We start from the raw sequence: 72089 nt of genomic DNA, 5'->3' as shown, positions 1-72089 counted from the left end.
GTTAGCAAACCAACTTGTAACCACTGCACTTCCAGGGCTCCTCCTGATATCCATCATAGCAGTGACGAACGGCTCTATGTAAGTGCAGGCTCCTGCTGAAATGGTGTCTTATCACAACTGTGCAGCACGCAGCTCTCCATGTCCTTCTGCCTCGAAGCCTTTTCAAAGGCATGGAAAGCCAAACCCAGGAAGGTAGGAGAGGTCACCTTACTAGGAGGAATGCTCAACACCACTACAGGCGAAGAAGAGCCCAGCCTCCTGTTTCTGGTAGACAATTCTAGGACAGAACCCATGTTGCTCAGAAGTCCTGGGGGAATCAAGCCCCTGTATCCTAAATTAAAAGCCTCAACACCCCGTTCCCATTGTGATTGCTTCTCCCCCTAACTCAGTCTTGCGTCTGCTTTCCTATTCCCACTCCCTGCCATCAGATCTCAAATAGACTCCCTGCACCCAGGCCTGAGGAATAAGCTCGGTATGCAAGGGCACTCAATCCAAGACACACACATTACTCTGAATCTCCAAAACAACCCTGTGGGCTACGTGTGTAATCCCCAGTTCACAGATGAGAAATGGATTGAAAAACAGTGACACACCCAAGATCACACAGGCCAGGGTTCAAGTCTGTGTCTATCAGTTATTCTTTTATTCAAGTATGCCAGAGAAGACTGGGTCTTAACACTTGAGCAATCTTCTTTGAAGAATAAGGAAAACTACAGAAAACACAAAATGAATATCGCTTTTGTTCGTTTATCCATTTGCAAAAGACATAATACCTATAGTGCTAAGAATAGTATTCAAAGTATCTATTACTACCCCCTCAAAGCTTACATACTAGTCACCAAACTCAAACAAATACAATGCTATCAAGTTGATTACAACTTATAGCAACCCCATATAGGGCTTCCAAGACTGTAAATCTTTACAGAAGCAGAGAGCTTCACTTTTCTCCCCCTGAGTGACTGGTGCATTTGAACTACTGACCTTGTGGTTAGCAGCCCATTGCTAAATGATTAGTTCCATAATCATTACGCTTACTTAACTCTACATTCTTTTAATTATTTCTCTATCAGTCCAAATTGCATCTGGCTACATGGGAAAAAACAAACCGACACTAGTGGTCTAATCACAAAAGCTTCATTTTTCTTATATTAACACCAAAAATACCAAACCAGTTGCCACTGAATTGATTCTGATTTACAGTTACCCCATATGATTCAGGGTAGAACTGTGCCCCATGAGGTTTTCAAGGGCTGAATTTTTAAATGTAGATTGCCAGGTTTTTCTTCCAAGGCATCTTTGTCTTAGCAGTGAATTGTGTTAACCCTTTGCACCACACAGGGGTTTGTCTTATACAATAGTAAGTCTTGAAATAGGTAGCCTAGGTCTGGCGTATTTGCTCAGGGACTCATCTTGGATATAGGAGAATGCATGCTTTTTGGTCTGCCAAACTCATGTAACCTATGTGACTCTCTCATCTTTCAATATTCTGACTAGGGAGCATGACAGCAGAAGAGCCAAGGACAAAAATGAAATGGGTTATGCCAGACAAGTGTTTTGCCTTAAACAACAACAAAAACTTTCTTGGGAGTCCTACTCAGTATCTTTCACCTACACATATTTGGCCCAAACTGGGTCAAATGCTTATGCATAGCTGCAAGGGAGCCTAGGAGGGAGCGATTTAAGTAGGTACATTATCACCCTAAACAAAATTGAGCTTCTATTAGTAGTAAGAATGAGAAAAATGGATACTGTTTAGGCATATAGCAGGGTTGGGTAGAATTCTATTTTGTGTCTTAATTTACATTTTGAATGAACTCAGAAAAAGTCATAGAGAGTAGAGCAAAGGGATGGATGCGCATCCAACCACCTCAACTACTCATTTCTTTTCATGCTCTCCCTCTAGCTTCCCTGAATCGTTCTTGGTTGCACATTGGGCCGCTAATTGCACGGTCGGTATTTTGAAATCACCGGCTGCTCTTCGGGAGAAAGATGGGACTCTACTCTGTAAAGAGGTACAGTCTCAGAACCTCACAGGTACAATTTTACCCATGTCCTGTAGGGTCGATATGAGTTAGCATTGATTCAATGGCAGTGAGCTTGGTTTGGATAGATATGTGGAATCTTAGGATGGAATAGTTTGAATACACAGAAAAAAATTCAGTGGAATCATAACCCTCTAAATAATTACCCTCTAAAGCCACAAAGATCAACTGTGTCCAGCATGGTGACAGTTTAGCATATGCCATGGGCACATTGCTCATATCCCAGTGTTGTTAATCAACAAAAACTCACGCACTGCCACTTATAGTGACCCTATGCACAATAGAATAAAAGCCTTTCTAGTCCTGTGACATCCTCACAATGGTCATATTTTAGCCTATTGTTACAGCCACTGTGTTGATCCATCTCATTCAGGGCTTACCTGTTTTTTGACGATGCTCTACCAAGTATTTTGTCCTTTTCTAGGGACTAATTTCTCCTGATACCATGTTCAAAGTATATGAAATGGAGTTTTACCATCCTCACTTCTAAAATACATTCTGGCTGTACTTCTTCCGGGATAGACCTCTTTGTTCTGCTGGGCATTCATGGTATATTCCATATTATTTGCAACATCATATTTTAAAGGCATCATATTTTCTTCAGTCTTCCCTATTTATGGTCCATCTTTCACATGCATATGTCAAACATTACCATCAAGTCTATTCTTATTCATAGTGACCATATAGGGTTTCCAAGGCTGTAAATCTTTACAGGGTCAAATAGCTTCCTCTTTCTTCTGTGGAGCAGCAAGTGGGTTGAACCACCAACCTTGCTGTTAGTCATTCAACCCATACCAGACACTGAAATTAAGACTCCTTTCACATGCATCTAAGGTGATTAAAAATATCAAGGCTAAAAGCAGGCATAATTTGCTAATCCCCAGAGTAAAACATTTGCTCTTTCTCATTTTAAAGAGGTCTTTTACAACAGATTTTTCCAATGAAATACGTTGATTTATTGACTGCTGCTTCTGTGAGTATTGATTGTGGGTCCAAGTAAAATAGAGTTTAGCTACATTTCTCTATTTGTAATGATGTTGTGTGTTTATATTTGTCAAGTTGAGAAGACATTTGTATTCTTAGTGTTGAAGACTAATTCATACTGAAGGTGTACTATATGAGCTTTATCAGTAAGTACTTCAAGGCCTATTGACTTTCAGCCAGCAAGATTGGGTCATCTGCATAATACAGGTTGTTAATGATTCTTCCTCCAAACCAGATGCCTCAACTTCTTCATACAGAGCAGCTTCTAAGATTATTTGAATAAGTATAGTGTGATAGATAGGTAGGTTTATAGTGCCAACCTGGCCAATAAGAACATGTGGGATTAATAAGTTAGCAGTTTGATTCGTGGGCAAAGAGATAAATGGCTCAGCAAGCCACACCTATCTCTCAGTTGCTCTCTGGTGATCAGACCAGTGTGTGGCTGCCTTACCTAGTTCTGCAGTTTGCTGCCTGGCTGTACTGCCATATTTACTGTTGCATGGAAGTGAGTTAAACTGAGTCCTTTGTACTGCTATGTGGACTAATTAGCTGTTATATTCTTTCGTGTTCTATCTATCTATCAAATCATAAATGTCCTGGTTTTGTTTCTCTAGAGAACCCTGTCTAACACATATGGTGAAAGGATATAACCACAACACACACTCTCCTGATTTTAAACCACGCACTATCCACTTGTTCTATTCGAACCACTTCCTGTTGGTTTGTGTACAGGTACCACAGGAGCACAATTAAATGTACGGGAATTCCCATTGTTCTCATATGTATTCATATGCTACCCAAAGTTTGTTATGATACACAGTAAAATCCTCTGCATAGTCAATAGTACATAAGTAAGCATTTTCCTTGTATCCTCTGTTTTCAGCCAAGGTCCATCTGAAACGAGCATTGATATACCTTACCCCATGCCCTCTTTTAATACAGCCTGGATTTCTGGCAGCTTCCTGTTGACATATTGCTATAACTACTTTTAAAGGTATCGTCAATAAAATTGTACTTGCATGTCATATTAATGTTATTTTAAATTAATTTGCAGATTTTGTTGCATCATATTTCTTTAGAATGGACACAAATATTAATCACTTCCAGTTGGTTGGTCAGATAGCTATCTTCCAAATTTCTTGACATGGACTTTCACTGCATGAGCGTGTTGAAATATTTCCATTCCTATCCCTTCCTTGCTTTTCACTAATGCTTACATTGCAGCTTCAACTTCCTCTTGGCCTTTTGAACTAGTAGAACCTCAACTAATTCTTGGGAACAGAGACTCTGTACACTCCGTCCATATTCTTTGGATTCTCCCTACATCATTCAATAGTTTGATAAATAATCCTTGAACATTGTAATCCGAGGCTTGGATTTTTTCTTCTGTTCTTTCAATTTATGATATGCTGATTGTACTCATTCCTTTTGCTTTCCTAATTCCAGGTCTTTACACGTTACAATATAATTCTTTACTTTATCTTCTCAAGCTGTCCTTTCAAATTTTTCTGTTCAACTCTTTTATTTCATCATTTCTTCCATTTGCTTTAACTGCTTTAGGTTCAAGAGCAAGTTTCCCAGTCTCCTCTGATATCCACTGTAGTATTTTCTTTCTTTCCTGTATTATTAATGATCTTTTTGAGGAGCCCCCAATAAAATGATTTATGATAAATAAATAAATAGCCACAGGTGACATGACAAAAAAAAAAGATTGATGACCTTTATGCTATTTCACAAGTCTTCTGGTAGCTGATCATTAATGTTCAATATGTCTGAACCATTCTTGAGATAGGCTCTAAATTCAGGTGAGATATTGTGATAGTAAGGTTTCGTGTCAATTTAGCTTGACCAGGATCTTCAGAAGGTGCAGCTCACACTCTCCTTGGGGGTATGACCTATTTCATAGCTATAAGTAGACTGTGGAGAATGGGCTCACTCTTTTTCTTCCTGATGAAATGACCCTGGACCCTACGTCTGGCTTCTTGGGATGGCAATCACCATGAGACCTGCTGACCCTAAGAGCTGTCTGTGGCCTGCCAACTGCCTGTTGACATTGGATACTCCCAACTCTGCTTCCACCAACCTGTGGTTTTCCTGTTTCTTGGGCTATTCCTCCAACAGCTTCAGGAGTCTGGAAGGGCCTCTAGTTTGCATCTGATTTATGGGCTGGAGTTGGACTGGGGTTTCTTGTTGTGTGGACTTCTTAATGTAAAATTCTTTATTGATATAAATTTCCTTCTTCTACATGTATCAGTATCACTGGTTTGTTTCTCTAGAAACCCCAGCCGACCACAAATATAATATAGACTGTATTTGGGCTCTTTTGCGTTCTTATTTTAATTTTCTTCAGGTTTGATTTGAACTTGCATAATAGTAATTGATAGTCTTTTACATAGTTGGCCCCCGGTCTTGTTTTGTCTCAATGATATTGAGCTTCTCTATCATGTCTTCCCACAGATTTAATCAATTCCATTCCTGTGTTTTCCACATGTATATATGCCACTCCTGTTGTTGAATAAAGGTGTTTGCAATGAGGAAGTTATTGCTCTTGCAGAATTCTTTCATGCAGTCTTCAGCTTCTTTTCGATCCCCAAAGCCATAGTTTCTAATTACTCTTCCTTCCTTTTTGTTTCCATGTGTGCATTCCAATTGTTAGCAATTATTAATGCATTTTCAGTACATGTGTGGTCAATTTCAGACTAAAGAAGTTGGTACAATTGTTCATTGGCTTTAGTGGTTTGTGAGAAAATTTGAATAATGGTTCTATTAACCGGCCTTCCTTGTGTATGAAGATAAATATTATTCTGTCACAGGCAGCATTGCACTTCAAGATAGATCTAAAAATGCTCTTTTTGAGGATGAAAGAGACATTCTTTTGAATTTGTCATTGTCAGCATAGTCATTCTTATCATTTTAAGATTCAAAGGGACTATTTCAACTCACCAATGCCTAGGATATTGATCTTTATAGGTCAGATTCCGTTTTTTTATGATTTCCAATTTTCCTAGATTCTTATTTTGCACGTTTCATGTTCTGATTATTAATGAATGGTTGCAATGATTTTTCTCATTTTGAATTATAATCCATTAGCAAATGAAGGTGCCAGAAGAAGCTTTAGTACACTTTGTTGCTAGATGCCTTCAAGTCAGTTCTGTCTCATAATAATGCCTACACAACAGAATGAAACATTGCCTGGTCCTGCCCCATACTCAAAAATTTTGTTATGTTTGAGTCCATTGTTGTAGGAATTGTCTCGATCCATTTGATCGGGTGTCTTCCTCTTTTTGCAACCCCTCCACTGTAATGTGTATTATGTCCTCCAGGGACTGGTCTGTCCTGATAACATCTGCAAAGTACATGAGATGAAGTCTCGCCATCCTATCTGCCAAGGAACATTTAGCTGCACTTCTTCTCAGACAGATTTGTTTGTTCTTCTCTCCACCCATGGTACTTTCAGTATTTTTTTGTCAGTACCATAATTCAAATGCACCAGTTCTCCTTCAGTCGTTCTCATTCAATGTTCAAATTTCACATGCATAAGGTGTGGCGGAAAATGCCATGCCTTGGGCCAGGAGCAACTTAATCCTAAGTGAAATTCTTGATCTTCAGTACTTTAAAGTGGTTATGTGCAGTAGATTTGCCTAATGCAATATGTTATTTGGTTTTTTGATTGTTGTTTCCATGAGCATTAGCTGTGAATCTAAGCAAGACGAAATCCTTGATAACTTCAATATTTTCTCCATTTATTATGATGTTATCTACAGCTCCTGTTGTGAGGTTTTGAGTTATCATTAAGGTGGACTCTACTTTGAGGAAGCTCTCTTTCTCGGTGATATTTTGATCGTTTTGCAATCTGAGGGACTCATTTTCTGGCATTATATCAGACAATATTTTACTGCTATGCATAAAGTTTTCAATGGTGAATCCCTCAGAAGTGGACTGATTGTTTTGTCGTCCTGTCAGTTCTTAGTCTGGAAGCTGTGTTGAAATCTGTTCACCGTGGGTGATCCTGCCTGGTATTTGAAGTACTAGTGGACTAACTCCCAGCATCACAGCAAAGCACAAGCTACCACAGTGCAGCAAATTGACAGATGGGGCGCGGGAGGGGAGTTGTCATTGTTAGACACTGTTAATTTGGCTCTAACTCATAGCACCCACAGCCTGTTTCCTCACAGTTAATGTTGGAGACCATTTTTGCAGCCAGTATGCCAATAAATCCCATTGAGGACCTTCTTTTTTTCACCACTCCACTTTACCAAGTATGATATCCTTCTCTAGGGACTATGCTCAGCTGTTAAGATGTCCAAAGTATGTGATATGAAGTCTTGCCATTCTCACGTCTAGGAAGCATTCTGGCTCTACTTCCGCCAAGAAAGATTTGTTCCTTCTTCTGAAAGTCCATGGAATATTCAATATTCTTCACCAGCATCATAATTCAAAGACATCAACTTTTATTTTACCTTTCATAATTATTGTCCATTTTCAAGTACATATGAGGTGATTGAAAATGCCATAGTATGATAGTTATATAATTTTATGTCAGTTTGAAGATATGTAAAAGTGTAAGGTTGGTATCCAATCTGTCAATCACACCATAGCCTGATGGTGCCTCTTTGTGACCATGGCCTTCTCATAAGGAGGGCCCTGGGAACCTCCCCTTCTTTTTGCATTCACCTGACTGCTTCCTGCCCACGTTGAGAGCTGCCAGAGTCTTGCCATGCTTCCATCGACCTTGGGTCCACACGACATTGCAATCACTGGCCTTTGACATCCCTGCATTCTGCATCATTGCATGTAACTGCGTAAGTTGGAAAGGAACTTATGGGCTAGTGTTGGACTTATGGACTTGAGTTGGACTGGCCTGGGATATTTCCTTGAAATAGAAATACTATAATGACTTCTTGATTAAAAACGATTTATTGCACATATATGAGTGTCACTTGATTTGTGTCTCTAGTCAGCCTGGCTTACATCCAGTTCACTGCCATCAAGTTGATTCCAACCCTTAGCAACTCTATAGGACAGGGGAGAGATATCCCTGTGGGTTTCCAATACTGGAACTTTGTATGGGAGCAGAACTGCTGATCTTGTGTTGAGCAACCCAACTTGGTTGGTTCTGACGCATTATGTTTGTAACCACTATACCACTAGGGCTCAGCTGTGCCTTATTCCTCAAAGTGACATCTTTTAACACTGGAAATTGGTCTTCAGCAAGATCTACCAGAGTACTCGGTCATATGACTTATTTTCTTTTTACACTGTTTTGATTGTGACGTGAGGGAAAATCCACAGAGTAAATTGATTTTCTTTACAATTCATGCAATGTTTTATGATATTGATTGCAATACCTACAATGCAATACTACTTTTCCTATTCCCTCCCTTTGTTTGCCGTTTCCATTGGTCTTTCGTTCCCATGCCTTCCTGCCTTCTGAGTAACTCCCTGACAAATGCTGGGCTCTGAATTGTACATCGTTGACAGTATAGGTCTCCTATTTGGGGGCTGAAAGTTGAGCCATGGAGGTGAGGTCAGGTGTCAAATGGGAATTCCACTAGTGCCTATCATATCCTAAAGTTAGTCTTCTTATTTTGAGTTCTACATTTTCCCCAGTTGATCCAGGGCCTACTACTGTGAGCACTTTCAGAGCAATCTGCAGTGAGAACCCTATGCTATCTTGGTTTTCTGGACTCAGCGCTGTGGAGCCTGGGCTTCACGTGGTCAGTGAATCCCTTTCATCTTCTTTTGATGCTATCTGTGTAATTCTGTATTTTGAATTTCTCTTCAATTTTTTCAGCTAGTGAAATGCACATGCTTTTCATTTTTGCTGTCCTAATTCCAGGTCTTTGCACCTTTTCATATAATTCTTTATTCCATCTTTTTTAATTCCCCTTTGAAATTTTATGTTCAGCTTCTTTATTCAGCGTCTTTACTTCATCAATTATTTCTATATTTCTCTCTCTCTTTTTCGTACTTCATCATTTCTTTAATTGGCTTCAGCTACTCCACATTCAAGGTGACATCCGTTTTGTCTTTTCTTTAGTTTCTATCTTTTTAATTATCTTTGAATTTCTTTATTTATGATGTTCTTGATATTATTGCAGAACTCGTATCATCTCAGGTGATTTGTGTTCAATGTGTCAACTTTCTTCTTGAAGTATCCTCTAATTTAGATGAGATATACTCAAATTCATACTTTGACTCTTGGGGACTTGTTTTAATTTTGTTGGAATTCGAGTTGAATTTGCCATTGATGGTTTGTTCCACAGTTCGTCTCCAGTCTCGTGACTGATGATATTGAACTTCTTTATACCGTAAATACTTGAGTATAAGCCGAGGTTTTTTCAGCACATTTTTTATGCTGAAAAAGCACCCCAGCTTTGGGGGATAAAATTAGTTGCCTTGGGTTATACTCGAGTATGTATAGTAGTTTATTTCAACAGATATAGTTGATTTAATTCGTGTGTATTTCTATCGAATATACATGATCCATGTCTATGGTTACTGTTTACATCCCTGAAAAATAAATCTTCAATCAATAAGCCATCCTTATTGGAAAATTCTATCATGAGATCTCCCATGTGGCTTCCATCCCCATGGCCATATTTTCTAACAAGTGATCCTCCTCCTTAGTTTCCAATTTTTGCATTCAAGTCATCAGTAATCTTGATTGCATGTTTCATCAATTTCAGACTGAAAAGGTTGGTAAAAATCCTCAATGGCTTTATTGTTAGCATTAGTGGTTGGTGTGTAAATTTGAATAATAACTTTATTAATTATTCATCCTTGTAGGTGTAATATATCCTACACCTAACAATGGTGAACATTGGAATCGATGTTGAAACATTCTCATTTTTAACATGAAAGTCATCCATTCCTTTCAAATTTGTTACTCTGGTATGTAAACCATATTATTGTGACATTCAAAATGGCCAATACCAGTCTATTTCAGTTCAATAACACCTAGAGTGTTTGATCTTTATGTGTTCCATTTTTTCATGGCTTCCAATTTTTCTAGATCCATATTTCATGCATCCCATCTTCTTGTTAGTGATTATTGCAGTACTGCTGTTTCTTCTCATTTTGAGTCATTGCCACATCAACAAATATAGGTCCTGAAAACTTTATATCACTAAGGTCAACTCTACTTTGAGGAGACAGCTCTTCCCCAATTATATTTCGAGTGTCTTCCAACTTGAGGGGTTCATCATCCTACACTATATGAAACAATATTCCACTGCTATCAATGTGCTCCACAAACACCACTATTTTTTTCAGATGTAGATTGGCAGGTTATTCTTTCTAGTCTATTTAGCTTGTAAGCTTTTCTGAAAATTTTCCACCACGGGTAACTATGCTTGTGTTTGAAATACCAGTGGTATATCTCACAGGATCATGATGACTTTCAAGCTATGATAGTTCAAGAACCTGACATGTCTGACAACTTGGCATGCTAGCCTAATTCCGAATGGCCAGCACATCTCTCTTCTTGCTTTCTCTAGTTTCTGTAGACCACTGTACCTGAGCATGCATGGCTTAGGAGGTTGTGGAGTTAATTCTTGCTTCCTGGAGTAACCCTTAACCAATGACCCATAGGAGTTGTTGGACAAATAGCCACACTCCCTCACATTCTGGGCAGAATAACTAGTGGATTTTCTACAGTGTCTCCAGTAAGATTAACCTCCAGTTGCTCACAATTTTAAATTGTTTGATAATGTACTTTTCATTGGCTGCCTTCTTTCTCTTTTCTATTTCCCATTTCCTTATTGATATCTCCCCAGAAAATGGCTTAATTAAAACCTTTGTCTCAGGATCTAATCCTATGGGGAACCCAAACTCAATCACACAAGACATTTGTCAAATCATGGACTTAGTGGTTATAGCTATTATATGTGTAGGTCATGGAAGAGGAGAATTCATACCATCACTTTGAATAGTCATTCGGAGTGCCAGCTGGGTCCCCAGTATAGATCCTGGACATCAAAACTCACTGTTTCCTGTATCATAACACTTCCTTATAGACTTCAGTCATTCAAAAAACTCAACAAATAGCTTGCTGTCTCACTTCAAATTTTGTAGTGTGCAAATATGGCTATGTTTTCATTGTGTGTTTAGCCCTGGACAAATCAGCTTTGACCAGGAAGGTGAAGTCATGTGGAAAAACAAACCAAAAACACTAGCAGCTGTGTGTTGTGGAAGAAAACCCTGTGGATGAAGTGCAATTTTTAGGGAACAGAGACCAGTAAGATAAACCAATAAGTGTCCACTGTTTTGATGTTAAGGAGAACCCTGGTGAGGCAGTAATTAAGCACTTAAGGGCTAATCAATCAGCAGTTCAAACCCACCATCTTCCCCAAGGAAGAGTTACGATGTGGCAGTCTGACCCCCTTAAGATTTACATTGATTACCACTACCAACTGATCTGAGAGGGATAGCATTAGGGGATGCTGGATCGCATTCTTAACGAGCTCTAATGGCAGACTGGACTCCTCATTGATCTCCTAACCACAAGGAAAGAGGTTCTAACCTATCAGTTGGTCCATGTGAGAAATAGGAGTTTGTCTGCTCTGGTAAAGATATAAGCCTTGGAAAATCAAAGGGTGAAGTTCTATTCTATCTTGTAGGGTCTCTATGAGTCAGCTTCAACACAATGATAATGAGTTTGCTTTGGAATTTTGGGATAGAATAGGAGAAATATGTGCAACAAAGTTTAAACTTATTTTAAATGTTCAGTGGTATTGCTCAGAGAGAGATTCTTGGAACCCACAAGACTGTTGTCCTTAGGCACCTTCAGATCTGGAACTGAACTCACTCCCTTGGCTCAATCTTCAGCCAAACAATAGATAGATCTATAAGGTAAAAAGTAACACTAATCAACTCTTTGAATCAAAAGGATATAATTTATTCAAAGATAAAGTTCAGAAGGGTCAGGAAAGAAGGGGGAATGGAAACAGGAAATACAAGGAGGAAGTGTGATAAGTGATATTACGTTGAGCAGATTGCAGTCAATATCATGAAGCAAAATATGTGTGAACTGTCAAATGGAAAACAGATGTATTCTGTAAACCTTCACCCAACTCACAATAAAGAGATTTTTTTTCAGCCTTGGAAACCTATGAGGCAATACTATGCTGTCCTATAGGGTACCACTGAGTTGAAATCAACCCAGTGGCAATGGGATATTGATGCTGATGCTTTCTGCCGATTCTAAAAAATAGGGTTATTAGCAATTATTGTCGAAATAGCATGAATGAGACTATGTAAATGGGGTTGGTTACAGATAAATTCTTGTAAATGTTAAAGGATAAGTGATTGAGGATGGACTTGCCCAAAAAGAGAAAATTATTTCAAGATTTTGTTCCAGGGATAAAATAAAAAGAGGTTTCCTGTGGGTAAGACTTAAGCCTATAGATATGGAATTTAAGGAACTGGTATTCCATGATGGTCACCTTCCCGACACAATCACTCAAGACAAAAAGTGGGTGTATAAACAAATGTGGTGAAGAAAGCTTATGGAGCCTAGCTATCAAAAGATAAAGAGTCTAGGGTTTTAAAGACTAGAAGGTTCACAAGTGGCCATCTAACTCAGAAGCAATAAAGCTCACATGAAAGAAGCACACCAGCCTGTGTGATCACAAGATGTAGAAGGGATCAGGTATCAGGCATCAAAGAACAAAAAAATCATATCATTGTGAATGAGGGGGGGTACAATTAGGGGATCCAAGATCTATCTGTAGGCAACTGGACAACCCCTTACAGAAGGGTCGCTGGGAGGAGATGAGCCAGTCAGGATGCAGTGTAGCAACGATGAAACATATAACTTTCCTCTCATTCCTAAATGCTACCGCGCCCACTATCATGATCCCAATTCTACCTTACAAACCTGGCTAGACCAGAGAATATACACTGGTCCATATAGGAACTGGAAACACAGGGAAACCAGGACAGATGACCCCTTCAGGACCAGTGCTGAGAGTAGCAATAACAGGAGGATGGAGGAAAGGTGGGGTAGAAAGAGGGATCTGATTACAAGGATCTACATATAACCTCCTCCATGAGGGAGGGACAACAAAAAAGTGGGTGAAGGTAGATGTCGGACAGTGTAAGATAGGACAGAATAATAATTTATAAATTATCAAGGGTCCATGAGGGAGGGGAAGGGGGAAGGAGGGGAAATGAGGAGCTACTACCAAGGGCTCAAGTAGAAAGCAAATGTTTTGAGAATGATGATGGCAACAAATGTACGCAGTGGATGTATGTATAGATTGTGATAAGAGTTGTAGGAGCCCCCAATAAAATGATTCTTTTTAAAAACCTCAAAGAGCAAAACACACTATGGTTTATTGTACATCAATGATACTTCAATAACATTACATAAAAAAGGGGAAAAAGAAATGGAATTTAAGGTAAAGAAAGTATTCCCTTTGAGGACCATATTGCAAATATATATTTAGGCAGGCAATTAGATAAAGACATTTTAAGTCTGGGCTTCTATACCTGCCATCTGTCTGTTATGAAAAGTATAATTAGCAACTAGAATCTCTCATACAAAATCAACTCAATATGGTCTTTCTGGTCTGACCTCCGTGGTGTTCTACTCTGCTTTGATGGAGCTCATCATATCATGACTCTATAACAAGATTGAGGTGTTATTTATATTCTTATGTGGAAGGTAAATCTGTTTGGCCATTCTGTTAGACTAGTTCATTTTCTTTCCTACCATCCCATCTGCCATTTTAATTCAAAACAAGGCGAAAAGCATGTATGTGCCTTTTGAGGAAGGAGAAGATTTTGGTGTGGAAGAAATTCTCTTCTAGACTGCAAGGTAAGTATTTACCCCCTCTAGCCCTGTTGGAGGAGGGGAAAAGGAAGAGAGACAAGGCAAAGAGAACAACCTAGTTAGTTTCATGCCTCCTTACTTGACCTGGGGATTGAGGGGAATATCAGTGACTATGGACTTGTTGTGCTCCCCATTTGGAAGCATGAAGAATAGAGGCTGCCAGGCAGAGCAGCCCTCTGGGAAGTCACTGAAGACAAACATATAGAGAGTGCCATCAAGTCTACTGTGATCCATGGAGACCTTATATGAAATGGAATGGAGTGCTGTCTGATCTTGCACCATTGTCACACATTCCTGAATGTTGAAGTCCATTGTTGCAGCGATTAGGTCAATCTGCCTCAATAAGGATCTTCCATGTCCCTCTATTTCATCAAATATGATGTCTTCCTCTAGCAATTGTCCACTGATAGTGTGTCCAAAACACATTAGTCAGTCAGTGTTCTCTTGTGATCCATAAGGTTTTCTTTCAGTAATTTTTGGAAGTGGACAAGCAGGCCCCTCTTCCTTGTCTGTCTTAGTCTAGAAGCTTCACTGAAACCTGTCCACCATGGGCAATCCTGCTGGTATTTGAAATTCTGGGAACAGAGCTTCCAGCACCATAACAATACACAAACCATTATAGTACAACCAACTGACAGATGAGTGGAGGATATCTATATCTATATATGGAGAGAGAGAGAGTAAAACTGGCAATGCAGTCTGATTAGGCAGTATTCTGATAATCTGCTGCTAACAGAAAGTATCCCCACAAATAACATCTTAAAGTAATGATGATATCAATTTTGCTCACAAATCTGCAATCTGGGCAGAGCTCAGTGAGGACACTAGTTTTGGCTTCATCAAGCATTAGCTGGGGTAGCTCAAAGGACAGAGGCTGCAGCTCTCTTAAGACTCACTCCCTCACACGACTGATACTTCTATTGGTTGGAGCTCAAGAAGAACCCTATATGTGACATTTTCATTTGGCTTGGTCTTCCTTGCAACATCCTGACAGGGTCCCAATGGTGAACAACCCAATACGACCAGGTGGAAGTCACAGAGCAACACTTCTGCCATAGTCAAAGGCCTGCCAAGATGCAAGGAAGAGGGAAAGCAGGCCCTGTTTCTGGAAAAATGAACACAAACTCATCTTGTAACAAGAGAATGTGCGATGTGCAACATTAGGACAGTCATCTTTGAAGGACACAACCTGCCATGAGCCAAGATACAGAGACAGATTTCTACGAAAGCGAAAGGGCAGGACTTAGACTTAAAGATAAAGCCACAGACTTCATAGGACAAGAGCAATAGGGAGACAAGCAAAGGAAAGCTCTAGGACGCAAGCCTAACATGGCTAAAGATAGGGACAATGTCAGGACTGAACTGGAAGCAAGCAGACACCTGTGCAAGGCAGAACCCGTGAAGTTGTGAGTGCCTTCAAAGCTAAGTCAAAGTACCTTGGGGCGTGAGAAGGGAAGGAGCAGGAGAAGGAATTAATGGGTAGGTTTATGGAATTTGTAAGTCTGGAGACAGAGCATCAGGAATAGCTGGGTTCTGGCACTCAGTTGATACCATCAGAGTTTGAACCTTTTCCTTTCAGAGCTGTTTCCTTTTGAGTTTCACGCAGGCTTCCTGATGACAGCTGTAGTTTTATCTAGAAGCTCAGGAATTCTATTAGAGAGAGGCTCTTTTCCTTTCTAATCATTGGCGGTACTATCAGGTAAGCATTGGATTGCTAACTGCAAGGTTGGCAGTGCTACCCTACCAGCTACCTCATAGGGAAAAAGATGGAACTTTCTGCTCACATAAATATTTACAGTCTGAGAAACCCCACAGGGACCTTCTATGATTCAAAATGGACTCATTGGCAATGAGGAAATTGTTTCGGGGGCATTTTTTAGGGTTAGATATCATTAACCTAGCATGAGTCTCATACTGAGTCTGACCCAGCCCCTTTGGACAGAGGAAAGTCATGCCCTGACTAGCCAGGCCTGGAGCTGGCAGATTGGGTCAATGCCAGCAGAAGCATGGAGATGGAGCATGGTGGAAGAGTGATCCCAAAGATACAAGCCATGTGCTGTGAGTGGAAGAAGGGCAAATGAATGCTGCATTAATTAACCAGTCATTGACAAAATGAGGTTGCATGACAAATGGCTCCAAAACCCAGCAGTTCAACAAACAGCCCAACCCCTTCCCTCCCACACACACCGTTCTTAAAATTCAGGATCAGGGAGATTAACTGGAACTTTGAACTTGGCACTTCAGGGCTTGGAAGAGGTGACAGTGCATGTAAAGGCCTTGGGGCAGGAGAGATCTTGGTGTGACTGAAAGCCCAGAAGAAGACTAATTTGGGGGAGGTGAGATAATAGGAATGGAGTTTTCAGTGAGCATTTCCCTGAGAGCCTTCAAGCAAAAGCGATTTTTCTATATTCATGTTTTAGAAGTAGATCTCCACCCATTGTGTAAAGCTTTGGGTATTGGATTGGTGTCGGTATGCAGGGAAAAAATAAATGGGCTTGTTATGGATTAGGAGCCTGTGGTAGTCACCTAATCTTGTGTCAAGTTAAGGATTAGGAGTGTAGGCGTGGAGTTTAGGCTGCCAATCTGGAGATAGTCAGTGAGATTTTTATGTGGGCATAGCCTCCTTCTGAGAACTCTGAGAAATCTGGTACTTCCTCCTTGGAGCTGGAAGACACCTCTCTCTCTCTCTCTCACTCTCTCTCTCTGCTACTCCTTGGGAGACATTGCAGAAGGCAAGCCAAATGGATGCGACCAGACCTCTGAAGCCAAAGAAGCCTCAGAGAGATCGCAGCCAGCACTGAGATGCTTACAATGCCACTGGATCCACAAGACTTTCCACCCATTGGCCTGTGATTATCCTGCATTCAGCATCACTGCACATGTTTTATGGGTCTGAAAAGGAATTTATAGATTGGTATCAGACATATGGGCTAATACCAGACTTATGGATTTGATGTTCACTGGGCTGGGACGTTTGCTTAATGTACAATGACTGTTTGATATAAAACTCTCTCTCTGGATTTATAAGGTAGAATTAGACCAGAACATGTACTCTGGTACAGAAAGGAGCTGGAAACACAGGGAATCCATGACAGATGATCCCTTCAGGACCAGTGGTGAGAGTGGCAATACCAGGAGGGTGGAGGGAAGGTGGGGTAGAAAGGGTGAATCGATTACAAGGATCTACATAAAATCTCTGCCCTGGGGGACGGACAACAGAAAAGTGGGGGAAGTGAGATGTTTGACGTGTAAGATATGACAAAATAATTTATATATTACCAAGGATTTATGAGGGAGGGGGAGGAGGATGGAAGTGGGGAAATGAGGTCCATCCATCTTGCCACAGGTATACCCCAATCCCTCCCCTTCCTATTGCCTATATACCCCTAGATTTTCATCCTCTCATTACTGTATTACCTATAGTATGACCCCTCCCTGTGATGTGTGTCTTTACCTGAAATTAGGGGGCTTGCACACCCTCAAAGGTATATAAATCTTGGTTAGAAATAAAGAATCTCTCTCCCGTAGTGCTCTCCTCTGTGGTCCTCGCTTCCGTGTCCCCTCTCCCCTTGTTCTCCTTCCCCTCACTCTCCTGCCCTCAGGTCTCCCATCTCTATGGGAATCACCAAGCGGGGCTACGGTGAGCATGCTAACATGAAATTTGTCTGATTCCATCATTTTACTCTTTCTTCTATCGCCTGTATTGCTCTATGAGTTTACTATAATCTTTAATTATTATTACTGTACAATTGTGCCTACCAGACCTGGGATGATTTGTGAGGCGCTGGCTACCCTGACAGCCATGGGAGAATACAGTCTTCTCCCTGAGGTCTTCACTCTAGCAATCATACAAACATCTGTGCAGATTTCATGTTTAATGTAGCTTTATGTCATTTCCATCAAAATACCCAGATGTTCTATTGAAATTAAAGACAATCTCCATCCTCACGATATTTAGGTAACAAGACCAGGCCTACCTGAATCTTTCCATACATCTGAACACATAGGGAAACAAGAGTATGTCATCCATAAAGCTCCTTGGCCCTATGGTATTTCAGAATATTTAGAAAGGAGTAAAAATACTTTAACCCTATCTTCTAGATTTAGAGTTGGAATAAAAGGTTTCCTAACAATATGGTTATTGTGTGGTTAAAAGAAACCACAGAAATAAGAAAAAGTGCATTTATCCTCTCATGAGTTAGTACCAAGGGTGGGCATTGGGCTCAGTGTATTTTGAGAGGCGCCTGCTAACAGCGAGAGGCGTTTCCTGGACTTACACTGTCTTCCACATCTGTGGGTACCTCAGCAACATTCTTTTCTGGTACTGAGCTTTCAGACTCTTGGTCAGGAGTATTACCTGCAGTTGTCTCTGCAGGTTTCCTGCCATGGGCAGTAGAGCTACCATAGTGGTCAGCACAGCAGTTCTAGCTGACCAGGCACTGCAGTCCTTACCCAGACTCCTGTCTTCACTTCTATCTTCTCTTGGTCCAGAGCTGGTGGGTCCTTAGCATCCATGCAAGTCTGCTTTCTCCCTGAGACTGGTTTTCTGTCTGGACTCACACTGACTCTCACTCACCGTGAAAAGCTTTGGCCATAGAGAATGATACAAGTTGCGAACACTCTGAATTGGTTGCAGTGAAATGAAGTGAGATCGATTCATGTAGATATTTATATAGATATTGTTATGAGATATATGCCACAATAAAATATCAATCAAGAAAGACATTTGCCTGAAAGACAATCAAAGTATTAAACAGAGGTTAGGGTTCATTCTGTCCACAGAAATAGGAACCATACTTAAAGCAGATTTCTATTCAAAGTAATTCAAGCAAGAGAGTTATAGAGTTATTTATTCCATGTTAAGGAAGAAATTGTCAAGTGAGAATTCTTTTTATGGGTTTCTGTGATGCGTTTGGGAGGGAATTTTGCAGCTGTTGGTAATTGTTGAACACAATAATAATCTAATGCCATTTGTGTTAGTCTGGGTACATTAGATAAATGATCCACAGAAACTCATATGTATAAGAGAGTTTTATATAAAGGTTAAGTGCACATCAAGAAAACATCCTAACTCAGTGGTACCCAAGCCCACAACTCCAACATTAGCCCATATGCCCAACACCAATCCACAAAGTCTTCTTCCATCTCACAAAACATGCACAATGAGGCCGATGGCAGGAAGAAAGCCAAGTAAGAGAATGTGTAAGCATCTCAGCACAGGCAGGGTCACCCCTCAGCTGTTCTAGCACTCAGGGCTTCATGGGGGTAGGTCCATGCAGCTTCTCTTAAGGGATGTTCTTGCAGGAAGTGAGCCTTGCCAGATGAAGCAGGGAACTGTCTAAGGCAGCTGCACCCTTGTCTGACCATCAGAAAACAAGTGACCCTAGAACTAGAAAGGCGAGGCTCACCAAGCCATTTATCCCTCGGCCCTTCAATTGACCCCATAAGTGTTTATCGGCCAGGTTGGCACAATAAACTATGTACCTCTCCATTGAATTATGTATGAGAAGAATGTTGAAAATATTATTTTGTAGCACATATATGATAAAAATAACTTAGAATATGACATAGTTTTCATTTTTTACTCACAATTAGAAACTGATGGAGAGTGTTGCTGGTACAACATTTCAAAAGACTAGCTAAAATATTCAATCAGAAAAGAGATTATGATATAAGCCAGAAATTTGAATTTATAAAAAGTGTTAGCAATGGAATAAATATTCTTTATTTAATATTTTATTTATTGTCTCACTTTTCCTCCAAAACTGTTTTATTGGGAGCAAATGCAGTTGTCATATCCATCCGTAGTTCAAGTGCATCAAGCAGTATTATACAACTGCTACCCCAATTAGCTTGAAAACATCATCTTCCTTTCTCAACTAGTGGCACCATCTCCCTTTATTCCACCACCACCACCACTCCACTGTAGTCCCAGAAACCCTTATTCTACTTGCTGTCTCTTTATGTTAATCAATTCTGGCTTTCATCTACCATCAAAAAGAAAAACATATCGCTGAAATTCAAGAATGCTATCCCCCAATGACAAAATACATGAGATAAACTCCAATAAGAATTTAAATTGAGGAAGCAGGCAGTCCAAGTGCAGCCAGCAACCCTTCCTCGGAATCCATAACAGACCTAGGTGTGCTTCGGATGTGTCAGTCTGGCTACTGCAATGTGAGGATCTTGTCAGTTGACTGCCTTTCTCAGGATATTCTGGATCCAAAAGCACTCTTTAGTAGCTGGTGTCCTGCAACACGCCCTGTGGCTCATGCTGAACACGCAAACTGCTTGTCATATGCATGATATTGAATACAGCAAGAAACAACAAAAAACACCTACTCCCTGCCTTCAAGGAGATTTCAGCTCACAGCACAGCCTTATTTCTCTATGTTTGCTGTTCTTCAACTGCAGCACAAAGGAGGGATGCTTGCAAACCTCCCTCCCTGCACTGGCCACAGAGTGAAACCACTGGCTGTGAGGACTGCTGCCTACTCTGATGGTGAGCCGGCTCTGTCTCTTCTCTGTGAGCAAACTACTGTTGCACACAGAGCCTGTGTGTGAGCTGAGCTTTTGTCAGTGACTTACGACACTGGTTTAACAGAAATCAACAGTTATATGTGTGCAGTACACAAGAAGGGGAGTAATTCAACTTGAAGGGAGAATAAGCTTATTTTTATAAAAGAACCTTGTAAATTGAAGCACAATCAGGAAAAATATATTTAAAAGGAAAACCATTAACATGTTAATAAAGATTTTTAAAATAATATAAAAGATGTCACAGAAAAGGATGATATAATTAAAATGAGAATACGATATATGAAGTTTTGTGGAGACCAGGATGATGGAAAAAATAGAACAATTTTTAAAAATAGAACAATTCCTGATAATAATATGAAGTATGATTAAACACAATGCAGAATACACAGAAAACAAATTAATGGACATAAATAAACAAAACAAGATGCAAATTCAGAAATTCGATAACTATAAGCCATTGGCGCCGTTGAATCCCGAATCACAGTGATTCTAGGACAGAGTAGAACTGCTCCGTAGGGTGTCAGACACTGTTAATCTTTTGGAGGAGCAAACAGCCTCATCTTTCTCGCTTGGAGGAGCTGGTGATTTCAAACTACTGACATTGAACTTTGCATCCCAATGTAAAATAGATAAAAAGATGGCAAAATGAAAACCTGTGCCAGAGGAGGCTAAGAGTTAAGTGAGAAAGCCCTAATTCCAACAGGAAATCCTCCCTGTCATCCATCTGTGCCTGTCTAAGGCTGGGTTCTCTGCGCCCCCTGCTGCCCAGTGTCTTCCCTGCAGGGGAGGTTTGTGTCTGGGCTCACACTGACTTCCCCTCACTGTGCTCCTTGCACAGTAATACGTAGCCGTGTCCTCAGCGGTCACGGAGCTCAGCTGCCGGGAGAAATGATTCTTCAATGTGTCTCTGGTGATGGAGATTCGGCTTTGGAAGGATGGGTTATAACCTGTATTACCACCATAATCTATGCACCCCATCCACTGCAGCCCCTTCCCCGAGGTCTGGCGGATCCAGCTCCAACAGTAACCACTGCTTGTTATGGAGAAACCAGAGACAATGCAGGTGAGGGACAGCTTCTGGGAGGGCTTCACCAATCCTGGACCCGACTCCTGAAGCTGCACCTGGGACAGGACGCCTGCAAATTAAAAAAAAATATTCCATGTCAGTCACTTGAAGTCATAACTATCTCCATAGACCCAGGTCGGATATCTGAATCTCTCACCTTGGGGAACTGTCACCAGGCACAGCAGAACACACAGCAATAGCATCTTTAGACCACAGCTCTGTTTCCCAAGAGACCCACAGTCCTGTCTGAAGAGAACAGATAGTTTTCCCACCCCAAGGGTGAAATTGTACCCTAGTGCCTGAAAGATAATTTGCATATGAGGGAGTCCTGTCCTTATAAACAGAAAGTGATAGAGGCCAGGCCCCCCTTTATCTTCTGAGCCCATGGTACGGTAACTGTTTGAACTCATATGTTAAGCAGGGACCCTCAGTTCTTGCTTCAGCCCCATTAACACTTTGGCAGAGTTGGGGGGTTGGGTGTTTCCAGTTTGTTAGGAGGATGCACATCCACACCCAATGTACATGGTTCTATCTCAACCATGTCACCCATGCACTCCCTCTGCAAAGGGCCAAATTACTGGTGCCTCAGCCATTGTTATCTGAGTCTTTGCCGCTGGAGTTTCAGCCACAGGTGTGGGCCCTTTGGCGTGGACCGCCTCTCTCCTCTCTGGCTCCTCCCCAAGCCCCGCCCCAAGCCGGCCAGGCCCCGCCCACCCCCTCACCAGGCGCCTGTGCTGGCATCTCAGCAGAAATGGGCGGGGAAAGAGCTGCCTTGAGAGGAAGTGAAGGCAGACCCCTACCCCTCTCTGACCCCGCCAGCTCCTCCCACCCCGGGTCACGCCCAGACAGGGCCGGAAGTGGCGGTGTCTTATTCTGAACTGCAACTCACTGCAAGGATTCCACTGTCGGTACTCTGCTTGGGGTGCCAGAGAAGCGCCCACAGCCTGAGCACCCTGTTGCCGGCGCTCCCAGGTGGGAGGCTCTGGGCTCCGGGACATGTATGTGGGCGGAGGCTATTTTAGTCCAGCTGACTAGGGTGCAAGCGCCCTTTCTCTCCCCCAGGAACCCTACCAGTGCTTCTCTTGGTGAGAGGTGGGCGGGTGTCCCTAAGGCCAGTCCTATTTCCCCGCTTTCGGATTGGGTGGGGTTCATGGTGGGAGTCCCTGTTGGAGAAAGGGGATCACGGCTGGGGTTTTGGGGTCCGGGTTCCCAGATTTGTTGCTTTGTGAGTTTCCTAACCCCCCTCCCTTGTTTCCTTCCACACAGCGATGCCTGCTCCCCGAGACTCCTTGCACCTCCTCAGCTCAAAGGTGAGCCCCGGGGTCTTGTTCTGCTGACCTCCCTCTGGACCCGATCAGAGTCTGTTCTAGGCACAAGATTTCTTGCTGAGTTCGTGACAGAAACGTCTTCCCTGGCTTTAAAATATTGGTCGCGGCCCTTTTTTTTCTTAACCCCTTGTTTAGAATTCTATCTATATATTACTATGGTTTTTTAAACCATTCCCATTTCCACCATTCCTTGGTATTCTTTATTGCTTCTGTTGGGTTCAGTTTGTGAAGCACAGAAGGAGTGGATATCTGGAGATGAAATAACATGCGATGGTTTGTAAGGATGTCTGGGTGGGGTCGGGGTGGGTGGCTGGCAGAGTTGGGCACTAAGAATGAAGGATTGAGGGGACTGAACACTAGAACTGAAAGTGACTAATAAGCCTTTTTAAAGGCGATTGAATCATGGTGGGAAAATAGACAATATGAAATCGATTGTGGTAATGATTTTGCAGTGCTTAAGATGGCTGAACTATGGAATTGTGGGAATTTGTGGGATATGTGGATTCAGTGCCCCAAAAAGTGTTAAAGAAAAAAAGAAAGTTCTCCATCACAAAAGCAATCTAACTAAACTATGCACAGAAGAATCAAAAAAACAAACTGAAACAAAGAAACAAAAAAAAAAGTAATGCTAAAGTACTTGACTTCTATTTTGGGGATGAAAATGGAAGTGACCCTGAAATGGGCCCTTGGGTTATGAACGTTGTGAGGCTGAAGGACAATTTACTTTACCAGAGTGCAGCGAGAGCTGGCCAGCCTGCCTGCAGGGCAACAGCAGGCGCACAGTTGCCAGGATGTCCCAGGCTTTGATGGTGGAGCAGTTTGGAATGTGCCAGTTGAGATGCCTGGTAGGCGATGAGCCCACAGTTGTCGATCAACGAGTGCACGATGTCCATGGCCCTGAATGAGATGCTGAAGTCCAAGGGGACTTACTGGAGCACCTTGTGCACATACACAAGAGTAAGCCTCTGCTGCTGCACTGGCATTTCTTACAGTGCTCCCTCTGAGCCTTAGCTAGAGTCTCCATGGACTTATCAGGGTCAAGTGGGTTGTTTGACTGGGACAGTACACCTGGCAAAGGTAATGTAGGTGTCTTAAGGTGAGCTGAGGGAGGACAGAAACCTCCCCTGGAGCAGAAGGGCTAAAGCTTGCTGGATCTTGATTTTCAGGAATATAGACTGTGAAAGCAGGACCTCCAGATTCCTCTGACCTTTTGGGTTTTCAGCAGGAATTGCTGGAAAAGTTACCACAGGGATAACTGGCTTGTGGTGGCTAAGTGTTCATAGTGATGTCACTTTTTAATCCTTCAATGTTGGAATGATTTGATCTGATCTCCCCTGTAAGATGGGGGTGGAGAGAGAAGGGCTGGGTTAGAGGAGAGAGGAGGGAGGACAGAGGAGCGGAAGGAGGAGAAAGAGAGAGATTGGAGCAGCTTCCACACACCCTGATGGCCCCTAATCTGGATTCCCAGGCTGCCCCCTGCCCGACAAGGTGGGTATACCAGCCACTGAGTGGGGACTTAATTGTTTTTCTAGACACTACGTAGGTGGTCGACTGGTAGATCCTATTAGGAAAACACGTTGGAGATGCTCACATTGTGCACTGTGTGTCAGCATGCCAGTTGGATCCCTGGCCCACTGTCGGCGCTCTCCAACCCTGGGGTCCCCAGGCTCTCCCTCCTGTTCTCACAAACTTTTAAATAGTTGAGTTGGATTCCATTTTAGTTTCTTAGATCTTATCATTGTTTCAAAATGTTTCACAAAATGTCTATTTTCAATTCTATTATTTTACTTACATGATTTTTGTGTGTACATATGTGCATGTGTGTGTACCATGCACACGTTTTTGTAGTATCCTTTTGGATCACCACTAAGGAGGTCGACCAGTAGTCTTGTTCGGAAATATGTGTGCTACCTGCCAAGTGCGTATATAAATCCGCTATTCCTGTTTGTGCCCATTTTAGCCCTGCAGCCGGGCTGGCCAGCTCACTATTCGCTAGCAAACAGCATCACCTCCTCCTCCTCTTGTGTTTTAGGAGGGTATCGGTGTGTTGGAAAGATAGTCAGCATCTTAATATATAAGAGTTAATAGTTTGGGAGTTGGAGATTAGCAGTTAATCACTAGGGATTTAAGTACCAAATTATTTTTGAGTGTTGAAATGTAGCCTACAACTTTTTTACATTTACTAGCTATAGCATTTATCACCTATTTGGCATCTTTTTATATGAAATCATCAATTTATGATGAAGAAGGAATTTTCATTTGTTTCTGGAAGTTTTTCTTCCTTTTATTAATTCTTTTTTTCTGATTAATCTAGCTAGTACAATTTTTAATATGAGTGGTGGAAATGGACACGTATGTTTATGCTGATTCTGAGGTAGTGTGAATTTTTTCCTCTTCTACATGTGAAATTTGCAGTTTTTTTCATGAATGTGTATTAGCATATTGGATTTGACCTATTTCATGTTAGATTTGTAGTTGTTTTTAACGTGAAAAGCTTTTGACTTTGTTTAGTAAGTATTCTGTGTCTATTTAGATAATTGACTTTCCCCCCCATCAGTAGACATATCTGAGTGTTTATTTTCTTGTGTTAATTCAGTTCTGGGATGAATTAGAATTAATCATGATACATACTTATTTTAATATATTATCTGTCTCAGTTTCCTGCTTTTAATGTAACTTTTTCATTCAGATCCCTTATCAACACTGGTCTACAGTTTTCTTAAAGTATCATTATCTGACATTGGTCTCAGGTTACTTCTGGTCTCAGAGATGGTGTTACTAAGTACTCTCTCAAAACTATTGTTATGTTGGAACCCAATAAGTTGAACTTAAACAACAAAACAGTAAAAAAAAAGTGTTTATTCATCTTTTGTGAATACTCTGCCAAAATTTTTAGTTTTCATGTATCATACAGTTAGGCTGGAAGTTTCTCATGACATTTTATTTTGATTCAATTGATTATAGACCTTCTAAACATACTGAAATCCAGTGAGTTAACTATTGTCAGTCTCTTGCTCTGCTAGATCTCTGATCTTCCAGCTGAACCCTCAGTGTACAGGACTACATGATTCACAGTTTCCTTGAAAGACAAATAGCTACTCAAAACTTAGTGACTTTGGTGTATGTGCTTGGCTGGGGAGCCAATGGGGCGAAGCTACCATCTGTGGGATTATGACTGAACGCCTCTAAGTCAGAATCCCGCCCAGGAGGAACAATACGGCAGCGCCGCGGAGCCTCGGTTGGCCTCGGATAGCTGGTGCTCTGCCGTCCCTGCCGGCAGGCGGGCCACGAGCGCATCCGCTTCGGCGGGCCACACGCTTGCCCCCGCTGTGCTTCGGAACCGGGGTCTGGTACAGAGTGCCCCACGTCCCGGGAAACGGGTCGCGGCCGGAAAGGCGGCCGCCCCCTCGCCCGTCACGCACCGCACGTTCGTGGGGAGCCTGGTGCTAAACCATTCGTAGACGACCTGCTTCTGGGTCGGGGTTTTGTACATAGCAGAGCAGCTCCCTCGCTGCGATCTATTGAAAGTCAGCCCTCCACACAAGGGTTTGTAAAAAAAAAAAAAAAAACTTAGTGACTGTGCTGCCCTTAGACTAGAGCTCATGTTTGTGAAAATACTCTGCCATCTGGCATGCTGTGAGGCCCTTAGAGAACTGCCTTCAGCTCACCAAAAGAATGGATTAATGAGGGGTAGGAATGCCTCAGTGATTTCGTTGTCACCTTGTTTGTTCCAATTTTATTAACTGAAGAAACCTCTTCCCTTTTTTAATGAGAGAAATAATACCTTATGTAAACACACACTAATGTCTTTGTGTTTGTGCTGGATGCATATTTGTGGATTCTGAGACTGTTATGTCAGCTGTCATTGAGTCAATTCGATTTCACAGGGACCCATTGCACAACAACAAAGCACTGCACTCTCCTGTGCCATCCTCACAATTGAGGATGAATGTATGTTTTTAAAAATTTAATTAATTAATTTATTTTAACTCATTTTATTAGGGGCTTATACAGCTTGTATTACAATCCATGCATACATCCATTGTGTTAAGCACATTTGTACATATGTTGCTATCAATTGTTTTTAAAAAATTTTCTTTATACTTGAGCCCTTGGTATCAGCTCCTCGTTTTTTTCCTCCCTCATGAAGCCATGATAATTTATGTTTTTATTGCTTTTTCGTGTCTTATATTGACCGATGTCTCCCTTCCACCCCTTTTCTGTTGTCCATTCCTGAGAAGGAGTTATATGTAGATCATTGTGTTTATTTCCTCCTTCACCCCCCACCTACTACTTACCCCCCTGGTATTGCTACTCTGATTATCGGTCCTGCTGGGTTTTATCTGCCCTTGATTCCCTGTGTTTCTAGCTCTTATCGGTAACCATGTGCTTTCTCTAGTCTAGCCAGAATTGTATGGTAGGTTTGGGTTCATGATAGTGGGGCGGGGAGGGGGGGGTGGGGGGGGGAGGGAGCACTAAAGATGTAGAGAAAAGTTGTATGTTTCATTGGTGCTATACTGCACCCTAACTGGCTCTTCTCATCCTTTCACCTTTTCTGATAGGTTGGTTTATTGTGCCAACTTGGGCAATAGGAACATTGTATTAATAATGTTGCAGTTTGATTGGAGGGCAAATAGATAAATGGCTAGGCAAATCCTGCCTCTCTCTCTCTCTCTCTCTCTCTTGCTCCCTTCTGATCAGATCAGGGTGTGCCTGCTAGTTCTCTGCCCCAACTTGTGAGCTACACTAACAGTGGGACTGCCAACCTGTGGATCATGTCGCTAGAACTTGAGATTCCTTCGAGAAGTGGTTCATCATGTTGCTGGTTTATACATCACTTGAGCTTGGGACTGTTGGATCCTATTGTCTTGCTGACTGTTGATGACCTGACCTTCTGTTTGCTTCCTGTGTCCACACTGCCTGCATTGCCCTACATAAGACTCACCTGTCTGCTTCCTTGACCTTGGACCCAGGGGCTCTCATGAGTTGAAGGATTTCCAGTATATTAAATGTTTCATGGAAGTGAGATGAACTGAGCACTTTGTACAGCTGTGTGGACTAATTAGCTGCTATATTCTTTTGTGCTTTATATGTCTATCCATTATATATAATACATAATAATATATAATGATTATATATATTATATAGAATGATTTTATATATCATGATATATATAATATATATAATAGATGTATACAGCACATAAATATATATACATATATATGTATATATATTTACAAGTGTCCTGGTTTAGTTTATAAAATACCCTTCTGTAAGGGGGTGTCCACTTGCCTACAGATGGACTGTATGTCTCATTCCATACTCCCCTTCTTTGACATTGATAGGATTTTTTGTTTTGTGTCTCTGATGCCTGATCCCTGATCCTATTGATACCTCATGATCACACGGGTTTGTGTGCTTCTTCCATGTGGAGTTTGTTGCTTCTCAGCTAGATGACCTTTGGGACCCCAGATGCAATTATTTTGATAGGCAGACAGCATCAACTTTCTGCACCATTTTGTCTTAATTGATTGTGTCAGGAAGCTGAGCATCACAGAATGCCAGGTTATTAGAGCAAAGTCTCCTTTCATTGAGGGAGTACTGGAATAGAGGTCCAATGTCCGTCTGCTACCTTAATACTTAACATTTAAATATATGTACATAGATTTATTTCCATTTCATCATATATATTTAAATATGCAAATGACTGTATTTAGAAATTTATAAATGCCCTTTGTCTCCTAGTACTTTCCTCTATTTCCTTTTACTTTCCTCTTGTCCCACTATCATGTTTGGCATTCATCAGTTTTCAGTAATTCCTCTCATTACATTGCCCTTGATCACGCCCTACCAGGCATCCCAGAGTATCTTCGACATCGATTTTAGGATTTTAGATTACTTGTGTCCTTGACCCCAGGTTAACAACCACTTCCTTTCCCCCCCCCCCCCGCCCGCTTCCCCGTCTCCTGTATCCCCCCCCAGAACCATCAGCCCCATTGTTTTCTCCTCTGGTGTGTTTATCTTGCCTATCTTATCTAGATAGACATGCAAAGACAATAGTAAGCACAAACACAAGACAGAGCAAAACAAACAAAAAACAACTATTGGAGAAAAAGAGAAAAGACTAGAAATCGTCCCAGGTTTGTTTTTTGACCATTAGGAGTATTTTACTATCGGTTGAGTTTGATGTGGTACCATGCCTTGGCCACACACTCTATTTTTTAATTTCCCGGGCACTTCATTGCTTTGCTCCCCTTGCTGCTCTGTTGCATGCCCTTAGCATTTTGCCCCAGTGTGGTGGAGTCAGATCGAGCACATTTCCCACACTGTGCCACTAGTGTTGTCCCTCATAGTGCTATGGGTCATTGAGGGATGTTGTGTCTTGTGGTGTGGCTGGGCCTATGGTCCTCTCTGTGCATTGGCCAATTTGAGCAAGAATATCATGCTTGGGGTTTGGTGGGCCGTGATGTGAGGGTGAACAAATTGTCGCAGTCACTTTGTTAATCCATTTAGTAGAGGGATTCATGTTTTTCACTGCCCTTCGTCTTTTGCAAACAGAATATCCTTTTCAAGGAATGATGTTTTCTGATAATATGTCCAAAGTATATAATATGAACTCTCACCATCCTTACCTCTAAGTAGCACTCTGTCATTACTTCTTCCAAGACAGACTTGTTTGTCCTTTGCCTGTCCATGGTAAGTGAGATATTCTTGACCAGAACCACAATTCTAATGCATTCATTGTTCCTCAGCCTTCCTTTGTCCATCTTTCAAATGCACATGAAATCAATTGACAATAGCATGTTTTGGTCAGGTGAACCGAGTCCTCGAGGTAATATCTTTTCCTTTCAATACTCTAAAGAGGCATAGTTCAGCAGATTTAGCTAATACAGTGTAACTATTGATCTCTTGACTATTATTTTCAGTATTCAGGGTTTTTGTTTGGTCTTTTTTCCATAAGCTAACCAATTTTCTGGAAGGAGTTAAAATTTACTCAAGCTTTAGATTAAGAATTTTGATAAATGAGAGGCTGTCAGAGCCAGCCGACTAGTCAAACAGTCCTGAAAGGGGGAGTGATGATTAAGGAAAAAGGAGAGACAAAAAGTATTGGGAGGGCAACAGGGAATACTGAAGCCTGGAGTTTATTTTACATATTTTTTTATCCATGCAGATACAACCGGGGTTAATTATCTCATTGTTAAGCAACTACATTTGATACATTTGCATACTTCCTTGTTCTTGTTTTTAAGTGTCTATTCTAAACATAAAGTCGCAGAAGAAATCACACAATGATACATAGGTCATGAGAATTCTGTCCTTTCAAGGCTGAGTCTTAATGGCCTTCAACATCTCCCCCTTTTCTATTTACTGAAGGTGTCTTTACTCAAAATGTCGGCAACTGACTGTGCCTGTCTTAGGTTGTGGAGTCCTCAAATCACCCTTACCTGTCATCAGTCACAGTCCTGTTGGTGACTATGACCCGTGTTAGTTTGGGAAACTCAGACTCCATCTTACGCGTCTCTGACTAACCAGCCTCCGTCTTACACCCCTGTTTGGGGAGGGGGCAAAGTGCACAGGTGTACTTCATGAAGCTTTGTTCTTAAGTCCAATAATTCAACCATAACCCTGTGCAGTATCATAGGGAGTATGCATGAGATCAACAATACACACACTCCCGCTCTGACTAGAGACATAAGCATGTGAGGTAGGCCTCTGAGATTTCCTAATGAAGGGAAAGCAACTCAAAAGTGCTGGAGCCAATCCTCAGCAAGTTTAGCGGCATCAAAATCAAGAGACTTAGCATATTTTATGGCTAATATTTTTTGATGGAGTTGTAATAAATCTAAAGACTCATTAGTATTGTGCTATGTACCTTGAAGATGGTTCTTCACTTTAATCCAGCTATACTGACTGTTATTGTACTATTTAGGTGTAACACAGATCCATGTACGTACAGCATGGCACTGTAGACTAGACCTGGCCTTAAGCCCTTGCACCTCATCTCCTAAATACATGACCATGTCATAAAGAGCATTTACTTTTTGTTCTAACTTCCTGTCTATATCTTCTTGAGTTCCCAACACAGTAGTCACATTTTTGGATAATTCATTTACACAGTGGGCAGTTTGTATGATTTGTGAAAGTACAATTGCTGCAGTAGTAGCAGTAGCACCTAAACTTAGTATATGTAAAATACTTGCTATAAGCAAACCTACAAAGCACATGGGTCTGGTTAATGCTTTTCAATCTCTTCTAATACCTGTAACCCTCTTTCTGAACACCAAGCCCCAGTAATATTCACTGGTAGCATAACAAAAGAAGATTGATACAAAATGGCGATGATAATATCTTCAGGGGACCAGGTAATAAAAGTAGACAAATTACAATTATTACAAGACATGTTAAACTTAGAATCATCATGATCTATAGTAATATTCCCTGCCAAAAGTACATAAGGCGATGGTACTCAGGCAGTAACGTTTCCCTGCGGTCTGGAGGAAGGGCCCATAAGCTTCGTGTCCACTAAAGCAGCCCCTATTTTCCACCATTGAATTTGTGGAAAACCCGAGTCTGACCACCAAAGTCCTACAGACAGCCCCCTTTCCCATTCAGCAGTGTTTTTTTTTTAGTATTGTCCTGGTTGCGAGACCAAGCTATGATATATAATTCCTTTGAGATATTATACCTGATGGGCTTGTCCGTGAGACACAATCTCTACAATATGCTTTTATTCTTTTGAGTCTCTAGTCCACAAGGGGAAAAAGACTGCGGAGTGGGTGAGATTACATTTCCTTCACTTTGTACAGGGAGGGCATGAGTCATTAACTCACACCTTGATTTCCGGACCTTCCCAGACAGGAGGATGTAAGAAGGGTAAATCAGGAACAGAAGCCTATACTGCTCACTGAGCAATGTCCTCAGAAACACACCGAGGCAAATTACCATCCGCATGGTTTGCAAACCGCACCAACTCTTCAGGCAGCCACCGTGCTCCATCAGCATCCTGCGTAAAAACACAAACATGCCCTCGTCCCCATATTAATACCGGTTCGGGGCCAACCCTTGAGGCAAAACAAGCCAATGAGATCTCTTCATAGGCTCTTTGAAGTTGGTGGAAGGGACGCTAAAGGCAAATCTTTTACAATCATTTGGATCCAAGGGCATGGTATAAAAACAATCTTTTAAATCTAAAATGATCTCATATGTATTGGCTGGAATAGCAGAGGGGGAAGGGAGCCCAGCCTGCAGGGCTCCCATAAGTTCCATAGTATTATTAACCCTCCTTTACTGTTTTTCCTTACAAAGAAGCTGCTGTCGCAAGCCCCTGAGTAAAGAAAGGTCCAATGTCCGAGCATAGTCTGATATATTTGGACATGTTGCCCTTTTTTCTAAAAGGTCTCAGCACTGCCTGGCATTTTCAAAAGCCAATTGTTTCCATTCTGTGAGGGCAAGTACCGCGATGGAAAGTGTATCTAATAAAGATTGAGTAAAAGGGTACTCGGGACATATTGGTCACAAGCAACCTTGAATTCTTTTAGCTGTTTGAAAGGAATAGGAGTATGATCTCTCATCAGATTACCCTGGGCATCCTGTCACTCAGTTACAGGGAACTGCATACTGAACTCCCCTATAGCCTCTCCTTGTTTTGCTGCATGTGCGGCAGCACTAAGCATAGATCCTTTCCTGGAGCCCCAGTCACAACCAGTGCTGCAACTGGCAAGTCTTCTAGAAAAGGATTCCTTTCACTGAATGCACTCTGAAGCCTCTGAAATACCTTGGCCCCATTAAGTTTTGGCACCCATTCATGGGACTCTATCTCAGAGTGCTTTTCTATTAACTTGACTTGCATTTCCCTCATCTTTGCTGCTAATGATGCATAAGCTTCCTCCCAGCCTACCACCTTTGTTTAATCTGGGCAGGACTTCTGAGTATCTTGCACCAGGTTTTGATTCTCAGGTTGAAGTGCCTCGGAGGCAGCGAAAATACCCAAATCCTCATCATGATAATGTGCCACCTTGTCCTCTAAGGGCTCCCCATCGCCTGGGTCAAGGGGTTCCTCATCCTTGCTTTCAAAGCCCTCCAGTTAACTTTTCAGTGACTTCAGTGGTTGAGGAGGAGGCAGAGGCGCAGAAGGAAGTTTACTTTCACTTTTGTTTGAGCATGCAAATTGGTGTTCAGGCTGGAGTCCCTCATGCCTGTGGCACAGGCTATCCCTAACTAAATCCCATAAGCTAAACGTGTCTATGGGAACCTTCTATGTCCATTAGTTGTGTAGTGATCTTTTAACCATTTCCCTACTTTTTGCCAAGTTTCAATATTTACAGTCCCTTCCTCAGGAAACCAAGGACATACCTTAACCACAAAATCTAAAAACTTCTCTATTCTTTGGTAGCTTACTTTTGCTCCTCTAGCTTTTAACATATCTTGAAAAATATTTACAAAAATCTGTTTGCTATTTCCTTGCCCCATTTTTCTCCCAATAGCTACTCACGTCACCACCAATCTCTTTGTGTACACCTTTGTAATCCACGGTGTCCTTCACTTTGTCCCCCGTTTTCAGTGTCCCTGGTTTGGGCGCCACTCTTGTCCAAGCCAGCCAATGAGTTGAACAGTCCTGAAAGAGGGAGTGAGACAGAATTTATTGGGAGGGCAATAGTGAATACTGAAGCCTCGCGTTTATTTTTCATACTCCTTTTAACCATGCAGAAACAACCTGGGGTTAATTATCTCATTGTTAAGCAAGCATATTTGGTACACATAGCAACTCTTGTGACCTATTTTCCCAGAGCTTGCACACGTTCTTGTTCTTAACAGTCTGTTCTAAATGTAAACTCACAGAAGAAATCAGCAAACAGTGACACATAGGTCTTGAGACTTCTCAGCCGTTTCAAGGCTGAGTCTTTATGGCCTTCAACAAGGGTCCTAGAATCCAACCTTGTTCTTCAACCTGCCTGCCCCAGAGCTCTGAAATTGGAACCTGGACTTATAACATAGGGGGATGGTGAGCCTTATATTCCACATATGCATGATGAGTGGGTAGGAGAAATTTTATGAAATGTGTATTTCTCTAGTAGGCTGATTTGCAGATTAGTTTTATAGGGGCACTAACCTACACCTCTGTCAGATAACTGCCACTTCACACCTCCTTGCCTTAGAAACTCACTGGTGCTTGCAAAAGGCCAATGGTAATGATATCCAAGTAGCCACTCAGGCTAATGCCCCCCACTTGATCGCAGCACAGCCTCTTCCCTCCACACTCATTTTGTCTTCCTACCCCTTCATGTTTTACAAGCTCATGCCCACACACTAGCTATCCACCCTCTTCCTAGAAGCCCAAGTCTATGGATGGGACATCCTAGAATACAAGTGAATAAGCCCTTTCCAACAGTTTGTGTTGTTTGTCATCAGTTGAACATTATTTAGAGAGCTTGAACCTCATGCTCTGGGCAAAGATGACGGAAGATAAGTTATCTCTTTCCTTGATCCATCTCATTTACCTTCAAGCTTCAGCCGTCACCTTGGCTCTTGGCATTACCCATTTACCTACAACTAGGCATTCTTTGAGTATAGCATGCATCCTTTTACAAAGGCTTTATCATTGCCATCTGTAAACACAAGAGCTGCAGAGAGGAGAAAATAAGCATCCCCCTTGGCCTGTTTCCTAGTTAAGGCTGTCTCTGCATTGACCAGCTCACCTCTAGGATTTGCTGTTCATGTCCCTCTGTCTCTTATTGTCCACTTCAAAAAGAAGTTTCACTGATTAGCACACTCTGCTGTGCATATTACTATGGGCCTCTAATGGATTCCCCCAGCCTAAGTCATTTCTTAACACTCAGTAGATTATTCAAGGAGATGCGAGCTCATAAAGTTTGATGAAGAGCCCAGATGAGTTGGAGTGAACACACACTAGCAGGAAACTCACAAAATGACATTTGTATTCTAACAGTCATATTAACATACACATGCATATTGTGAACAAATTAGCACATCTACTACAACTAACAAATCTTCATATAATACCCTCAGATTAATAAATACACATGCATTTACTTAAGAAAAACCACAAAGACACACTAAAATATACTAGAATTATAATAATAAAATAAATGCAGAACAGACTACAAGTTCTGTCACATTGTATAACATCTTAAGGCAATGTGCTAGCACACACAAAACACACACAAAAGCACACACAAAAAATAAAGTGCATACAAAAACATACACTGAGCTACAAGAATGTGGAGGTCTGTGGTAGGGACATTTTCTCTGCAGGTAGAGGAAATAGGTACCTAATTTAACTAATCCTTCTTAGGCTCCTCTACATTTCTCCCCTGAGGGCCCCTTTTATCTGTGGGCTTTCAGTGACCCCTGAGCCCAGCCATATCCCTGTATTGGTGTTTGTGTCTGGGTTCCCACAACCTTTCCCTCTGTGTGTCCGACTCAGAAATACACGATCGTAACTACAGCAGTCACACTGCTAATTGAGGGAAAATCAGTTCCTGGTCATGTCTCTAGAGAAGGATATTCTGCTCTCAATAATATGTGGAGGCATAGCCACCCACAGAACTTGAAGGGAACCTGTGGGTGCCCTGTGCAGAATAGGACGTGTATAGCCCATGCACAAGGGGACATAGGGCACGAAGGGAGGTGAGTTCTGTGGAGGTACCTTGAGACTAAGCATAAAATGTGTCTTGTCTCCCTTTTCCCACTCTTGTATCAATATTCACAACTACTGAATTAAACAAACAGCCTTTGGAGAAAAAAAAAAAAACGGACTCTAAAATCAGTCTGTGGTGGACAAGGGCAGACAGGAGCTGTGAATTAATAAAATGAATGAACTCAGAGAAGAAAGTCTCCAATTGGATGAATGGAGACAGGCGACTTGATATAGGATTGGGCTACTGGTGATAAGTTCTTGTAATATGTTGTCTGGAAAAATATATATACACACAAGCTAATAAAGTGAGATCCTTTGCACAGCAGGGACTGTTGTCCCAGGGAAGGAGGGAATACAGGAGGGGTATTGAATGCAAGGCATAAAGAGCTTGATGAAGCAGATGATGTGAACAGAATTCATCCTAGATGTAGGAATTACCAATTATATGGGAAATGTGGCGCGATTCAAGGGGAAAACGAAACAGAAACTAAGTTCAAAATCATCCTATCGTCACAGGGAGATTGGGTGAGTGTTTGAGAAAGATGTGAGGAGATGCACTGATTCCCTGAGGGATACCAAGAAGGAGAAGAATCCCCAGACACAACAGGAAGCCAGTGGTGAAGCTCCATCTGCACCTGCTCCTCGGTCTGAGACCTGTGCTCTGGGTCCTGAGGGCCCCTGCAGCCTAACCTCTTCCACTAGAGTACATTCGTGTCTTGGTTAACTCTGACTTCCCCTAACTGTATGCGTTGGTCTGGGTAGATTAGAGAAACAAATCCATAGACACACGCATATTGTGTATAAGAGATTTAATATAAAGGGCAATTGTACATTAAGAAAGCATCTCAACCCCAGTTAGGTCCAAGCCTATAAGTCCATAATTTGCATATATGTCGGATACCAATGTATAAATTCCTCTTCAGACTTATGAAGTACATGCAATGATCCAGAATGCAAGATGATCACAGGAAAGTGGGCAGAAAGTCTTTGGATCGAGTGGCATTGTAAGTTTCTCAGTGCTGACGGGGGCTCTACATGGATTCTCCAGCACCCAGGGCTTCATGAGGTAGATCCACATGGCTTCTACTCAGGGATGTCTCACAGGGGGTCACCCTTGTCAGTAGGGTGTCTCCCAGGGATTAGAAAGAGTGTCTTCCCCTCAAAGATGGAATATGGGATTTCCCAGAATTCTCAGGAGATCGAGATGCCCACACATAGGCGTCATTGGCTATGATCCAATTGACAGACTCCAACCCTTCCCTCTTTATCCTCTCAAGTCCCAAATTTACACCAGATTATATAACTACCACACTGTTGAGTCTTTTGCACAGAATTACAGAGCTATGTCCTCGAATTTCAGATTGTCCATTTGAAGTTATAGTATATCTTACTATTGTCTCTGGAGATGGTAAATTGGCCCTTCAGAGAATCTATGTGGCTTTTCCTACCAACACTATTAATGTATGAAACCCACTTCCGCCCATTCTCTTGGCCTAGGCAGACCCTCTGTGTATTATACACACAGACAGTGAATGCAGAGACAGCAGGGGAGAGTCTCAGAGAAGCCTCAGGCTGCCTAAAGTCTCCCTCAGATTCCATAGCTCCACCTCACACTGGACACCTGTAAACACACCGACATCCTGATGATGAAAATCATAACATATTCACTGCCTCTCACTCACGCCCCCTCTTACACACTTTATCTGCATCAAAGCACCATTTGAAATTCCAAAAAGGAAAATTGAGCTCAATACAGATTCCATGGTGACTTGATGTGTTCAGTCCTGAATGTTGGCACCTGGGAATTCCAGAGTTGGAGCACCTCTCCAAGAACTTCAGAGTTGGGACTTGGATGGTTTTCATCAGCAGGGGAGATGTCTATTTGCATACCTTTTGCCTATATAGTCATAAGTAATGTTGAATGACTTCTAAGAGAGTCACTCCAAGAGTAGCTAAGGATGTTCTAGATATCTTGGAGAGCTCTGCGTGTGGAGTTCATTATGCGATGGGCTGCTAAATGCAAGGTCAATCATTTTAAATCTCCAATGGCTGTGCAGGGGAAAGAATGCTCTCCACACCCATGAAGGTTTACAGATGCAGAAGCCTAGAAGGGCAGTCCTATTCTATCCTATAGGGTTGTTATGAGAAAGAATTGACTTAATGGAAATGTCAACCTACAGTTAGAGACACTTCCTTGAAATGTGCCCACCTCCTCCCCACCCCTTTGTGTGGTGCTTATTCTTTTCTTGATGCAGTTAAATATTCCCCGTAGAAATATATATTTAATCTGACACAAGCTTCCCTTGTCTAATTCTGTTTTAAATTATCTTTTGGAAAGGAAATTCATATGCTAAAAGTAAAACCCTCATCATCACCTTCTAGACCTTCCCTAATTGTCCACTAGAGCTGAATATGACAGTGGCTCCTGAGTTTTGCTCCTTCCCTGCAGGTTTGTCTTGCCTTAATCAAGCTTGCCTTCCCTTCACAAATCTTTTGCACACCAAGAATTTTAAGGTATCAAGTTACACTTAGATGTTCTTTAAATGCTGAAGATCTCTACATCTCCCAGAGAAGCCAATGCTGTTCGTGAATTTGCATAACACATCAGGACGTTTCCAGGGCATCTTCCTAAAACTAGAGGAAGTCTCCCATGGTTAAGGAGATGATTTTGTTCTCCAAATCTAGGTATTATGCTTTACAATACTAATGCTTTCTTTTTTATTAAATACTTTTATTGGGGACTCTTATGGCTCATATCACCATCCATGCATTCGTCCATTGTCAAGCTCATTTGTACATATGCTGCCATCATCATGTTGGAAGTGTTTGCTTTCTACCTGAGCCCTTGATATCAGCTCCTCATTTCCCCCCTCCCTCTCCCACTCTTCTTCCTTCATGAACCTTGATAAATTTTTATTTTACATTTTCCACTGTCTCCCTTCACCCATTTTTCCATTGTTTGTCCCACTGGGAGGGAGGTATATGTCAGTCCTTGTGATTGATGCCCCCTTTCTACTCCCATCTTCCCATTATCCTCTTGGTATCTCTATTCTCATTATTGGCCCTGAGGGTTTTATCTGTCCTGGATTCCTTTTGTTGTGAGATCTTAGCTGTAGAAGTGTACGTGCTCTGGTCTAGTCAGATTTGTAAGGTAGAATTGAGGTCATGATAGTGGGGGGAGAAGCATTAAAGAACTAGAGGAAAGTTGTCTGTTTCATTGGTGCTGTAGTACACTCTGACTGACTCTTCTCTTTCTTGTGACCCATATGTAAGGGGATTTCCAATTGTCTATAGATGGGCTTTGGGTCTCCACTGCACACACTTCTTCATTCACATGGATATGATTAAAAAAATTTTTTTTTGTTCTGGGTCTTTGATGCCTGATACATGATCACATGGACACTTCATGATCACACAGACTGGTGTGCTTCTTCCATTTTTGCTTCTCAACTACATGTCTGTTTGTTTATCTTCAAGCCAGTAAGACCAGAGCCACTATATCTTTTGATAGCAATGAACCATCAGCTTTCTTCACCACATTTGCTTATGCACCCAATTTGTCGACCGCCATCGTGTTGGGAAAGTGAGCATCACAGAATGCAGGGTTTTAGAACAAAGTGTTCTTACATTTGGGGAGTATTTGAGTTGAGGTCCAGTTTCCATCTTCAACCTTAATACCTAACATATCTATTTCCCTGCCATTACATATAAATATATTTACATAGGTATATGCCTATATTTAGACCTCTGTAAATGCCCTTTGCTTTCTAATTTTTCCTCCATTTCCTTTTACTTTCCTCTTGTCCCACTAACATGTTCAGTCTTAATTTGAGTTTCAGTAATTCCTCGCTCTGACTTTGCCCTCGATTAATCCCCACTAGGCATCCTATGCTTTCTCTCGAACGATTTTAGTTCATTTGTTGTTAACTTGACCTTGGGTTGGTTGATCCCCTCACCCCCACCTTCTATTCTCCCACCTCTCCTTCTCCCATGTCCCCCCGGGACCACTGGTCCTGTTTTTCCTTCTCTGAATTGTTTATCCAGTCTTCTATCTAGATCGACATGCAGAGACATTAATAAGAACAAAAACAAGGCAAAGCCAAACAAAACAACAGAGGAAGACAAAACCAACCGAACAAACAGAAATAACAACAAAAAGATAGCCAGTGACAAAACAAGAAATGCATATAAATCGTTGCAGGCTGGTTTTTGACTTTTAGGAATGCTTTCAAGTCGAGTCTGAAGGGGTGCTGTGTCACACTGTCCCCAACATCTAATTTTGGCATTCCCCGGGGACTTCATTGCTTTGCTTCCCTTGCTGTTGCATGCCCTTAGTATTTTGCCCCAATGTGATGGGGTCTGATCAGACACAAGTCCCACCCTGAGTCTCCAGTGTTGTCCCCCATAGTGATATGGTTCAGTTAGGGACATCATGTCTTGTGGTGTGACTGGCCCTATGATCCTCACTGTGCCTTATCTGCTATGAGCAGTAATATCGTCCTTGGGGATTAGTGGGTCAGGATGTGTTCTTCTCACACTCCTACCCTCTTCGCTTCTCCCGTGTGCTCTAATCACAGATGCACATGTCCCCAAGCTTCAGCTTCAGTTCTGTTCTCTGAATTGCCTTCTTTAGGTAGGGGTGGGGGGAAGGGAAGGGGGAGAGTCCACATAGTTGGGATTGGGGCAAGCGCCATTATATGATTTCTAATGACTATGAGACATTTTGATGCTTTATTAAGAATCTCAAAATGTCAGTTTCTCCAAGTTTCAAAAATACATGCAACTGTCAATTATTTCAGAAATGGTAAAATCAGGTTTGCTTTTGTTTTCTCTTCACAGGAGATATTTGGGCTGGGATTCACACACATATAGTTTCAACCTACAGTAACTGGTAAAAAAGAATTAGGATGGAGAGTAACTGATTGTGTTGAGAGAAGCACATGGAGGTCAGATTTTAACAGCCTAGAGAGATTATCGGTCCGTCTGGGATTGATTTCAACTTGTCCCAAGTGTGATTTCTTTCTCCCCTGTCTTCTCAGGAAGAACAAGGAATTTTAATTTTTAGGATCTTCCCTTCAGGAAAATAAGAGACATGAGAACTGTAGTTGCTGAAGTGTCCTTGAAGAGGTACTCCACGTGGGTGAACTGAGAAACTCCAGACACAAGAGGAAACAAACTTGGCATCCCCTGCACCTGCTCCTGTGGCAAAGATTGTGTCCCATGTACCCTGAGCTCCCTCTGCTGCCCAGTTAGTGTTGTGATGCTTGAGATGTTTGACCATTTAGCCTTCACTGTGTCTCCTGGTAAGTTTCCTACATTTACATGTCATTGTCCTCAGGTTTCAGATTGTTCAGTTAAAGTACACCCAGCTGGTTGAGCTGTTGTGGTTTCAATGTATCAATATGTGAAAACTGAGTTGTTGCTAAGACTCTCATCACAAGACTTCTTTGCCACCTAACACAGGTTGTGTTTCCCAGAACCTGATAGATCTAGAAACTTGATATCTGCAGACCTGAAAGTTAGACATAGCACTTTGAGACATTGCACATAGCTTTCCCAACTCATGACTGGTCTGTAGCAGCTCTACCTGAACAATCACACCTAGGAATAAAGGGGGGGGGATATAATTTAAAACCATTCTAAGATGAAAATCATTGTTTTTGACATGAAGGTGCTTACAGGGTAGGACATTCATGTCACCAGGAAGAATCCAGAAGGGTGTTACCTCCACAGGCATCTATGATCAACATGGTAAGGATGAAGACCTAAGAAGTCTGACTTTCATTTGTGACTTGGAGCTCTGTTACCATATTTTACTCTAGGTGATTCACGTGTGCTGTGCATGTGGAAGCAGAAGGAGGATGGTTCTGAGTAGGAGCAGCTGAGTAATGGCCTCTAGAGGGAATTTTTCTGACCTTTGTTCTGTGAGGTCAATCTCTACCCTTCATCATTTGCACTCACTATGGACAAACAATTTCTTCCTGAAAACCATGTGTAGATTTGTAGAAATGCAGACAGTTGGCCTGAGGTGTGAGCCATAATGAAGGGAATTCCTGGGGATACTATTATTCTTGGAATGTTTCACTTTCTCTCTGGGCAGCCCAGTTCTACCCTTAGTACAAGGGTACCCGATGAAATGTGCATGCTGTAGGGTTAAAGTGGGAGGTAAAATGATGAACATTTCTGAGAATTTGCTTCTCTTCAAAACAAAACAAATCACTTTTATTGGCACTTTTCAAGTTATCGTATAATTCAATACCTCAATCATATCAAGAAGAGTTGTACAATCTCTACCACAGTCAATTATGGAACAATTTTCCCCTCCATAATTATTATTCATGTAATATATTTCACATACTTGCAAAAATGTATGTAACAAAACTTTCACCAGTTCAACAACTTCTGCATGTGTAATTCAGTGCCACTGAGTATTCTTTTCATGTTGTACAACCATTATTTTAATCACCCTGCATATTTTTCCACCACCATTAAAATTAATTCACTATCCCCTAAGCAAAAATTCTTCCTCCTTCACACATGGTAACCATAGATCAAGTCCCCCCCCCTTTCTTTTGTAATGTTCCTGATATAACATTCAGATTTCCATACTTAAAACACTTCTAGAAAAGAGTTGTATATCCATTGTCAAATAAGCTTAATACTCACTCGTGCCTCACAGATCCACTAATTACTCCCTAATTCCCCTCCCCCTTCCATATAAACCATTGCCTCAGTTATTGTCTCCATGCATCCACTTCTTTTTTGCTTCCAAACAGGGAGACAATAGCAAAAACAATTAAAAACCCAAAAAAGAAACATAAAGAAAAATAATAATAACATAAAGATACAAATTTAAGTAGAGTATAAAACAGAGAAGGCACCTACTTCTCTTTTCCTGTCCTCCTCTTCATCTGCCTCCTTGGTTGCTGTGGTAGTTGCATAATCTGTTGTCAATTTGAGACTTAAGAATGAAGGGGTGGAGTTTAGTCTGTCAGTGCGGGTGCAGTTTGATGACCTCATTTGGAGGCATTGAGGAGATAAATAGTTCCCTGGAGGCGGGACACAAGCTCATGCCCTGTGAGACATTCCTGTGAACAAGACACATGAAGCGACACTAGAGCCCTGGAGCTGAAGGAGCCACGTGGAGACCCTTGACAGCATTGAGATGTTTCCGCCTCCACTGGATCCAAAAGAATTTCCACTCACTGGCATGTGGTCTTCCTGCATTCGACATCATTGTATATGTTGTGTGAGTCTGAAAAGAATTTATAGTCTGGTATTGGATATATGGGCTAATTTCAGACTTAGTGACTTCAACTGGACTGGGCAGGTATGCTTTCTTAATGTACAATTGCTCTTTGATATAAAGTTCTCTCTTGTACACATATGAATGTCTATGAATTTTTTCCCTAGTCAACCCAGAGTAACACTGTTGTGGAGTTTCACATGTTCACTTTCCAGGCACTAGGTAGAGGTGCCCATGGTTTATGACAAGATTTAGCTAGTTCCATCCTCTAGGTGATCATATTCTGGGTACAAGATCTTAACATGGCTCTGTTCAATACTTACCTTCATTGAAAAATGAATGAAGATAAGGGCATTACAGCAAAGTGGGGTGAAAAAAAGCAGATGGTGCCAGGCTATCAATTATCTGGGGTCTAAAAGGCTTGTCTTCAAAGAAGCAGCCATCTAAGTCAGGTGTCAAGGAAGTCCACAATGAAGAAGCACACCAGCATGTGGGATCCAAAGATAGTGACAATTAAATTCAAATGTAATGAAGGAAAAAGTCCCAGAGCTCCAATGATGAACATCCATCTTGTCGAAGGGTAGGTGAACAGTGAGAACTCAAAATCCATCTGAAGAATATCTAGTCATATTAAACCTCTGGTACATCCCCTTGAAAAGGTTTACCATCAGACAGAGATGATTGTGAACTTGATCACAGTGGATCAGACCATGGCATAATATGACAATTGGTCAGTTGACCTACCTCTCGATCCAACCTGTACTTGCTCTAAGGTAAAGTATTTCCCACTTGTTCCATAACAGTATTTTTTTTTGCTGAACTTTAAAATATTGATGGTAGTCTTTCCTTTCTCATTCTTTATTTTCATTTTTATCTTTATATTATTATTATTTTCTTCTTGCAGCATTATTTTAGTTTTGGTTTTGGTTGTTTCTATTGGGTTTCCAACGTTGTAACGCACAGACACGGATCCCTAGAGACAATAACTGATGCAATGGTCTATAGGGCCCTAGGGGAGTAGAGGAGTAGCAAGGGTGAGGAAATTTTGGGAGCAAACAATGAATGTGGGAGGGGGAAAGAACATAAGAATTCATTATGATATATATGCATATATACATATATATATTTTACAACACTGTAAACATTAAGTCAGTGAATATTTTTTTAACATTTTATTTTATTTTTTCAATCTTTTTATTGGGGCTCATAAGGCTCTTATCACAATCTGTACATACATCAATTGAGCAAAGCACCCTTATACATTCGTTGCACTCGTCATTCTCATAATTCACCTTCCACTTGGGTTCCTGGAATCAGCTCGGTTTCCCTTTTTTGCCCCTGTCCCCCTCCCTCCCCGATGCCACCCCTGGTCCCTTGATAGTTTATAAATAATTATTATATCTTATCTTACACTCCCCGGCGTCTTCCCCTTACCCACCTCCCCATTGCCCATCTCCAAGAGAGGAGGTTACACATAGGTCTCCGAGATCGGTTCTCCCTTTCTACACCCCCTTCCCTCCTGGTGTCGCCACTCCCACCGCTGGTGTTGAGGGGTTTGTCTGTCCTAGATTCCCTGTGTTTCCAGATCCCTACTGCACCGCTGTACATCTTCTGGTATAACCAGGCCCGCTAGGTAAAATTGGGGTCATGATAATTGGGAGGGGAGGAAGCGTTCAGGAACTAGAGGAAGGTTTTTAGTTTCATTGTTGCTACACTGAACCCTGAGTGACTCATCTCCTCCCCACTACCCCTCTGGAAGAGATGGGATGTCCAGCTGTCTACAGTTGGGCATTGGGTCCCCATCATGTACTCCCCCTCTTTCACGGTGATATGATTCTCACCACCACCCCACCTTTGTTGTTGGAGACCTGGTCTCCTCTGCCCTTCATGATCACCTATATGTTGGTGTGCTGCTTCCGTGTGAGCTTGGTTGCTTCTGGGCTAGATGGCCGCTTGTTTGCTTTCAAGCCTTTAAGTCCCCAGACGCTATGTCTCTCAGTAGCCGGGCACCATCAGCCTTCTTCACCACACTTGCTTATGCACACTTTCGTCTTCAGTGATTATGTGAGGAAGGTGATCACACAATGATTGTTTTTGTTCCTTGGTGTCTGCTACATGGTCCATTCAACACCTTGTATTCGTTTAGGCCGTGTGCTTCTTCTCTTTGGGCTTTGTTGCTTCTGAGCTAGATGGCTGCTTATTTGCCTTCAAGCCTTTAAGACCCCAGACGCTATATATTTTTGATAGCCGGGAACCATCAGCTTGTCTGCTAGCTTAAGGTGGGTCTCTTGCAGGAAGCAGATTGATGGGTTATGTTTTCTAATCCAGTCCTCCAGCCTCTTACTTTTAATGTACGAATTGAGCCCATTGGTATTCAGAGTGATTATTACTATCTCTGGCTTCATAGTTTCCATACTCTGTTTTGTGTTTTGGGTCTTTACCTATCTCCCTTCATATCAGTGTGCTGCGTTTGAGTGAGGGTTTCTATCATGTCCTCTTTTCCATCTGAGACCCTGTTGTCCTGGTACTTGTTGCTGGCATGTTAACTTCTAGATGGAGATGGGATATATGGTGGCCTCCCGATGGTTCTAGTTGGAGCTTGATCTTCTGGCCATAGTGAGTCCGCCAGTATCTTCTGCAGGGTCGGGTGACTTGAAGCATATTTTTGAGTTCTTCCTTGTCCTGGAAGACCCTTACCCTCTATCTTAATGGATAACTTGGCAGGGTATAGGATTCTGGGTGAGGCATTTTTATCTTTCAGTTTTTGGAAGATGTTGCTCCATTCTCTCCTCCTTCATGGTTTCTGCTGATAAGTCTGAGCATATTCTTACCTGCGCTCCTTTGTATGTGACTGTCTTCCTTTCTCTTGATGCTCATAAATTTTCTCTTTTTCCTCTAAGTTGGATATTTTTACTATTATATGTCTTGGCGTGTTGCTCTTGGTGTTTACCTTAGCCGGCGTCCTCTCTGCTTCCTGTATGAAAGTCTGATTCTCCTTTGCTAGGTTGGGAAAATCTTCTTCCAGAAATTCCTTTGCTATCTTTGCTGTCCATTTTTGTGTTATGTTGTGTTCCGGTAGACCGATTATTCGAACATTATTCCTCTTCATAGCATCTGTCATTGATCTCAGGCTATCTTCTGTTTCATTAATTTTCCCATCTGATTGTTTTTCTTGCTTGCTTCGTTCGGTTTGAGTGTCCTCAGTTCACTGATACGGTTCTCAGCCTCCTCAAGCCTAGATGAAGCTTCTGTGACCTTTTGTGTGGCCTCTGCTACCTCCTCTGTTAGTTCCTCTGCTACCTCCTCTGTTAGTTTCTGCAGTTCCCTTTGGTGGGTAGAATTCATCCCCTCTATTGTGGACTTCATCCCCTCTATTGTGTATTTCATCCCTTCTATTGTTGCATCCTTATTCTGGGTTGCTTCTCTTAGCTCCTGTATTACTGCAAGCAGAGTTCTGAAGATTTCCTTTTGTGGCTGATCCATATCTGTTTCTTCTATGAGTGACATTAGGTCTGTTTAAGTGCCTCGTTTCTCTTCTTTCTTTGTTGGGAGTGATGTGGTCTGTTGATTTTTTCTTGATTCTTTCATAGGCCCCATGCTTCTGGGAGACCGAGGTAACCTTATCTATGTTATTGTTAAGGATTCTTTCAGGCAATTGCCTATGACCTACTGTAAAGGTGGGTCAGAATGCTGTGTAGACCGAGTTCCCTGTTGGGTTGGTAACCCGCAGTGCAGAGATGTATCAGCAGCTGGAATGGGGGCTGGAGCCTCAGTGAGTGTCCTCAGGCTGCTTTGACCAGGTGTGACAGGGTACCCTTAGCAACCCCCTTTATGGGGAGTGGAGGTTAGTAATAAAAAGGATTTAAAAGGTTAACGATTTAAAAATAGTTTTTAACAAAATATTGGGAAGGAGGAAGAAAAAAATTGGAGAGAGAGGGAGGAGAATCTGTAATAGAAGAGGGACAAGCTGTGATACTAGTAGAGGTGGAAGGAGAAGAAAAAAAGAGAGAGAAGGAGAATCTATAGAAAAGGGGCAGAAGAGAAATAAAAGCATTAATGAAAAAGTAGGAAGGAAGGAGAGAGAGAGTACAGCACAGAAAGTAAAATAACGGGAAGAAGAAATTAAAAACAAAACAAAAAACACAAAAAGGCAAAAAAAAACCTATGCTAGATGGAGGATGTGTAGATGTGTATATCTGAAAATTTCCCCCTTTTCCTCTAAGCGCTGGTGATGCCTAATAGAGCGCAGAGGTGGGTGAGTTCGTGTTGTCCCAAGATATGGTGCTGATCTATGTGATGGTGGGAATGCTCTTCAGCTCAGCAAGCCCTTCTAGGTCCAGCCGCTCCCCACTGGCAGTCCTTGTGCTCTAGCTGGGAAGTGCTAGGACAGCTAAGGGTACTGTGGGGGGGCACAGGCCACTGTGCCCGTCTCCTGTGGTGGCTGGGGAGGGCTGCGGCAGGCTTAGGGCTGGCACTGGGGACCCCACAGGGCCCCCAGGTGGTGAGAGCCGGCTGGAGCTCACTGACGGCTCCGCAGGGACTGCAAAGCTGAGTCCTAGGCTCCACTGCAGTTGGAATGTTTGATCTGCCGGGCTGTGAGCGGGCTCGGGAAGGCCCCTTGGACAGCAGCATGAAACGGCAGGGGGCAATGGCCCCTGTTCTCCGCCCAGGCTCAGAGCTCAGAGCCGTGTGGACAATGGCGGCTTGGCGCGAAACCGCAGGGGGCAATGGTGCCCGTCCTCTGCCCCCACTCAGAGCTCAGAGCTGTGCGGACAGCAGCGGCTTGGTGCGAAACCGCAGGGGGCAATGGCGCCTGTCCTCCGTTCAGACTCAGAGCTCAGAGCAGTGGCTGCCGGGGTCCCTGAAGCACCCTGGGGAAGGCACCCACTCTTGTGCCTGGCATCGGGAGGGGCCCTCGGGCAGACTCAGCAGCGCGGGCCACGGCGCTCTGCGGAAGCGCAGGGTCCGGGACAGGCGGGGGTTGGGCTATGGCTCCCGCCGGCGGGAAATGCTCAGCGCAGGGTCCTTGCCGGGAGTGGAGCTGTTGCTAGGCTGCAGGGGGTGGGTGGGGGTGGGCGGCCGGCACACAGAGGGCCGGTGGAGAGGTCCTCGGCAGCAGTGTGAGTGGTGGTCACCCGTGGGGGTCGCCAGACAACCTGCGGGTCTGCCCCCCAGAGCTTGGATAAATGGAGGGAGGGACACGGCCCCAGGGCAGATCTCTGCCTTGAAGGGAGAGGGGAACCACGGGAGAGGAAAACTTCTCTCCTAGTGGGGATCCGCGAGTGGGCCGCTGGTGTAGGGGAGCGCGTGACCTGCTGCGCTGGTCTAAGCAGGGCAGGCAAGCGACTCTGGGCGGGGGTCCGGTTTGGGGATGGAGCTTAGGCTAGTCGCCAGTGAGATGGTGGCAGCTTAGTGACCAGAGATGTCCCACGAGTCTGGTCCTGTTTCACCTAGACCCCTGCTCAGGACAAATGTGTGGGGTGGTACTGGGGTGCTGTCCCAGGGGGATATTTCACTCACCAGACCCCTACTATTCAGCTACTTGGACACCAAATCTGCTTTGTTTGGAGGAGCTCTCAGAGTATGCAGGTGTCCAGGTCGGCCATCTTCCTGGCTTTAAACATTTTATTAGGGACCTATACAACTCTTAACACAATTCATACATACATCAATTGTATAAAGCACATCTGTACATTCTTTGCCCTAATCATTTTCAAAGCATTTGCTCTCCACTTAGACCCTTTGCATCAAGTCCTCTTTTATCCCCTCCTTCCCCGCTCCTCCGCCCCCCTGTAATGTGCCCTTGATAATTTATAAATTATTATTTTGTCCTATCTTACCCTGTCCGGAGTCTCCCTTCACCCCCTTTTCTGTTGTCTGTCCCCTCAGGGAGGAGGTCATATATAGATCTTTGTGATTGGTTCCCTCTTTCCAACCCACTCACCCTCTACTTTCCCAGTGTCGCCCCTCACACTTTTGGTCCTGAAAGTATCATCCACCCTGGATTCCCTGTGCCTCCAGCTCCTATCTGCACCTGTGTACATCCTCTGCTCTATCCAGACTTGCAAGGTAGAGTTTGGATCATGGTAGTTGGGGGGGGGGGGAAGGAAGCTTTTAGGTACTAGAGAAAAGCTGTATTCTTTATCTGTGCTACATTACACCCTGACAGACTCATCTCCTCCCCTAGACCCCTCTGATTGGGGATCTCCAGCGGCCTACAAATGGGCTTTGGGTCTCTACTCTGCACTTCCCCCTTCATTCACTATGGTAAGATTTTTTTTTCTGACGCCTTATACCTGATCCCTTCAACACCTCTTGATGGCACAGGCTGGTGTGTTTCTTCCATGTGGGCTTTGTTGCTTCTGAGCTAGATGGCCATTTGTTTACCTTCAATGCTTTAAGACCCCAGACCCTATCTCTTTTGATAGCCGGACACCATCAGCTTTCTTTGCCACATTTGCTTATGCACTTGTTTGTCCTTGGCGATCATATCATGGAGGTGTGCAAACAATGATATGATTTTTTGTTCTTTGATGCCTGATATGTGAATATTATATACATCTATTTTTAAAACTACATAAAAACAAAGCTTGACCAAGGGTTACCGTGGGTGGAGGAGATAGGGTTGTTGCTTAGGGGGAATTCATTTTATATGAATGGTGGCGGGATAATTTTGAATAGGATATCAATAATGGTTGTAAACATGAAGAGTATAATCAAAGACACTCAATTGTACATATAATAGTGGTTGAATTGGAGAATGTTTTCCTGTGTACATTTTGCCAAAATAAAAATGTAATGATATGAACAAAGAGGAAGAAAAAATTTTAATTGATAGTGATGATAATTGTATACCCCCCACTTTATTAAAAGAAAGAAACATATTTATTAATAAAGTATTTATTTGTCTTTCCTCTGTCAAACTCTGAGCCAATTATTTTCCCCAGACTGCCCGGGGAGGTGCAGAGAAGGGAAATTTTGGGCAGACAGACATGGGACAGAGAAATGTGGGGGGTGGATATGGCTCCTTCACATGGCAAAGGGATGAGGAAGGCCACCATCAGGCAGAAAAGCCTGAGGGCCTTCAAGAAGGCAAAGTCCAGGATGGCATAAGAGAAGGGTGGCTGCTTCAGAGAAGGGTTCCTGGCATAACCCAGGATGAGGCTCCCAAACCCAGTCCCAATGCGGGCTCCATAGATGCCACTCCAACTGTGGCAGCCCCAATGAGCTTGGTTGCTGTGTCAAAGTCCATTGAGATATGCTGGTTTGAAAGCTGTGACTAGAGATCAGTGAGGTCAGGGAATGTGGGGCTGCCAAGCTGCTGAAGCGCTCCTCTGTCAGTGCCTGTGCTGTTTCTGCGCGACAGACAAAGGTCACCTCATCAGCTGGGAGGCGCTTCTGACCAGAGGAGGGGTGGAGAAGAATTTGGCGCTGACAAAAATTTTTAAGGGATGAGGGTAGTGGCAGGCGAGCTGCTCCTACTGCAGAGAAGACTGACGTGTATGCCTCTTCTTTGTATGATTGAATTATATCATATGTGCATGAAATTCCAATAAAACTGTTTTTAGAAAAGAAACAGAAGATCATCTGTTACTTACACAGACCCTCAGTGTAGGGCTTTGGTTAACAGGCTCATGGCCCAGTTCCTGTCTTTGTGAATAGCATTCTATTATCACACTGCTATGCCCTTTTCTGCTGCCTGCTGTTGTTTACACAATCAGTAAGGTGGAATATTTGTCTCCAAGTCTATATGACCAATGCAATCATCAATTATAGTTTTCAGAGGTTTTTTTGAAAAAAATTTACTGACCCCTGATCTAGTGGAAGAGTCTGGATGAAAAAGAGCAAGGCTTCATGAAATACATAATTTTAAAGTATGATGATTTTTGACAGAATATAATACTTAAAAATTCACTAAAAATATGTCAGAACTACCAACCCCAGTTAGACAGTGGTGACTTGCCTAGCTGTTAAATGAAAATTCAATCTTTCAGAACCACCAACTTCTCTGTGAGAGAATTAGTGGTCGAATAATCTCATAAGGAAATACAGGCTTGGAAATCTTATGGGAGCAGTTCTAGTTTGTCCTATAGGATTACTATGAGTTGGAACTGATCAATGTCAACAGAATTTTAGTTTGGGTGAAAAGCAACTTTTTACACTATATTATACTTGAATAAATGACACCAAGTTTCAAACCACCAACTGTACAGCCATTAGTTGAAGCCATAAGAGTTAGCACTACCCAGGCACTCCACTGAGTCTGCCTGAAAGATTCTTCGACTGGCAGTTACATGAACTCTTGTCAACTTAAGAAGGGGTGGAGTCTATCCTGTCAATCAGGTCGCATCTTAGTGACCTCATTTGGAGGTACGAAGGAGATAAATAGCTCACTGAAGGTTAGATACACTCTCTCCCTGTGAGGCATTGCTGTTGACAAGCCACATGGAGCTATGCTAATGGCAGCCAGAACCTTGGAGCTGGAGGAGCCATGTGGAGGCCCACGCCAGCAGTAAGATGCTTCTAATGCCACTGGATCCACAAGACTTTCAACCCACTAACCTGTGATCTTCTTGCACTCAGCGTTGTATCATGTGTTGCATGAGACTGAAGAGGAATTACAGGACGGTATCAGACATATGGGCTACTATTGGACTCATGGGCTTGTCTGGACTGGAGTGATATGTGTTCTCAATATGCCATTGTTCTTTATATAAACTTTTTTCCTATACAGGTAGGAGTGTCCATGAATTTGTTTCTCCAGTCTACCAGGACTAGCACATTGACCTTCTCAAAAGAGATGCTGATTACCCCTGGAAATTTTCTACTATCTATGGAACAAGCTCATTTTGGTTGGCTGTTTTTCTCTCTATGAGAATGTTTTCTTTTCTTACAATACAACTTTGAATTCACAGATATTAAGGGTAGGCACTGAATCATATAAAACAAACAAACATAAATTCCTAGTGTGAAATAATGAGATGAAGAACCCTGGATCACAATAGAAACACAGACTAGAAACTCCCTTTCCAAATACTCATGATCCAGAATCCTTCCTTCTGTCCATGCCCTTACAGAGCCCTGCAAAACAGCTCCCTCCCTCCCTGCATAGGAGGTTTGTGTCTGTATTCACTCTGACTTCTCTCTGTGTCTCTTCCCCACCATTATACATGGATGTGTGATTGACTTTTAGACTGTCCTTTAGCGGATACAGTGTGTTCTTGGCAATGTCTCTGGAGATGGTAAACCAGCTTTCATGGAATCTGTACAATACGTGATATAAACAGTACTGATAAGATACCCTGCAGGCCTTGAACTTGGCTGCTACAGGTCATGGAAAAGTTACTAAATGTAAATCCAGAGTTTGCACATTAGAATCTCAAAGATGTCTTATGCTCAATCAAGTCTCCTTCAGACTCATCCAGTTGCACATTACACACTCATCCAGTTGCACATTACAGTTGACATTTTCAAACAGTATATGCCGGTCATGAAAACGATCACACATGTCAACTGTCTGTAACTCATGCCCACTCACACACACTTGCTCTCAATAACATTACTTATTGAAATAGCTGCCTGAAAAACACAGCTTAGTACAGACTCCATGATGAGTCTGTGTTCATACAGATTGCATAATAGGGACTCTTGTAGATTATGGTACTGAGGATCTTCTCCAAGAACTGTATTGTTGGGATTGGGGTGTTTTTTTTTTTATCAGCAGAAGGAGGGCCTTTATTTGCATATGCTTCTCCTTGAGAGAAAGAGCCAGGTTCACAAATAAAGCAGTCACAAAACCTCATGCTTCAATCCCTGAGCGTTTCACCTCAGAGTTTCCCCAAGAAGAGGAAGAAACTGACATACTGGCAATGAGGCCTATTATCCCAAGTGTATTATTCAGAGTGAGTAAGACCTCAATTTGAATAAATACATCATGAGACTATATCTGATGGGCTATGTTGGTATGCATGCGATTTGTAAGTTTGTAATAAAGTTTAAAAGGAATCAATCTGGGATGAGAACCTTGACTGCTTCCTCAGAGAACACATTCCCTTCCATGATTTTTCCATTCTCCAAGACCAAGCTCCTGTTCTTTCAGGCCACAGAAAGTGATGAAGAAGATGGTTGAGAAAGGTGAGGATGACTAGGATGACTTTAGGAATAAAGGCAATTGTATTCTTCTCTCGGGGACTTACATCTTTATAAGACACTCAGAACAAAACCAGGAATACTTAAATTGTCAGATACACATTTTCTCTTCTGCAATAGATTATGGAAAATCATTAGATACTCAAAAGTTTGAAGGTCAGCTAAATCTAGAAATCTCATTGAATTCAGCCCAAAGTGGCTCCCATTCAATGTATGCTGTAAATAGGAATGGCTTTTGTAAGTCACTAAGAAGGAAGAGCTTTCCTTTGACAACTATACTCTTACATCTGCTCAAGAGTCATTCTAAGGTGAAAAGAGTACCTGCAACAATGAAAAATTTACCTTTGGCACAGGAAGACATTTCTTGTCCACAAAGTCATCATTGATAAAGTTATTCACACATAATCTTACATTTTATACAGGATCTTATACCAAAATAGCTGAAATTCCTCACCTACAGTTGTGTGTCACTGCATACTGGGAATGTTACCGGTAACAAACAGCAAATTAACTAGCAAAGCCACCAGGAGGATGAGAAGCTGCTTAACAGGACAAATGTGGATTCTCTGGGTGAAACCAGAAAGAGTGTCCGACATTTTGTGCGGCTGTGAAGATGAAGATACAGCATCCAGCATGAAGAACTGAATGATCCTGTTTGGCCCTAGAATTCTCCCCGAATCCTGAATTTTCACAAAAGTTAGTATGTTTCCTGGACTATCATGGCCTGCAGGTTCTGAAGGATAGACTGATAGAGGATATTAGCACCCAGGTAATAAAATGCAATTGGTGAATTTATGTGTTTTTCAGATGGGATTGCAGAAAAGACACACACACACACACACACACACACACACACACACACACACAGAAACATTAGGCCACGAATGTTAGGAAAAACAACCAAAGCTGTGCTGACTCCTGAGATTCCCAAATTTTGGAGACTTGACTGCAAAATTTGTGGTAATGGGGCCCTGAGTTTGCGCTCTCCCCTGGGGGGGAATAAAAGGAAAAACAACAAAAGCAAAAATCAGCAACAACAAAAATTGTGTCATTTGAAGAAATTCAATATAAAATAGGCAGACTGCCTACCTTTTAATTAAATCATTAGCTAGATCATTGCCAGAATTCCCCACAGAGTGTGATGGAAGCACATACTGTTAAGACTGTCAGCCAATACTCAAGCACCATTTTCCTGAAGTCTGACTGGAAAGTATTTTATCTGAGCGTCATGAGAACTCTGATGCAGGGACCACTGGCAGAGTCATTTCTTGTCCTTAAAGGTTAAGAAGCTGCTCTTTAAACCTGGTGTGAGAGGGGGAAGATGGCCGACAGGGACACCCGCATACTCTGAGAGCTCCTCCAAACAAAGCGGGATTGGCGACCAGGTAGCTGAATAGTAAGAGTCTGGTGAGTGAAATATCCCCCTGGGACAGCACCCCAGTCCTACCCCACGTATTTGTCCGGAGCAGGGGTCTAGGTGAAAGAGGACCGGACTAGTGGGACATCTCTGGCCACTAAGCTGCCGTGAGCTCACTGGCTACCGGCTTAGGCTCCATCCCCAAACCCGACGCCAGCCCAGAGCGGCTTGCCTGCCCTGCCTACTCCAGAGGCCCACTCCCCACTCCCCACTCGCGGATCTCCACTGGGAGAGAAGCTTTCCTCTCCCGCAGTTCCCCTCTCCCCGCAGGGCAGCGATCTGCCCTCGGGCCCACGTCCCTCCCTCCATTCATCCAAGCTCAGGGGAGCAGACCCGCGGGTTGTCTGGCGACCCCCACGGGGGACCATCCACCCGCACCGCCGCGGACCTCTCCACCTGCCCTCCGTGCGCTGGCCTCCCACCCCTGCCTGCCCCCGCCAGCCGCTGGCAGCCTAGCGCCAGCTCCACTCCTGGCGGGGACCCTGCGCTGAGCACTTCCCGCCAACAGGAGCCATAGCTCAACCCGCGCCTGTCCCGGACCCTGAGCTTCCGCGGAGCGCCGCGCCCCACGCTGTTGAGTCTGCCCACCAAGGGCCCCCCCCTGCGCAAGGCACAAGAGTAGGTGCCCTCCCCAGGGTGCTGCGGGGACCCTGGCGGCCGCGACTCTGAGCCTGAGCAGAGGAAAGGCGCCATTGCCCCCTGCGGTTTCGCGCCAAGCCTCCTTTGCCGGCGCCATTACCCCCTGCGGTTTCGCGCCAAAAGGGCGGAGAGCGAACACCATTGTTCCCTGCAGTGTCCCGCAGCTGCCTGCGCAGCTATCCAAGGGGCCTCCCCGCGCCCGCTCACAGCCCGGGCAGATCAAACACTCCACCTGCAGTGGAGCCTGGGTCACGGCTTTGCAGTCCCTGAGGAGCCGTCAGTGAGCTCCAGCCAGCTCTCACCACCTGGGGCCCTGTTGGGTCCCCAGTGCCAGCCCTAAGCCTGCCGCAGCCCGCCCCAGCCACCCCAGGAGACGGCACAGTGGCCTGAGCCTCCACACAATAAGGTTACTCCTGTCTCCCAGAAGCATGGGGCCTATTAAAGGATCAAGGAAAAATCAACAGACCACATCACTCCCAACAAAAAAATCAGAAAAACGAGGCACTTTAACAGACCTAACGTCACTCATAGAAGAAACAGATATAGATCAGCCACAAAAGGAAATCTTCAGAACTCTGCTTGCAGTAATACAGGAGCTAAGAGAAGCAAACCAAAATAAGGATGCAACGATAGAAGGGATGAAATGCACAATAGAGGGGATGAAGTCCACAATAGAGGGGATGAATACTATCCACCAAAAGGAACTGCAGAAACTAACAGAGGAGGTAGCAGAGGCCACACAAAAGGTCACAGAAGCTATATCTAGGCTTGAGGAGGCTGAGAACCGTATCAGTGAACTCGAGGACGCTCAAACCAAACGAAGCAAGCGAGAAAAACAATCAGATAGGAAAATTAAAGAAACAGAAGACAGCCTGAGATCAATGACAGATGCTATGAAGAGGAATAATATTCGAATAATCGGTCTACCGGAACACAACATAACACACAAATCGACCGCCAAGATAGCAAAGGAATTCCTGGAAGAAAATTTCCCCAACCTAACAAAGGAGAATCCGACTCTCATACAGGAAGCAGAGAGGACGCCGGCTAAGCTAAACACCAAGAAGAACACGCCAAGGCATATAATTGTAAAATTATCCAACTTAGAGGAAAAAGAGAAAATTCTACGAGCATCAAGAGAAAGGAAGACAGTCACATACAAAGGAGCGCAGGTAAGGATATGCTCAGACTTATCAGCTGAAACCATGAAGAGGAGGAGAGAATGGAGCAACATCTTCCAAAAACTGAAAGATGAAAATGCCTCCCCCAGAATCCTATACCCTGCCAAGTTATCCATTAAGATAGAGGGTAAGATAAGGGTCTTCCAGGACAAGGAAGAACTCAAAAAATATACTGCAAGTCACCCGACCCTGCAGAACGTACTGGCTGACTCACTATGGCCAGAAGATCAAGCTCCAACTAGAACCACCAGGAGACCACCATATAGCCCATCTCCATCTAGAAGCCAACATGCCAGCAACACGTACCAGGACAACACGGTCTCAGATGGAAAAGAGGACAGGATAGAAACCCTCCACTCAAACGCAGTACACTGATATGAAGGAAGATAGGCAAAGACCCAAAACACAAAACAGAATATGGCAACCATGAAGCCAGAGATTGTAATAATCACTTTGAATACAAATGGGCTCAATTCATATGTTAAAAGAAAGAGGCTGGAGGATTGGATTAGAAAACATAACCCATCAATCTGCTGCCTGCAAGAGACACACCTTAAGCAAGCAGACAAGCATATGCTGAGAATAAAGGGCTGGCAGAAAGTTTACCAAGCAAATGGTAACTCCAAGAAGGCAGGAGTGGCTATCTTAATCTCCGACAAAATGGATCTCAAGATCCAAAACATAAAAAGAGACAAAGAGGGACATTACATAATGCTCAAAGGCTCAGTAAACCAGGAAGCAATAAGCATACTGAATATTTACGCACCTAATAATGGTGCGGCAAATTTCGTCAAACAAACTATTAAAAAATGACAGAAGAAATCACGGAAACAACAATAATAGTGGGGGACTTCAACACTCCACTATCAGAGAAAGACAGGTCACAGGGAAAGAAGCTCAGCAAAGAGGCCAGAGAGCTAAACAATGTAATCAGGCAACAGGGCCTGATAGACATCTATAGAGCCTTTCATCCAAAAGCAAAAGGTTTCACATTCTTCTCCAATCCACACGGATCTTTCTCAAGAATAGATCACATGCTGGGGCACAAGGCCAGCCTGAGTAAATTCAAACACATAGATATTATCCAGACGTCTTTCTCAGACCACCATGCCATAAAGCTGGAGATTAATAGGAGGGCACCCAGAAAAGCAAGGGCCACCAATTGGAGAATAAACAACGATCTCCTGCGACATGGGTTAAGGTCCAGATCAGAGAGGATATCAGGAAATTTCTAGAAACTAATGAGAACGAGCATACAACATATCAAAACTTATGGGACACTGCAAAGGCAGTTATCAGAGGTAGCTTGATATCACTGAATGCATACATGAAAAAAGAAGAAAGGCGTATGACAGATATGTTAACACAAAACCTCCAACAACTAGAACAGAGTCAACAGAACTACCCCTCCAATAGCAAGAGAAAAGAAATAATAAAAATCAGGGCGGAGTTAAACCAGTGGGAAGACAAAAGAACAATGCAAAGGATTAACGCAACTAGAAGCTGGTTTTATGAACGAATTAATAAAATTGACACTCCCCTGGCAAAGCTTACCAAAGATAGAAAGGAACAATCATCAATAGCCAGGATGAGGGATGAATCGGGGGCAATAACAACAGACCCCAATGAGATAAAAAGGATAATCACAAAGTACTATGAAGGTTTGTATTCTAATGAATTCAGAAACCTGGAAGACATGGATAAATATTTAGAAAAACAATCTATCCCTAGATTATCTGAGACAGAGATCAAGAACCTCAACAAACCCATAGCGAAGGAAGAAATAGAGAGTGTCATCAAAAACCTACCAAGGAAAAAGGCCCCAGGGCCAGATGGCTACACAGCAGAATTTTACCAAACATTCAGGGAAGAGCTGACACCGATCCTCCACAAAGTATTCCATAACATAGAAAAGAACGGCAAGCTCCCAAACTCATTTTACGAAGCCAGCATTACTTTGATACCCAAACAGGGAAAAGACCCCACAAGTGTAGAGAATTATAGACCAATATCTCTAATGAACATAGATGCAAAAATCCTTAACAAAATATTGGCCAATAGAATACAAAGGAACATCAAACATATCATTCACCACGACCAAGTAGGATTCATCCCAGCGATGCAGGGATGGTTTAACATCCGAAAATCCATCAATATCATACACCACATCGAGAAGAAAAAGGATAAAAACCATATGATAATATCCATAGATGCAGAAAAAGCATTTGACAACATCCAGCACCCATTCCTAATCAAAACACTCATGAAGATAGGATTGGAAGGTAAGTTCCTCAAGCTCATACAAGCTATCTATGAAAGACCAACAGCCAACATCATAGTCAATGGAGAAAAGACAAGAACAATACCACTGAAAAAGGGTACAAGACAAGGATGCCCCCTGTCCCCTCTTCTATTCAATATCGTTTTGGTTCTGGCTAACAACATAAGACAGCGGAAGGACATCAAAGGGATCCAGTTGGGAGAGGAGGAGGTGAAACTATCGTTATTTGCAGATGACATGATCCTATACATTGAAGACCCCCAAAACTCCACAGTTGGAATACTTACAGCAATAGAGGAATACGGAAGAGTAGCAGGATACAAGATCAATAAACAGAAGTCGGTAGGGTTTCTATACACATCGGACAGGGCCATGGAAGAGGCGATTAAGAGGGAAGTACCCTTCACAGTAGCCAAGAACAAACTGAAATACCTAGGAATATACTTAACAAAAAATACTAAAGACCTATATAAGCATAATTATAAAACCCTATTACAGGAAACCAAAAGTGACCTTCACAAATGGATGAAGCTCCCCTGCTCATGGTTAGGTAGGCTGAACATAGTAAAGATGAGAGTTCTTCCTAAAGCACTCTACAAGTTCAATGCTATACCAATCCAATTACCATCAACCTTCTTCAAAGAATTGGAAAAACTGACCACCAACTTCATATGGAGAGGGAAGAAACCCAGAATTAGCAGAGAACTCCTCAAGAAGAAGGACACAATTGGAGGACTCGCCCTACCTGATTTTAATGCCTACTACATAGCTACAGTGGTCAAAACAGCATGGTATTGGCACAATGATAGACACTCAGACCAGTGGAAAAGAATAGAAAGCCCAGGAGTAAAATCATCAGCATATAGACAACTGATCTTCGACAAGGGTCCCAAAAACGTCATGTGGGAAGCAGATGCCCTCTTTAATAAGTGGTGCTGGAAACAATGGATATCCACATGTAGAAAGTTGAAACAAGACGTCTACCTCACCCCATGCACAAGAATACACTCAAGGTGGATCACAGATCTAGAAGTCAAACCCCAAACCATCAGGACCATTAAGGAGGGAATCGGGACTAATCTCAGAGCACTGGCCCAGGGAGCACATAGGCTCCCTGCAACAGGGAAGGGGACACACACAGGTGATCTGGAAATCGACAAATGGGATCTAATAAGAATAAAATACCTGTGCACCTCGAAAGACTTTGCCAAGAGGGTGACAAGGCAACCCACAGACTGGGAGAAGATTTTTAGTAATGACACGTCAGACAAAGGGCTCATTACTAAAATCTACAACACCATCATGACCCGCAAAAAGAGGAAAACAGTTAACCCCCTAAGGAAGTGGGCAAAAGAAATGAGAAGAACTTTCACTAGAGAGGAGATCAATATGGCCAATAAATATATGAGAAAGTGCTCGAAGTCCCTTGCCATAAGAGAAATGCAAATCAAAACAACCATGAGATACCACCTAACACCCCTCAGGCTAGCTCAGATCAGTAAATCAGAGAGCAACAAGTGTTGGAGGGGCTGTGGTGAAATAGGAACCCTCCTCCACTGCTGGTGGTCGTGCAGATTTGTACAGACACTGTGGAAAGCAATCTGGCGATACCTAAAGAAAATGGAAATTGATCTACCTTACGACCCAGCCATCCCTCTACTGGGCATATACCCGGTTGAAGCAGCAAATAAAACACTACCAGTCATATGCGCTCCAATGTTTATTGCGGCACAATTCACAATAGCAAAGACTTGGAAACAGCCTAAGTTTCCATCGATAGACGAGTGGATTAGCAAACTTTGGCACATACACACAATGGAGTATTATGCAGCACTAAAAAGCACCGATGAGCACATGAAACACGTTATTTCATGGGAAGAGCTGGAAGGAATTATGTTAAGCGAGGTAAGCCAGACCCAAAGGGACAGGTACAACATGAGTCCCCTGAGGTAAGTACAATCAGCATGACAGAAATGGGGCATTAATCCACCCAAGGGGAGGGTATGGTTTATATCTCCACAGGGAAAGTGGGACCAGACTTCAACCCAGTGTCGCAAGGTGTGAATGCAATATCCCGGCGTGGAGGACGGAACCGGTGGAGAGGTCTGGGAGGCTGGCCCCAGCACCATAAATTAAGTGGATTCCTGCCCCTCCCCCGAAAAGAACTTGTTCCAAAGGACGACATTGACCCTGCAGCTATGGGAGATGGACATATTTGATCAGAGCACACGGGAGCAGATGAAGGGGCAGGAGGAGAGAGTGGAGCACAGCCTGGCCCACCAGGCCGTGATGATGATGTTCCTGAGTAGAGCAGCCAGTCCACAGAGAGAACAACATGGCTGGCCTTACTATGAGACATGATGCCCCTCAGTGACTAAGGGCGATACAGGGGACAGCACCGGAGACACAGTGTGGGAATTGCACCTGACCTGATCCCACCACACCGAGGCAAATCACTGGGGGAGTGAAGCAGAACAGCAAGAGAATGGAGTGGCAAGGTCCCCAGGGAATGCTGAAAGTGGACTTTGGGGCCAGGGCGTGGTGCCCCAACAGACTGGACTGGAAAACGCTCCTAAGGGCCAGCAAAGATCCCTGAACTAACTACAAGCTTTTCTCTTGTGAACTGTTTTGTTCTGTTCTTTTTCAGTGGTTTGTTTTGGTTGTTTTGTTGTCTGGTTGTATACTGTTGCTTTGTGTTCCTCTGTCTAGTTTTCGTGCATGTTAGTGACTCCACAGGTCTGTCTGAATAGGACAGGCTGGATGAACTATCTGGATGAAAAACAACGGGACCGACAGTTCCGGGGGGACTTGGGGTGGGGGGTAGGGGGGGTAAGGAAGTGGTGTTAACAAACCCAGGGACAAGGGAAAAACGTGGGACACCAAAGGGTAGAGAAGGGGGAGTGGCAGGCCTGATGGGAAATGATCAAGGGTAAGGTTGCTTAGAGAAGAGGTATACTCTAGCCCAGGTGGCGATGAAGCATGGTAGTAGGGCAGGAGGAAGGTCAAGGGAGATGGAGGAAAGAGCTAGGGGTCAAAGGGCATTCATGGAGGTCTAGACAAAGACATGTACATGCAAATATATATAGGAGGTTGGGGAAATAGATCTTTGTGTCGATATTTATAGGTCAAGTATTAAGGTGGCGGAAGGACCTTGGGCCTCTACTCAAACACTCCCTCTATGCATGAATACCTTCTTTTATTAAATTGGAACTCTATGATGCTCACTCTCCCGACACAACGGCTGGAGCCAAAGTGGGTGAACAAGTAAATGTGGTGAAGAAAGCTGATGGTGCCCGGCTATCAAAAGAGATAGTGACTGGGGTCTTAAAGGCTTGAAGATAAACAAGCGGCCATCTAGCTCAGAAGCAACAAAGTCCACATGGAAGAACACACCAGCCTGTGTGATCGAGTGGTCCCAAAGGGATCAGTTACCAGGCATCAAAGAACAAAAAATCATATCATAGACTACACACCTCCATGATAGGATCGCTGAAGACAAATGGGTGCACAAGCAAATGTGGTGAAGAAAGCTGATGGTGCCCGGCTATCAAAAGAGATAGTGTCTGGGGTCTTAAAGGCTTGAAGGTGAACAAGCGGCCATCTCGCTCAGAAACAAATAAGCCCACATGGAAGAAGCACACCGGCCAGTGTGATCACGAGGTGCCCAAGGGACCAGATATAAGGCATCATGCAAAAAAAAAAAGATATAAGTGTGTGTATGTATGTGTATATATGTGTATATGTATATATGTATGTGTATATATATATTATATTAAATGAAGGGGGAAGTGCAGAGTGGAGACCCAAGGCCCAAGTGTCGGCCAATGGAGATCCCCTCATAGAGGGGCTTAGGAGAGGAGATGGGTTAACTAGGGTGTGAGGTAGTATCGATGAAGAACACAGCTTTCCCCCAGATCCTGGATGCTTCCTCCCCCCAACTACCATGATCCGAATTCTACCTTGCAGGGCTGGATAGGACAGAGGCTGTACACTGGTACATATGAGGGTTGGAGGTACAGGGAATCCAGGGTGGATGATACCTTCAGGACCAAGGGCGTGAGGGACGATGCTGGGAGAGTGGAGGGTGAGTGGGTTGGAAAGGGGGAACTGATTACAAGGAGCCACATGTGACCTCTTCCCTGGGAGAGGGACAGCAGAGAAGGGGGGAAGGGAGACCCCGAATAGGGCAAGATATGACAAAATAACGAGGTATAAATTACCAAGGGCATATGAGGGAGGGGGGAAAGGGGAGGGAGGGGGAAAAAAAAAGAGGACCTGATGCAAGGGGCTTAAGTGGAGAGCAAATGCCTTGAGAATGATTGGGGCAGGGAATGTATGGATGTGCTTTATACAATTGATGTATGTATATGTATGGATTGTGGTAAGAGTTGTTGGAGTCCCTAATAAAATGTAAAAGAAGAAAAGAGAAAAAAATGATTAGGGCAAAGACTGTACAGATGTGCTTTATACAATTGATGTATGTATATGTATGAACTGTGAAAAGAATTGTATCAGCCCCAATAAATTGTTAAAAAAAAAAAAGGTTAAGAAGCTGATTGTTGCTGTAGGACAGAATATATTCTTTTGTTACAATATAACTTTTTAATTCATAGATGCCAGGAGTAGGCACAGAAGAATTATTTTTTTTGAATTAGAGATCTGTGAGGAACTGTGAGATTTAGAAGAATCCACATATAACCACAGGAAATCAGCCTTGAAGCTCCAGCTGCTCCTGGGTCTGAATCTTGTGCTCTGTGCATCTGGAGTGCCCCCTGGAGACCAGTATTCTCCCTGCAGGGGAGGTTTGTGTTTGGGCTCTTATTGACTTCCCCTCACTGTGTCTTGCACAGTAATACATGGCCGTGTCCTTGGCTTTCAGGCTGTTCATCTGCAGATGCAGCGTGTTCTTGGCATTGGCTCTGGAGTAGGTGAATCGGCCCTTTACTGAATCTGTATAGTATGTACTACCCCCAGTACTAATGCCTGCGACCCACTGCTGGCCCTTCCCTGGATACTGGCGGACCCAGGTCATCCAGTGGTCACTGAAGGTGAATCCAGAAGCTGCACAGGAGAGTCTCAGAGACCCCATGCTTTCTCAGATCGCCCCCAGACCCCACCAGCTGCATCTCACACTGTACACCTGCAAACAGACACTCTGATTAGATGACTTACACACCAACACACGCACACACTATTATACACACACACAGCAAGCTCTACAATGATTACCATGTAAAATGGCCAAAATGAAAGCCAAGTTTGGTACGAAATTCATTATGTGTCCTCTGGACTAGCTCCTGATTTCAAAATATTAACAGCAGAGACCCTTGAAACTGGCACTGTCCTCTGAGATGTCCCACATCAGAGGTTGTGGTTGTTTTATCAGCAGGCAGAGAGCTGCATTTGCATGTCCCCTGATATTTAGAAGCAGATGAGTAGAGAATATGGACAAGAGTTCTCCCTCGGACTGAGAGAAACACGAGCACCTCCAACAGAAAACAGCTCTTAAACAGGTTGTTTATCAAGCATTGCTTTAATTGTTATGTATTATCAATCTTTTTAAAAATAGTTTTCAATGTGTGAACTTTATATTACATACATAACAGACTTCCTGTGTCGTATGAGCATTCACAATGCATCCTCTCTTGTTCACCTTACGGACTGGATACACATGATAGTAGACCGTTCTATTACCTCTTTCTTGTGTGGGAACCTTACTGATTTTTCTTTCCTTCTAAGGCATTTCCATATTTCAGTGATATTTGTACAGTGTGGACAGGAAGTTCTTCATAAAGCATGTCCACAAAACATGCAGAATGGTGTCTCCTCTCTGGTTTCTGATCTGAGATTCCTGCCCTCCTGCTCTTGGGATGATCAGGAAACCTGGCTATTGATCACTTTTGTTCATCTTCTAAAAAAGTCACTTTTCATATAATCAGATTACTGGTTGTGTTCCTGTTATTTCATTTATCTTGGTTACTTTTTTATTGCCTCTCCCAGGCGTGTGCTACCTATGCCATGGATATTACCTATGCATGCTCATCTTTTTCTAGTTCCATTACTTGGAAACTGAACTAATCCATCTCAGTTTTACTTCTATACTATACAATTCTGTGTTGCTATGAATTCCTCATTAAGTTCTCTTCAGATGAACCCCACAGTTTGTGATCTTGTGATTTAATTTTCATTTAATCCAGTACAGCCATCCAGGATGTGAAAATCATTAAACACATGTTCATGATACAAATAGTATATATCCATATATTCATCACTCACACTCACTGCCATGAGCCAGTGCAGACTCATAATGACCCTATAGACAGGGTAGAATTGTCCTTGAGCACTTCTGAAACTGTAACTCTTTATGGGAGAAAATAGACCCGTTTTTCTCCTGTGGAACAGCTAGTGCTTAAGAACTCCTGAAATTTCAGGTCTCAGCTTAATGAGTAACCAAAACACCACCAGGGTTTATTTATGCATACATGTATTTAAATGTGTTTATGCATACAACATATAAATGAATTAATATTTAAATTGATGTGGTGTTTTGTAATATTTAGGAAGACAAGATTTTCAGAGAAAATATTTTGGAGGGAAAGGAAACCCTAGTTACTAACAGGAAGCTCCTTGCTCCCATCCCTCCCCCATTGCCCTTGCCCAGAAGTCTGGCTCCTGTGCTTTGTGCAGGCCATGAGATCTCTGTAGACTGAGGTCATTATTGCAGGATAGGTTGTGCCTGGATGGTACTGAGTCTTCTCACTGTTCCTCTCACACAGTAATGGACAGCTGTGCCCTCAGTGGTCATTGCGCTCAGCTGCCGGGAGAACGGATTGGTGGACATTCTTTTGGCGCTTGAGAGTCAACTCTATTGAAGCGGGTAATTGTTTTCTGCTGCTCAGACATACTGATAACAACCACTGAAAACTTTTTTGCAGGTTGTAGTAGATCCAGCTCCAAAAATATGGATCCACCAGAGACAGAAAATCTTAAGGGGGAGGATTTGTGGTGCATTTGTCACTCCTGGGCTCAAATCCTGATGCTGTTCCTGTAACAGGACACTCAGGGCATGGAAAAAATCCATGATAACAACTAATGCAAACCTCTTTTATGTCAACCCATTTTTAGAATCTCTTGATACTATCAGGCCAAAGAATACCCAAAAGAAAATAAAAACTGACGAACAAGTGATGTAGTTCCTACAGAACTCTGACCACTATGTGGTGTCTTGCACCAAGTTTTGAACTTTAATCTGGAAATTGAAGGGGTGATCTACATATTAGAATCCCAGGAGAGAAAAGTAGAGAAATTTTCCATCTTTTCTCATAAATCACAATGAGAAAGTCTAATGCCTTCCTTTTCTCTGGGATTACCGCTGTTTATTGAGAAATCAAGATTCTTAAGCAGAAGACCAGAGAAACTATTGGGACACAGAAAGCACAGAGAGTGTTAGGAAATTTGGATTATATTAAGACCCGCAATTGATAATGGATATTTATTCTACCATGTTTTCTCAGTTCTCTGCATATTCTCTTGAGAGTTCTCTCCTCTTTCTTCTTCCTAACATCTCACTAAGCATCCGTTTGGAGAGTGAAACATGTACAGAGTTTTGAGACTCAAAGTGGGTAAAGGACATGAACTTGACCAAAGGAAACATTCAAGTTGCAAAAAAACACATACAAAGATATTAACTCCCATTATTTATTAGTGCTGTTATTGTGTGGTCGGTTGGCTTTGTTTGGTTTTGAGATCATTTCTTGGAATGGTTACAGAATGCCTGGCCATATTTTCTGGAAAACATTTTAAGTACTTTCATAGAATTAAAAAAAAACATGTTCAATGCAATCTATAGTGTGATTTGTTTCTTGTTTCCACTGATTTTCATTGTTCATCACAGTAATACAGAATCTTTGATAACTTCAGCAGGTTCTTTATGCAACATGCTATACTGAGCAAATAAACTGAGAAGCGGTACAAAATGAAAACAATGACATCAAGATTGTAGGAAGCTGTATTAATAATCTGTCATGCAAGTAACATAGTACTACATGTTGTAAGATAGTATGACTTGTAAACCTTACTGATGAAGATCAGGGACTGCTGATTTCACTTTAGTTTAAAATTCATTGTAAAGAAATTAACTCCCCACTAAGGGACCAATAGAAAATATCAAGATAAATGGAGATAATATTGAAGTTGTGAAGGAGTTCATCTTGGTTTTATCTACAATCAATACTCATGGAAGCCACAGTCAATCAAATGATGAAGTTCATTGAGTAAACCTGCTGCACAGAACTCCTGAAAGGTTGAAGATCAAGGATGACTCTTTGAGGACTGAGATGTACCTGGCCCAACCTATGTGGTTTCCAATTGCCTCATATACACGTGCAACTCAGAAAAAGAAAGAAAAATAAAAGATTAAACGGTGTATTTGAATTATGGTAATGGTGAATAATTTGATGGTAGGATGGACAGCCAGAAAAACAAAAAAATGTATATTGGATGATGTACTCTTATAATGCTTACTTGAAAGAAGTGAGGAGGTGATTACTTCATCTCAAGTACTTTGGACATGTATCAGGAAAATCAGAACTTGGAAAAGAACATAATGGTTGATGAAGCACAAAGTTATTTTTAAAACTGACCTTTAGCAAGATAGATTGGCACAGTAACTGCAACAAAGGCCTCATACATGACATCTGTGAAAATGAAGCATGACCCGTTTTTCATTCTGTTTTCTCGATTGTTGCTGTGAGTCCAAACTGAGTTAATATGATTTTAAACAGCAAAATGCAATGCCAGTGACAAATATTGTACTCAGTGGAGAGGCAGTGAAAGCATTCCCCTTTCAGATTGAAACCAGATAAGGATACCATTAAATACCAAACTTATTTCATATTGTGCTGAAACTCTATGATAGTTACATAATCTGGTGTCAACTTAAGACTATTAAAAGTGAAGGCGTGGAGTTTAGCCAGTCAATCAGATCGTAGACTGATTACCTCATTTTGGGGCGCTATGGAGATAAATAGCTTGCTGGAGGCAGGATACACACTCACTCCCTGCGAGACAATCCTGCTGATAAGAAACATGGAGCTACACTCGAATCCTGCAACTGGAGAACCACTTGGAGACCGCCTGCCAGCACTGAGATGCTCCCACCGCCACTGGATCCACAAGACTGCCCAGCCACTGGCATGTGATCTTTCTGCATTCGGTGTCATCACATGTGTTACATGAGTCTGAAGAGGAATTTGTAGATTGGTATCAGACATATGGGCTAATATCGGGCCTAGGGACTTGATCTGGACTGGGCTGGGATGTTTTCTCAGCTTTTTTTTTACACTTGCTCTTTTTATATAAAGCTCTTTCTTAAACACATGTTTCTCTAGTCAACCCTAACTAACACAAACTCTTAACTACAGCTATCAATTAACACATGTAAAACAAGGGCATCCAAAACGGCAACAAAGAAGTAAAACTCTTCTATAGTTGCTGATGGCATCATTCTAAACATAGAAAAGCCAAAAGCCATGGAAGACAATTATTGAAAGTAGTTGAAAGATTAAAAATTTTCACAGGTTATAAGGTCAACATAGAAAATCAGTTTGAGTTCCACATACCAATAGAGAAAGTTCTGAAAAGGAAATAAAATATACACTGGTGCATATGGGCACTGGAGGCACAGGGAATCCAGGGTGGATGATACCTTCAGAACCAGGGTGTGAGGGGTGATACTGGGAAAGTAGAGGGTGAGTGGTTTGGAAAGGGGGAACTGATTACAGGGATCTACATGTGACCTCCCTGGGGGATGGACAGCAGAGAAGTGGGTGAAGGGAGATGCCGGATAGGGAAAGATATGACAAAATAACGATCTATGGATTATCAAGGGGTCATCAGGGGGGGGGGAATGGGGAGGGAGGGGGAAGAAAAAAAGAGGACCTGATGCAAAGGGCTTAAGTGGAGAGCAAATGCTTTGAAAATGATTAGGGCAAATAATGTACAGATGTGCTTTATACAATTGATGTATATATATATATATATGTATGGATTGTGATAAGACATGTATGAGACCCTAATAAAATGTTTAAAAAATAATATAATTTACAATAGCCACCTAAAAGTTAAAATAAATTGAAATAAACCTAAGCAGAGAAACAAAAGTCTTACATAAAGAAAACTATAAGAAAAATACTACTCCCCCCCAACACCACCACAATAAAGAAAATTTAAAAGAAAAACACTTCCAAGGTACCAAATGACACACAAATAATTAGAATAATGGACCATGTTCAGGAAGATGAAGGCTTACGTATGTGAAAATAATACACTCTAAGTGATCTATAATTATAATGCACTTCTGAACAAGATACAGCGTCGGTCTTTAAGGGCATGGAAATTGCTGACCAAATTTTAAAAGAAAATACTCATCAAGTTAAAAAAAATGAAACAGACCCATGATAAGCAAGGTCAGAACTACCCACCCGTCATACCTCAGAGATCCTGTGGTGTTGTGGATTACACAGTCGACTATTAATTGAAAGTTCTGCTGTTCATGAGCAGCATATACTCCTCAGGAGAAAGATGACACTTTCTGATCATTGAAAGTTTTAGTCTCAGAAATCCAAAGGAACCTTATGTTTTCTCCTGTATGATTTCTATGAGTCTTCATTGACTCAACAGCAGCCCTACCCATTTTCTATCACTTATTTTAGTGGAGTATATTTCTGTTTTTCTGTATATTTGCTTTCACAATAGTTTTTCCTCTTCTAAGTTAAGACAAAATAGAAGTTTTTCTACTGGAGTTTCCTCTCAATCAGTTGCTTAGCGGTGGGAAAAAAGCCAAACCAAGATACAGCAGAAAATCTCATCTGTGCTCACACACACACACCTGCTTCTGGTTCCTGGGCCTGTTAATTTGGACCTGACCTCCCCCTGCTGATCTTTACATCAGTCGCCCCTCCAATAGCCACCCCCCCACACACCCCAGCTGTCCTGCAGGGTTGTTTGTGTGTGGGCTCACACTGACTTTCCCTCTCCTTGGCTCCTTCCACAGTGGTTGTCAGGGGTCACAGAGCTCAGCTGCAGGGAGAACTGGTTCTTGGATGTGTCTGGATGAGGGACACTTGGTAGACCAAGCAACTAAGCGACAAAATGAGCAATCTCTTCCTCCAAAACCAATCCCACTGTGATTGCATCTATTCTGACTCATAGGAAACTTAGAAAACTGATTGGAACTGCTCGTTAGGCTTTCTCTGACTGTAATTATATACAGGAATAGAAGTCATCTTACTCAGGGGAAATGTTGGCTGGTATGAATCCCTGACCTTGTGTTGAGCAACCAAATCTTATCCCACAGCACCACCCTTTATATCTCTGCACCAACAGACCCATATTACAGGGTTTCCTAAATGTCACTTTTAGAATCCAAATCATAATATTTTCAACATTAGTATATACATATGAACTCTGCACTATGAATAAGCAAGGCCATAGTATAAATGATGGCCTTTGACTTGTGATGCTGAAAAAGAATGAGGAAAGTGCTGTGGGGAGACCTGGCACTATAACAATCAGGTCTGTTTTGAAGGGAGAACAGCCAGCAAGTTCCTTAGAATCATGGATGGTGAGACTCTTGATACCAGTCCCTTGAGAAAGACATCATCCATGATAAAGCAGGAGATCAATGAAGAGTAAGGCGCATCATGAAATGGATTGACACATTGGCTGTAACAATGGGCTCAAAAATATTCATTGTGATTATGGTGCCGAAGAAGGCATTATTTCATTCTGTTGTACATGGCATCACTGAGAACTGGAACTGACTCTATGGGACTTAACATATTCAAACACACCACATTCTTCCCATGTTGAATGTCAGTGCTGGGGAAAAGGTATATATTTTATGTTGGAAAACACACCTAGCAAAGGGAAATATGTAACAATACACTGTTTTTATAATAATTCTTATGTTGCCATTCACTTTGTCTCGGGTAATTACTCTTGTAAATGTCTTGTCTATGTAATGATATGACTATAAGCATCCAAGGTTGTTTGGGTGCAGGGTGGTTATTAGACCCTGAATCAAATAAAAGAACTGTCCAAATAGGATTTTCTTTTCTGTAATACTGATGGGAGACAGTTATCAGGTCTTTAGTCAACGGACTCACTGAGTGGTTTTAAACTGCCAATCTTTTGGCTAAAACTTGAGCATTTAATCATTGTGCTACATAGTTTTGTGGTCCAGGTTCACCTAAGTATAATTTACACGTACCGACCTTTACTTTCTGAAGATGAACATTTCTCTTCATGTTGACCAGAGTTAAGATTATATAGATTTCTTCAATGTCGGCACTACTGCTGAATTTTGATCCTTGAGTATTTATTGTCGGATGCTGTGCTATACATTGTGTGATTTTAGTAACAACCTGAACGTTATCTCTATTGCCTGAAACAGCAACCACAGTTGTGATAACCAAGAGTGACTCTAATAAAGGCCAATTACCCTATAAGAAATATCAAAGAAGAATTGATGCATTTGGGTTTTGGTGCTAGAGAATAATATTAAATATATCACAGGCTGCCTGAAGGACAAGCAGGTCTATCTTGGAATAAGCACATCTTGGATGCTTCTTGGAAGCATTCAGATAAGACTTTATCTCACTTATTTGGGCATGTTGTTAGGAGGAACCAGAACCCGGAGAATGGTCTTGTGCTTGGTAGATTAGACTGTCAATGAAAAGGAGAGAGACTTTCAAGGAGGCGGATTGTCACAAAGGCTGCAACGATGAGTCAAACAGAGGAATGATTCTGAGTGCACTTCCGGGCAGCATTTCATCCTGTTGAACACGGGTCTCTGATATGAAGCCAGCTCAAGGGTGCCTAACAATATCAACGTATACAATTATGGTCCAGATCATTGTAAGTTCAAATCATTACATAATGTACACTTGAGAGCATTCACTGGAATGAAAACATTGAACATCTACCTGATGGCTTGGAGACAATTTTGGGCTCACATGAGAATTTTTCCTGCATTAATATTTTTATAACAAGGCTGGTGGCATAGTGGTCGTGTGTTGCGCTGAGATCTGCATGCCAATGCCCACTCCAAAGAAGAAAGACAGGGTTTTCTACTCCCATAAGCAGTTAGAATCTCAGAAACCCACAGGGTGCCACCATAAATTGCCATCAACTCGATGACAGTGAGGTTTTTTTTTTATTATTTCTAACTTTGACAACACACAGCTCTTGCTAATCCTCTGAATTGTACACTGAGATCTCGTTGATACCTATTACTATTGAAAGGTGAAACAGACAAATCCTATTTCACTGAAAAGATGGCAGGTTCAGATACATGAAGGTTCCCTAGAATCTGTGCTTGGTGGTCCCTAGAGAGGTGCTGACAAGGTGGGGAAACCACAGCTTTTGAGAGGAAAACATCACTGACTTGTCTTTCACATCTGCTGAAACCATGCCTGATGTACTAAGGTTTGTGTTTGGGCTCACACTGAATTCCCATCACTGTGTCTCTAGCACAGTAATACATAGCTGTGTCCTCAGGATTCACGGAGCTCAGTTTTAAATAAACTTCGCCCTTGGATGTGTCCCTGGTGATGCTGACTCGGGACTGCAGAGCTGGATTATAGTCTGTGCTCCTATTACTCCACATCACCCCAACCCATTTCAGTCCCTTTCCTGGAACCTGGCGAATCCAGTGCATA

General features: G+C 42.5%; 1 long non-coding RNA gene across 2 annotated transcripts; it reads left to right on the top strand.

The window, feature by feature from the left end:
* The first annotated feature begins 22336 nt into the window (after positions 1 to 22336).
* On the top strand, positions 22337 to 41444 carry LOC142436751 (uncharacterized). 2 transcript variants are annotated; one of them, XR_012782095.1, is made up of 4 exons: positions 22337 to 22441; positions 22736 to 22779; positions 40495 to 40758; positions 41137 to 41444. It is a non-coding gene; the product is annotated as an uncharacterized LOC142436751 (long non-coding RNA). The 2 variants fall into 2 exon arrangements; XR_012782094.1 differs by having other exon boundaries at positions 41127 to 41444.
* Positions 41445 to 72089: the final 30645 nt, after the last annotated feature.

Source organism: Tenrec ecaudatus, unplaced genomic scaffold (assembly GCF_050624435.1).
Source record: "Tenrec ecaudatus isolate mTenEca1 unplaced genomic scaffold, mTenEca1.hap1 Scaffold_570, whole genome shotgun sequence".
Classification (NCBI taxonomy): domain Eukaryota; kingdom Metazoa; phylum Chordata; class Mammalia; order Afrosoricida; family Tenrecidae; genus Tenrec; species Tenrec ecaudatus.
The sequence above is the reverse complement of the archived record's forward strand: the minus strand, read 5'-3'. Positions and strand labels throughout refer to the sequence as shown.